The following is a 72089-nucleotide window of genomic DNA, read 5'->3' as shown; positions in this document are numbered from 1 at the left end:
AATGGACAAAGCGAAAATAAATCTTCTTCACTTAAATCATATGTGATTAGATACATATAATCACATATGATTATTATTAATCACATATGATTTATGTGGATAGTATTCATTTTTGGGTTTCCAATTCAATAGTTGGCCTCGTGTATCTAATCACATGTGATTATATGTATTTAATCACATATGATTTATATGGGCACGATTAACTTTTACTTTCAGATTCTTCCCAAAATATATGGTTGACCTCATTTGATTTAAACCCAATTAACAATTAAGTATAAATATAATAATATTATTATCCTAATTATAATTTATCATTCATTTCCTTTATCAACATCATTTAAAGTGAACTGTAATTCCATTTCGATAAAAATAATGGAATACATTTTGTTTGAAAAAAATGCTAATATTTCACTATTTAATTGTTTATTCATTTCAAATCTTTCTGACAATTGTGAAAGAAATATAAGTCCAGAGAGTGACAAAGTAAATTTAACGATGGTTATACGTATTAAAATGTCAAAATGATATGATGTTTGCATTTTTCAATATTTTTTACATTGCTATAACCAGATAGAATTTTCAAATATAACTAATGACATATGCATCTTACATCATTTTTATGGCAGATGACTATTGCTTTTATTGTTGAAGTTGTTATAAGGTGTAGAACGACCTTTGACCTTTTTATGAGGTTGACTCTTTCCACATACCAGCCAAAGAAGTTAGTTTTTAGTAAATAAATCAATTATAAATCAGAGGCATACTCCTAATTTTCTATTATTTTTCAACATTTAGTAAATGCTAAATCAGTTAGCATTTCTTAATTTTCTAATTCTTATTTTTTGGATGATGAATTATCTTTTTTTTATCAATTTTATTCTATAAACTTTCAAAATACAATACCAGTGCTAAGTTGTACAGATGTTGGTAAAGAACCCAAATTAATAATATATTTTTTTTATCAAAGTTAAAATATTTTATAGTTTCCCCAACTTTCTCTTGTATTACAATTGTTTTCTTATGATACTTACATTTTTTTTTAAAAAGCATCAGGTCTCTTTGAGACATTTTATCGAATAAATTTAGTGCAACTTCCTTTTACAAAACAAACCCACCAAGATAGCATACATTTAAACATCTGGAAATAATCGTTGTTACCTCTACAAAGAAAAAAATAGCTAGAATGTACTCCACACACGTGATTAACTCAAACAACAACATTCAACAATCATAAATTTGTAAACACACCTTAAATTACATTCTCTAGTTTTGAATTGGTTCCAAAACAAATGATTTCAGCATCTTCATTTAAATCAACACCACAAGTAAATTGTGTCATTGTGGTTGAAGTTGCAGCGATTATATTTAACTTTCGCTCCTTGCTATCATCTGCAGACGATAACTCAGGCGGTCTTCTGACTTTTTTCCGGTGAAAATTGAATGAAGGCTTGCAAAAAGGTTTAGGTAAGGGTTTAGGTTTTTATATGGTTTATGAGTTGGTATTAGAGGTGAGGCCGCACCAGGAATCACTATCGTTGGTGGTTTCGAGCGGCGACCTAGTGGCAATTTTCGAAGATCTTTTTCTGGTTCGCTCTCTACTTTCTTCTACTTTTCGCTCACAGAGGGAGGCGGGGGAGATGACGGCAAGTGAAGAGGTAGAGGAGGTGGTTTCTGAAGGACAGAGATGACAATAAGCAAAGTTGGAGATCGGGAAACCAAATAGATCCAGAGAGAGTGAAGAAGCAACTCGATGATTCTGACGGAATTAAGGTAATTCCGGCGATGTTAGGGTGGTTCCGGTGGAGGTCCGTTGATGGTGACGGTGGTTCCAATTACCTTGTGAGATATGTAGAGAGAGAAAAATGTGAGATATATATATATATATATATATATATATATATATATATATATATATATATATATATATATATATATAGAGAGAGAGAGAGAGAGAGAGAGAGAGAGAGGGAGAAAGAGGACAGAGGTATGTAGAGAGAGAAAGATATGTAGCGAGAGAAAGTCTAAAAATTATTCTCAATTGTTCTCAATAAAAGAAATGTTCTCATTTGAATATATATATATATATATATATATATATATATATATATATATATATATATAGAAGTAAGTTCAAATAAAAACAGTAAATAGTGTGAGAACGTAAAAACACTATGTTTATGTTATTATTCTGTAATGAATTTTGTATATGTGTATTGTTGAAGTAATTCTAATATAAATATTAACTTTCGATTAATCATATATTCATTACAATGTTATTATTCTATTATAAACTTATGTATGTGCATTTTTGTATTAAATTCTAATTTTAATTTTAACCTTTGACAATTCATTTATTCTTTGCTGAATAATGACATAAAGTTGTCGATACAAAATTTTATTGCAGAATAATAATATAAAAAAGTGTTTTTACGTTCTCACACTATTTACTGTTTTTATTTGAACTGTCCCCTATATATATATATATATATATATATATATATATATATATATATATATATATATATATATATATATATATATATATATATATATGATTCAAAAAGATTTCTCATTCCGCATTTATGGTATCAGAGCCAAGAAAGATTGTTTGGGTGGTTATGTGTGATTCTATTATTTTAAATTTGATTAATTTTGGTTTAAAATTCTATAAGAAAATTATGAGTTTTAATAAGTATGATTCAGAGTCAAGACCAGTGATTAGTTGGATTAGAGTAAAACGCACAGATAAGGACATAAGTCGCGATGCCAGACCACAATCATCGTCAGGACAACTCCCCTCTGTTCATCATTATTAAAACAAGCAAGCTTTCTTATAAAATCTTAAAACAAAATAAGTCAAATATGAGTAGGCTTTCACGCATATTGTCCAAAAGATACATTCCTGGTAAAAGTATTAATGAAGAACCAGACTATGATAATATTCACATAAATTCTATCGAAGAAACTATTGATGGCATAGAACAAAGTTTAAATGATTGGTGTCACAACTAGCATTTTAGCTAAGAAATTCTATTCCTGTGTAACCATTCACCTATTGTAAATCTTATACTGTAAGTAAATCTCACTCAATGCTCATATAGATTCATCAATGATGTTCATCAAAGAGTCTGAAAACTCTAGGAATCCCGGTTTAAGTCCATATTGGACTAGAATTTTCTTATTGGGCCTAATGGACCAATAAGCACCCAATTCAACTTCATTGGACTTAGAAGCCCTAATTGGATCCTAATTGGACCCAATTCATAAATCTAAAACATTTTGGACCATTTTGGTCTGGAATGATTCATTCTAACCCTAATGGGCCTTATTGGGCCATAACTAATCCAATTAACCTTTAGTGGGCCATAAGCCCATTCTTTTATTATAATTGGGCTGTGAATGCTTCCAAGAGCCCAACGGGTCGAAAAATTTTATGTTTAGGATCCAAATATCCTAGCTAAAGTTAATGGGCCCAATCTACTCCACCCTTTCTTCTTGGCCCAAAATCTCGGCCCATGTATGAACAAAAAAAAGGAAGTTAATTAAGGGGGGTTAAGTTTGGAGGTGCCACCTCCATAAAATCCGACATGCATCTAGGCTTTAAACCACCATGCAACCAAGCTAGTCACCTCACCCCTCTCTATCCCCTCTCCACTTCTACTATCGGCCGAAGACAACAAACACACACACACACATTACACCAAATTCTCTCCATTTCTCTCAACAATCATCCATCTTCTTCCTCCAAAATTCTCAAGATTTTGCTTAGGTTTCAAGAGGATTTTCACAAGATAATCATCATTCTTGGTAAGCCTTTACACATTCAAGTTTTATAACTCCATCTTCATGATACATCACTCTTTTAAACAAAGTTTTTGGTGATCATACTCCTAGAAATCTTCTTAAGTTCGAGATCTACTCAAGGGAGTTACTAGGGCCGAAAATCACTTCTTCTTCAAAACCGAAACATCAAGCAAAAGGTGAGTTCATACCCCCGCTTGTTTTCGGTTTTCGTACGATTTTTGGGGGAGAATGCAAGTAAAATGTGTAGATCTATGTGTTATATGCATGTTTTGTGTGAATCCTTAGTTTGTTTGGTAATAATGGGTTAAATCTTAGCAAATCTCGAAATTTTAAGTATTATTTAACAAAGATCTATGAACTATGACATGATATACATTACATTATCAAACCAAAAGTGAATACATGTTTAAGATGTAAAAGAACTCAACAAAAACCTTGTTAAAGGTCCAAATTTGTCAAGAAAACAAAAGATAAGGGTAAAAAGTGAAAATTATGTTTTTAAAGGGGCCAAACAGATCCTACATGTATAAAAAGGTATTTTTATGCTAAACATACTTTTAAAAGGGCCAAAAATACAAATTTTAGCTTAATGGGCCAAAACATTTGGGCCTCACAGTTTGGGCCCAATTTGCTAAAAAAAATGAGTTTTGGGGTTAAAAATGTTATTTGGCCAAAGCTTGAGTCATAAATGTAAATAAACCAAATTTAGAGGTGAAAATGTCATTTATTTTCAAATTGGACCAAAAATGTAAAGTTTTCCAAAAATCGGGCCGAAAGTGTAAACTTTTACAAACAAGGGCTGAAAATGTATTTTTCAGCAAAACAGGGTTCTAAATGTGAAAATATAACATTTTGGGTTAAAACCGTAAATTTATAGACATTTGGGACAAAATTGCAAACTTTTATAAATTATGGACTAAAGTGTCATTTTTACAAAACTTTGGGCCTAATTTAAAATTTTGAGGATTATTGGCCAAAAACGTCGTTTTTACAAAAAGAGGTTTTTTATCACCAATCTATTGAACTTCAATTCAAAACAAACAACGGAATAAAACAAAACGAACGAAATACAACAATAACTATTTATTGGGCCTAATATACCCGTTACTTGGCCATTGGACCCTAAGGGCCCAATTAAGTGTATATTGAGCCCAATGTTTTCTATGATGTGTTTATTGGGTCTTGCGACCCATTTACATGTTAATTTGGGCCTAAGTATTGGATTACATGTTATTGGGTTTTTGTGGCCCATTTACATGCCTATTGGGCCTAAATTACCCTCTTACATGTTATTGGGCCTTTGTGGTCTAACTACATGCTAATAGGGCTTGGAATGGATTTCACATGTTAATAGGCCGTAACTATACCTTTGCGAAATCATTAAATGTCGTATACTTATATATGTACCTTTTGAATACAAAAACATACCACATATACGTAAACATTAAACATAGAACAAAAAGGGGTTGAGAATCTAGTGAGACATGTCGGTTGGCACCTCTGAGTGTACAATCGTAGCCTGTAGTTATAATCAGAGTTTCCTGGTAGGAAAGCGGGAGTGTGTGTATAGATCTATACGGGGTGACCCCCCACGCCTTAGTTGTTCGCTACAGCTAGACTAGGCCAGTCTAGGGCGACAACATCCTTAGCAAGACCGACATTTGGAAAAATGCCAAGACGGGCGACCTAGTCATTATCATGCATGGTTATAACGGCTCATATAGGGATTCAATACCAAAAGTTAACCTTTTGAAGATAAATTCTTTAATTTTGTCAATGCAAAACGACTTATTTAAAGATACAAGAATCTAAACGATGTTATAAAACAGAAAATATCGGATTTTCTGGGGAGATTATTCATATACAATTATCATTTATTCAAAATACAATGAACCTAAACTACAGTCATACAAGCTTTTAACTATGAAATTCACACATGCATGTATACTCGATTTTCACATCATTTTCAAAATATTTTACAGAAAATATCGGATTTTCTGGGTTTTTATGAAAGATACAAAGACTTTTACTCAAATATACTTATGAACTCACCAACATTATATATGTTGACCGTTTTCAAAATAACTTGTATTCTCAGGTAATCGTTAAGCTGAAAGATATGCAAGTGTGTATGGTTTTGTTTATGTAACATCACTTATCGTACTTAGAACAATTTGAACTTATGTATTTTAACAATGTACTTAATGTGAACAATGTTGGTTGTAATATGTAATGTTGGTGATGAATGTGTTATGTTTCATGTATATTCATTGTGATGATTATTCAATTGTTAGTCACACGAGCCCCTGGACGTTTCCACCGTCTGGTTCGGGGGTGTGACAGGTTGGTATCAGAGCAATGTTTATAGTGAACTAGCATATCTAACCATACATGATATGCAACTCTAAACACAATGGGACTAAATAACTCTGAACAAAATAAAAGTTTCACACTTATGTGCGCATACTAGGATAATAATCTAACAGCATCTAATAAAAGCTTCTGGAGGAGATTGAACGCTATGATTAAACCTGGGCAGTTATGTAGTTATATTAGGGATAAATATAGCCTGATCAACTATATTTATTCAGAATATAACCAACATGTGTTCAGGAGTAATCACAACGAGAAATGAATCCATAAGCCTACCCCACTCTCCAATAACCCTAGGAAACCCAAACACAATAATTAAAAATACTATGAGAATAATTAAAATATGACTTATATATGCACTCCCGTGTAGTCAGTATGGCTGGTTTCCACCTCCCGGGAGATCCCTACTTTCCCAATCAGGGAAATAACGGATGGCTAGAGGAATCCGACGAGGAACCTGAAGAGGGACCTGCGGAACCCGTGGCAGACGATGGCGAAGAAAAGTTTGGTGACGACAGCGATGATGATTCGGACATAGAGTCTGAAGTCATCAACCCACCATACCCAGTGAGGGTGCCGACTCATCGAATGGGCCCGAGTGACCCTACACCCCATGGGGCATCGACATTTGGAGATGGAGCAGGCAACGGGTACATCGACCCCCGTTTGGCATGGCACGTGAGTTCTACAACCCGAGGGAGGGAGGACCGGCTGATCGAGCTCTTCCAGTCGTGGTGAGACGATTGAGGGATACTGGCGATCTGGCTCAGAGCATCGCCGATCAGATGCACCAGATACGGACTAGGGTTGAGCGGGCGGAGCAGGAAATGCGAGAGGTTATCCGAGAGTTACATATGAGGCAGGTGAGGTGGGAGACTCGACTCCGAGACGCGGAGCGACATGTGGCTCGCCTTCAGGGAGCATCCACTTCCTCAGCACCACCCCCTGACACATCCCACCATGACTAGGACCAGCTGTATCTTTAGTCAGTAGTATGTTATGTGATCTATACTATGTACTATCGACTCTATGTTTAAGTGATTACACTACTCATAGGGTCGTCATGCTGCCGGATTTTATATGTACTGTATATTTTCATGTATCAAAACTATTAATATTAATGAAAATGCTTTATGTTTTATCATGAGATTGTTATCTGCTAGGTGTTTTACTTTCTTGTTTTATGTTAATGCATGAAATCGCCTGAATACACACACTATACGCCTAGTCTATAGGATCACGAACTCGGAAAAACCATAGGCACTCAACATCTTTCCATTCCATGACAGAAAGATGCCTCAAAGACCCAACCATGGAAACAACGCAACACCGACCCCACCTGAGATAAACTCGGTTGCATTCCAGGCAGCAGTATCTGTTGCGGTCACTGCAACACTTGCGCAGATACGTAATGGAAACAACGGAGAAGGCAATAGGCAGGGAGCCGGGAGCACCAATCAAGGGACGAACCACGGAGCCGCTCGAACATGCACCTACAAGGACTTCGCCAACGCCAAACCTCGGACCTTTAATGGGACAGGAGGCGTCATAGCCCTGAAGTGGTGGATCAAGAAAGTAGAGTCTATTTTCGAAATCTACGGGTGTCCGGATGAGTGTAAGGTCAAGTTCGTAGCCTGCACGTTCATTGACCAAGCCCTCTCCTGGTGGAATGGCTACGTAGAGGCCATGACACTCCCGGTGGCAAACGTGATGCCCTGGGAAGAGCTGAAGGATATGATGTTAGCAGAATAATGTCCTAGAGGTGAGATTCAGAAGATGGAACAAGAGTTGTGGAACCTCACGGTTCAAAACTCCAATATCGACGCATACATATCCCGGTTTAGCGAGCTATCTCTTCTGTGTCCCGGAATGATCACCTCATAAGGGAAAAATATCGAGAGTTTTATCTGGGGATTGACTGCACCTATCCAAGGGAATGTCATTGCGGCAAACCCTGCAACGTTTAACAGCGCCAAGGGACTTGCCAAGAAACTGTACGATCATGGCAATAAGAAGGATGTCAAGACAGTGGAAGCAGAGGTTAAGAAGGAAGAAGAGAACAAGAAGGGGAAAACAACAAGCGAAAAGGAAAGCAAAACTCGGAATCGTCTAAGAAGCAACAAACGGTGTCTGTCCATGCTGCAACACAAGCTACTGCCACACCACATGCTCCAGCCTCATCCACGCCAAATGCTTCCAAGCAGTACTCGGGAAATCTTCCCATGTGTGGAAAATGTAACCTCCACCATCACGGGGAGTGCAGAGAGATGAGTTGCGCAAGGTGCAACCGGAAGGGCCATACAACAAAGTATTGTAGGACTCAGCTCCCACAGAACCAGATGACAAACAACAACAACAACAACAACAACAACAACAACAACAATAACAACAACACCAATGCTAGAGCTAGCTATACCTGTTACGGATGTGGAAAAACTGGGCATATCAGGCAAAACTGCCCCAACGCGAACAACCAAGGGATAGGAGCAGCAGGGAGAGTACTGACAATGGGTCAGGGTGAAGTAGTGCAGGACCCATCCATTGTCACTGGTACGTTCCTACTTAACGACTCATATGCATGCATCTTATTTGATAGCGGAGCGGAGCGAAGTTTTGTTAGTAATAAGTTCAAATACTTACTAAAACAACAACCCCAAAAGCTTAATGAAGCCTTCACGGTGGAAATGGCTAATGGGAAGACTGAATCAACTAAGGATATCTATGTGGGGTGTACCCTAACTCTAAACAATCACACCTTCCAAATAAACTTAATGCCTGTAAATATTAGGAGTTTTGATGTGATCATCGGCATGGATTGGTTAAGCCCCCATCATGCCGATATTATGTGTCACGAGAAGGTCGTTCGCCTTCATCTTCCTAACCATGAAACCCTAATAATCTACGGAGATAAACCCGGCGTAAACCTTCGTCTTATCTCGAGTATCAAGGCGCAAAAGTGTCTACAAAAGAAGAACTACACGTTCCTTGCTCACGTGGTGGATAAAACCAAAGAGGAAGCGAGCATTCACGACATCCCAGTGGTGTGTGATTTCCCGGATGTGTTTCCAGAAGATCTTCCGGGAATACCCCCAGAACGACAAATCGAATTCCGAATCGACCTAGTGCCTGGAGCCACTCCAATCACCAAATCACCCTATAGGTTGGCTCCTGCAGAAATGCAAGAATTATCAAGCCAACTGAGCGAACTCCTGAATAAAGGATTTATCAGACCCAGCTTCTCGTCGTGGGGAGCTCCGGTTCTTTTCGTTAAAAAGAAAGACGGATCCTTCAGGATGTGCATCGACTATAGGGAATTAAACAAACTCACCATCAAAAACCGATATCCACTTCCACGAATCGATGATCTATTTGACCATCTCCAAGGGGCTAGTTACTTTTCAAAGATAGATCTGAGATTCGGTTATCATCAACTCAAAGTCCGAGATGAGGACATTCCTAAGACTGCTTTCCGAACTCGATACGGTCATTATGAATTCGTCGTAATGCACTTCGGTCTAACAAATGCCCCCGCTGCATTCATGGACCTCATGAATCGAGTCTGCCGCCCCTTCCTTGATAAATTCGTAATCGTCTTCATTGACGATATTCTCGTATACTCTCGAAGTGAAGAAGATCATAGCCAACACCTCCGACAGATCTTAGAAACACTGCGAGCCGAAAAGTTGTATGCAAAACTCTCCAAGTGCGAATTCTGGCTCCGCAACGTAAACTTTCTGGGCCATGTAGTCAGTCAAGAAGGAATAGACGTGGACCCCTCCAAGATCAAAGTAATCAAAAGCTGGGCAACTCCGGCAATGCCAACGGAAATTCGTCAATTCTTAGGTCTCGCAGGCTACTACCGAAGATTCATTCAGAACTTCTCCAAGATAGCCAAACCCCTCACCACATTGACCTAGAAAGGTGTACCATTCAACTGGACCGAGAAGCAAGAAATTGCCTTCCAATCCTTGAAACAAGCCCTCTGTAGTGCTCCAGTGCTATCCTTACCGGAGGGAACCGAATACTTCATAGTTTATTGTGATGCTTCGAATCAGGGTTTAGGTTGTGTCCTTATGCAACGAGGGAATGTAATTGCTTATGCATCCAGAAAATTGTAAACGCATGAAGTAAATTACACCACGCATTATCTTGAACTGGGGGCGGTGGTCTTCGCCCTAAAGATTTGGAGGCACTACCTATATGGTACCAAGTGTACCATCTTTACAGACCACAAGAGCCTCCAACACATTCTAAATCAAAAGGAACTAAACATGAGGCAACGGAAACTACTACTTCATGAATAGAATATTGGTCCCCAAAATTGGGGGATTTAGAGAGGTAGTCATGCATGAAGCCCACATGACGCGATATTCTATTCATCAGGGGCCAGATAAAATGTATTTGGATATCAAGCAGCAATATTGGTGGCCTAATATGAAGGCAGAGATAGCCACTTTCGTGGGCAAGTGCCTTACTTGCGCCAAGGTGAAAGTAGAATATCAAAAGCCCTCGGGACTACTACAACAACCAGTGATACCCGAGTGGAAATGGGAAAGGATTACTATGGACTTCGTGACTAAATTGCCAAAAACAGCAGACAGATTGGATACTATCTGGGTAATTGTCGATATATTAACAAAATCTACTCATTTCATGCCAATAAAAGAATCCTACAAGATGGAAAAGCTGACCCGAATCTATCTCAAGGAGGTTGTAAGACTCCATGGTGTGCCAGTATCTATTATCTCGGATTGAGATAGCAGGTTTACTTCAAGATTCTGCCAATCTCTTCAGAGAGCAATGGGAACACAGCTAGATATGAGCACTACCTATCACCCACAGACGGATGGTCAGAGTGAGCGTACCATCCAGACACTCGAGGATATGCTCCGAGATTGTGTGATCGACTTTGGCAAATCATGGGATGCCCACTTGCCACTGATCGAATTCTCTTATAACAACAGTTACCATACGAGCATCAAGGTTGCTCCCTTCGAGACTCTCTGTGGTCGTAAGTGTAGATCGCCCCTATGCTGGGCCGAGGTGGGCGACACGCAACTAGCAAAAGGGCAATCGCCAACCAGTGCTCTTATAGTACCCGAAATCATTCGTGAAACAACCGATAAGATAGTCCAGATCAAAGCTCGACTTCAGGCATCACGAGACCGACAGAAGAGCTATGCTGACAAGCGGCGAAAGCCACTAGAATTTCAAGTCGGGATCGTGTGCTATTAAAGGTCTCTCCATGGAAGGGGATGATTCGATTTGGGAAAAGAGGAAAACTGAACCCGCGGTACATTGGACCGTTCGAGATCCTTGCCCGGATTGGTCCAGTGGCTTACAAGCTGCAGCTACCCGCCGAGCTTAGCAACGTACACCCGGTGTTCCATGTCTCAAATCTGAAAAAGTGTCTATCAGATGAAACCCTCGTCGTCCCTTTGGAAGAGATTGAGATAAACTAGAACCTCCTGTTCGTCGAAGAACCAGTCGATATTATGGATAGGGAGGTGAAGCGTACAAAGCAAAGTCGCATCCCGATCGTGAAGGTTCGATGGAGCGCGAAACGCGGACCGGAATTCACGTGGGATGTGAAGATCAGATGAAACAGAAGTACCCTCACCTATTGATTCCTTCACAATCCTAGTTTCCAAAAGGAATTTCGGGACGAAATTCCCTCTAACGGGGGGATGATGTCACAACTAGCATTTTAGCTAGGAAATTTTATTCCTGTGTAACCATTCACCTATTGTAAATCTTATACTCTAAGTAAATCTCACTCAATACTCATATAGATTCATCAATGATGTTCATCAAAGAGTCTGAAAACTCTAGGAAACCCGGTTTAAGTCGATATTGGACTAGAATTTTCTTATTGGGCCTAATGGACCAATAAGCACCCAATTCAACTTCATTGGACTTAGAAGCCCTAATTGGATTCTAATTGGACCCAATTCATAAATCTAAAATATTTTGGACCATTTGGGTCTAGAATGATTAATTCTAACCCTAATGGGCCTTATTGGGCCATAACTAATCCAATTAACCATTAGTGGGCCATAAGCCCATTCTTTTATTCTAATTGGGACGTGAATGCTTCCAAGAGCCCAATGGGCTGAAAATTTTTATGTTTAGGATCCAAATATCCTAGCTAAAGTTAATGGGCCCAATCTACTCCACCCTTTCTTCTTGGCCCAAAATTTGGGCCCATGTATGAACAAAAAAAAGGAAGTGAATTAAGGGGGGTTGACTTTGGATGTGCCACCTCCATAAATTCCAACATGCATCTAGTCTTTAAACCACCATGCAACCAAGCGAGTCACCTCACCCCTCTCTCTCCCCTCTCCTCTTCTACTATCGGCCGAAGACAACAAACACACACACATATTACACCAAATTCTCTCCATTTCTCTCAACAATCATCCATCTTCTTCCTCCAAAATTCTCAAGATTTTGCTTAGGTTTCAAGAGGATTTTCACAAGATAATCATCATTCTTGGTAAGCCTTTACACATTCAAGTTTTATAACTCCATCTTCATGATATATCACTCTTTTAAACAAAGTTTTTAGTGATCATACTCCTAGAAATCTTCTTAAGTTCGAGATCTACTCAAGGGAGTTGCTAGGGCCGAAAATCACTTCTTCTTCAAAAACCGAAACATCAAGCAAAAGGTGAGTTCATACCACCCTTGTTTTCGGTTTTCATAAGATTTTTGGGGGAGAATGCAAGTAAAATCTGTAGATCTATGTGTTATATGCATGTTTTGTGTGAATCCTTAATTTGTTTGGTAATAATGGGTTAGATCTTAGCAAATCTCGAAATTTTAAGTATTATTTAACAAAGATCTATGAACTATGACATGATATACATTACATTATCAAACCAAAAGTGAATACATGTTTAAGATGAAAAAGAACTCAACAAAAACCTTGTTAAATGTCCAAATTTGTCAAGAAAACAAAAGATAAGGGTAAAAAGTGAAAATTGTGTTTTTAAAGGGGCCAAACAGGTCCTACATTTATAAAAAGGTATTTTTATGCTAAACATACTTTTAAAAGGGCCAAAAATACAAATTTTAGCTTAATGGGCCAAAACATTTGGGCCTCACAGTTTGGGCCCAATTTGCGAAAAAAATGAGTTTTGGGGTTAAAAATGTTATTTGGCCAAAGCTTGAGTCATAAATGTAAATAAACCAAATTTAGAGGTAAAAATGTCATTTATTTTCAAATTGGACAAAAAATGTAAAGTTTTCCAAAAATCGGGCCGAAAGTGTAAACTTTTACAAACAAGGGCTGAAAATGTATTTTTCAGTAAAACAGGGTTCTAAATGTGAAAATATAACATTTTGGGTTAAAACTGTAAATTTATAGACATTTGGGACAAAATTGCAAACTTTTATAAATTATGGACTAAAGTGTCATTTTTACAAAACTTTGGGCCTAATTTAAAATTTTGAGGATTATTGGCCAAAAACGTCGTTTTTACAAAAAGAGGATTTTTATCACCAATCTATTGAACTTCAAGTCAAAACAAACAACGGAATAAAACAAAACGAACGAAATACAGCAATAACTATTTATTGGGCCTAATATACCCGTTACTTGGCCATTGGACCCTAAGGGCCCAATTAAGTGTATATTGAACCCAATATTTTCCATGATGTGTTTATTGGGTCTTGCGACCCATTTAGATGTTAATTTGGGCCTACGTATTGGATTACATGTTATTGGGCGTTTGTGGCCCATTTACATGCCTATTGGGCCTAAATTACCCTCTTACATGTTATTGGGCCTTTGTGGTCTAACTACATGCTAATAGGGCTTGGAATGGATTTCACATGTTAATAGGCCGTAACTATACCTTTGCGAAATCATTAAATGTCGTATACTTATATATGTACCTTTTGAATACAAAAACATACCACATATACGTAAACATTAAACATAGAACAAAAAGGGGTTGAGAATCTAGTGAGACATGTCGGTTGGCACCTCTGAGTGTACAATCGTAGCCTGTAGTTATAATCAGAGTTTCCTGGTAGGAAATCGGGAGTTTGTGTATAGATGTATACGGGGTGACCCCCCACGCCTTAGCTGTTCGCTACAGCTAGACGACAACATCCTTAGCAAGACCGACATTTGGAAAAATTCCAAGACGGGCGACCTAGTTGTTATCATGCATGGTTATAACGGCTCATATAGGGATTCAATACCAAAAGTTAACCTTTTGAAGATAAATTCTTTAATTGTGTCAATGCAAAACGACTTATTTAACGATACAAGAATCTAAACGATGTTATAAAACAGAAAATATCGGATTTTCTGGGGAGATTATTCATATACAATTATCATTTATTCAAAATACAATGAACCTAAACTACACTCATACAAGTTTTTAACTATGAAATTCACACATGCATTTATACTCGATTTTCACATCATTTTCAAAACATTTTACAGAAAATATCGGATTTTCTGGGTTTTTATGAAAGATACAAAGACTTTTACTCAAATATACTTATGAACTCACCAACATTATATATGTTGACCGTTTTCAAAATAACTTGTATTCTCAAGTAATCGTTAAGCTGGAAGATATGCAAGTATGTATGGTTTTGTTTATGTAGCATCACTTATCGTACTTAGAACAATTTGAACTTATGTATTTTAACAATGTACTTGATGTGAACAATGATGGTTGTAATATGTAATGTTGGTGATGAATGTGTTATGTTTCATGTATATTCATTGTGATGATTATTCAATTGTTAGTCACACGAGCCCCCGGACGTTTCCGCCGTCTGGTTCGGGGGTGTGACAATTGGACAATACCAAAAACAAATATAAATACAATATATAAAATAGGAACTTTTGATTATTTTCAAAGTTACTCAATCAAAATGACCGAACAAACTGTGTCTATTGGTCAAAATCAACAAAATTTAAATCTATTATCACTTAAATCTATTTTAGAACATATACAAAAATATAATTTTCTTCATATCGGTTTAGTACAAATTGCTATTAAACCTTTATTTAGAATTGGTATTGATGCTCCTGTTCTCCTAATTTTAAGAGATAAATGGCATAAAAATTTTCAAAATTCTATTTTAGCTATGGCAGAAACAAATATTGCTAACGGACCAATTTATTTTAACTGTTATCCAAATTTTTTTGTAGGATTATTCGATAAAAATATATTAGATACCTTAGTCTTAACAGTAGAAACAAAAAATTTAGAATTTAAAGATAATACCAAGCCTTTAGCAATAATCTATCGTGTTTGTTATAAAACCATGACAACCACGTTACAACCAAGAACCCATCTATCAAGCCCAAGAAATGAAACAATTATTTTTGAAGCAAATACTAACCATACTCAGGTTCATATGCCTAAAAGACTTAAATGGTCGGAAATTACTCAATCTTGTAATTGGAATTTACAAAACGTTATTGAACCAAAGGCTTTAGATTCTTCAAAACAAATTTCTAATATTATTGAACATAATGATGGATCAGTTGATATAAAATTTTCTTCAATAAATTTTTTATCATCATGATTTTCAACAAGTTCGATTCCAGAAGTTGGCACATCAAAACCTTCACTTTCAAAATCAAGATCTTTAAAACTAAAGGCTGCTGATTATACTAATTCCATTCCTAAACCATTTTATCAATATGAACAAAATAGTGAAACTAATTTACCTAGTCCCACTAAATCTGATTTTATAGATGAACTTCAAAATTTTAAACAACAAACATGAGTAATAAAACTCAAATATATTGTAATTTCGATAACAATTATAATACTAATTTACTTAAAATTTTTGGCATGACTTAAGCACTTCAACAAAACACTTAAAAGAAAAGCAATTAGAAGTAAAAGAATTAATATCTAAAGGTCAAAATCGTACTGCAATTCAATTAGTTAAATAAGGAAGACAAAAAATTGAGATTGGTCACTTTAAAAAAGTCATAAAGGTATCAATTATTCAATTAATCATCTTACTGACAGTTTATTAATTTGTTAACTGAGTTCTAAAATACAAATTATATAAATAATAGGCTTTGGAATAACATAATAAAAAGATGTTGGAAAATAAACTCTAATATGTGTGAAAATATTCAACATTTAAAAGATTCAAGATCTCACGAAAAACACTATTTATTAAAACTACAAACCAATAGCCATACATATAATAAACAAATAGAAAAAATTTCTCGATTATCTGAAATGATCAAGATATACAAACAGTCAAGAAATCGTAACTTAGAAACAATAAATTATGTTTCTTCAATCCTAACCAAAACAATTTGTTAATATGGATTTTTCTAAACAAGAATATCACGTTGATTTTAATTTCTTAAAAAATATTGAATATTATAAAGAATATAATAATAAGAAAAGAGCTTGACATAACAAAGAATTTTCCTATTATTTAAGGTTTCTACATTTAGGACTTTGGGAAGATTATGTTTTATCAAACAAAATTTATTCTCCATTTTTTCAATGGTTTGAGTTATTTTATGCTCCTAAACATAATATTGATTATCCATTCAAAAATGATTCTATTACTCTTATTTTTAATAAAAAAAAAATACATAGACATTGACTATAATCAAGAAACTATTTTAAATTATCCACCATAAAAAGGGATTATTATTGATAAAGATATTTTAGCAACTCCTCTAATAGAAGTTCCAAATCAACAAGCAGCTGAAAAAAATTTGCAAAATATTATTTATCAAAACAATTACTCAAATGAAGTTTTAACAACTATTGGAGAACAATTAGATAGAATAGAAGAAAAGATTTTAAAGGAAAAACATTTACAAAAGACTTTAACAAATTTAGAAATGAGAAAAAGGAAGAAGTACGTTTTAATAAAAAAGAAGAAACAAGTTCTAGTAATTATTCAAATATTAGCTTTGCTCCTTATCAAATTGAAGGAAATTTTAATTTAGGAAATAAAGATCTAATAGACGAATTAGAGAAAAGACTTTAAAAAGTAAATATTAAAGATATTAAAGCAACAGTGAAAGTTTTATGTTCTTCGGGGGTTGCTCCATTTGGGGGTGATACCACAAAGGCATTGGAGGATAAGCATCCATACAAGCCACCGCCTTCCATGCCCAACACCATATTTTCAGAACCTCCCCTGGTAGTGGATGTTGACAATGTCCTTGGGGAATTAAATCCTTCCCTAAAGGTACCTCGTGTGGGAGGGATAGGTTGAGAGCTCAACACATTTTAGATGCCCTTTGTGGAGAAGGTTCGACTATAGCCAAAGACCTCCTACGTGCTATTACTTATGTGGTTAATCTATGGCTAGGGGGAAGATGCCCTTCGAGCTTGGTAGAATTTGTTGCCTCTGCTCCTCTCACGCCGCTCTTAAAACCTAACAAGGGAATACGACCTATTGCAGTAGGTACTATATGGGGACGTTTGGTTTCCAAGTTGGCCATGAAAGGGGTTGGTAAAGAAATGGCCAAATATCTCAATGATTTTCAGTTCGGAGTCGGGGTGTTGGGTGGCGCTGAGGCCGTTTTACATAGTGCCAATAGGCTGTTGAGTGAGCGCCACGATGATAAATCTCTCTCCATGCTTACCGTGGACTTCTCTAATGCCTTTAACCTTGTTGACAGATCCGCATTACTTCATGAGGTCAGATTGAGGTGTCCCTCTATTTCCTTGTGGGTAGAATTCCTACATGGTCAAGCAGCAAGGTTATATCTAGGCAACACACATATTCGGTCTTCTACTGGGGTTTAGCAAGGAGACCCCTTGGGACCACTTCTCTTTGCCATTGTGTTGCACCCGCTCTTGCATAAGATTAGAGACAATTGCAAGCTTCTTCTCCATGAATGGTACTTGGATGATGGCACACTTATCGGAGATTCGGAGGAGGTGGCCAAAGCATTGGACATCATTACGGTGATTGGCCCAAAATTGGGCCTTCAGCTGAATATCAAGAAAACCGAGCTCTTTTGGCCCTCGTGTGATGGTAGGAAGTTACGGGAGGGGCTATTTTCGGCAGACATCGGGAGGCCGCCTTTGGGGGTGAAACTTCTTGGGGGAGCTGTTAGTAGAGATGCTAGTTTCATTTGCATCTTAGCCATAAAGAGAGCCGAAAACGCTGTGAATTTGATGCGCCTTCTTCCACAATTGTCTGACCCCCAGAGTGAGCTCCATCTTCTTCGGTCTTGTATGGGTATTGCTAAGCTTTTCTTTGGGTTGAGGACGTGCCAACCCGTTCACATGGAGGAGGCGGCAATATTCTTTGACAATGGATTGCGCGGGGAGATTGAGGACATTGTGGTTTGTGGGGGCCCTTTCTTTGGTGACATACAATGGCGAATTACTTCCTTACCTATTAGGTTTGGGGGTTTGGGTTTATACTCGGCAGTAGAGGCTACCTCCTATGCTTTTGTTGCCTCAAGGGCCCAATCTTGGTTATTGCAAGACCACATCTTACGGGATAGCGGTATACATGGTATGGATTCTGATTATGATTGTGTCTTGGCATCCCTTCGCAACAAGCTTCCAGATTTTGACCTTAACAATTTTACTACTAAAGACACCCCCCCCTAAATCCCAGAATACACTGGCGAGTGCCCTTTTTCGTAAAATTATCCAAGATATGGAAGTGCATCTCGACATGACGGCTCGGCAAAAAGCGGTTTTCCAGTGCTTACGTGCACCACATGCTCAAGATTTTCTTCTGGCTATCCCTATAGATGGGCTTGGCCAACACATGTCTCCCGTGGAGTATCGTACTATTCTCAAATATCGACTCATGATTCCCATATTCCCAGCTGACGAGATATGTCCTGTGTGTCGCAAGGCATGTTTGGACTCTTTTGGAGAGCATGCAATTCACTGTAAAGAACTCTCGGGGTTCAAATACAGGCACGATATGGTTAGGGATGTTTTGTTTGACATGTTTAAGCGTGTCGGGGTTCCCGCTAAGAAAGTGGCACCTATTAATTTCTTGACTGACCCGACAGAAGGAAGGTCAACCCTCAGACCGGCTGACATTTTGATTTTTGGATGGGTCGGAGGGAAACACGCATGTGTGGATCTTACAAGGGTATCCCCTCTCGTGGGCCTGAGGGCTGGGGGTTTCACGGCGGGAAATGCTGCTTTAAAAGTATCTACATGCAAAGTCACCAAACATGAGAAATTGTGCATGGAAAATCAACACGTGTTCATACCATTTGCATTTGATACGTTTGGTTTCCTCGCACCAGATGCGGTAGAGCTTCTTAAAAGAGTACAACGAATCATGCATAGTAATGTTATATCCCCTAGATCTTCGGATGTAGTCTTTAAAAGAATTAGCTTTACCATTCAAAAAGGCTTAGCGGCACAGCTTGTTGCCCGTTTGCCATCTCACTCATTGTACGATGACAATTAAAATATATGATTTAACACTTTAAGTTTCAATTAAAAAAATAGCAACTGATGAATCTCAAGATATTAATAGTGATAGCAAAATTGACATTAATACTCTCGCTAAACAATTTACAAATAATCAAGATATTAATCAACTTACTAATGAATTTTCTAAATTAAATAAAATTAATCAATCCGAACGTAACACATTTGGAAGAAATCAAAAGCCAACATTACGAAATTATTGGAATAGACCTTCTCTTCCTCATGTTCAAATTGAAGAAAGAGCATTCCAGTATGATCATTCTGCCTACGATGGAACTTCTGTTTACGAATGGAATATCGATGGATGCTCTGAACATCAAATAATGGATATTGTTCAAGAAATAACTACGTTTCAAGAAAAAACTTCCAAAATATTAATGAATTTACATTGTAGAAAACTTACTGATTTTAGATGGTAAAAAGATAATTATCTTGTTAAAGTCTTTTCAAGACCTGACTGCAAAGAAGCTTAATGGAAATAACGCTTTATTGCCGGCCTTCCAAAATTATTTGCAGAAAGAGTTAGACAAAAAGTAAGAGAAAACTTTAATAATCAAATTCCTTATCAAAATCTAACTTATGGAGATCTAATCAATTATATTAATAAAGAAGGATTAGCAGTTTGCGCAGATCTTAGGTTTAAAGAAAAACTTAAAAAAGATAGAATCAATAGTAAAAATAAATTAGGAAATTTCTGTCAACAAGATGGATATCAACCTTTAACTGGACCATCTACATTATAATCAAAAAATTACAAGAAACAATATTTGAAATATTTTAAGAAAAGTAGAAAATATAATAATCCTAAAAGTTATCATAAAAGAAAAGACTACTCTAAAAAATATTACAAAAGGTCATCTAAAGGAAAATCAAAAGCCATTATTATTTGTCATAAATGTGGACGTACCGGTCACACAGCCAACAATTGTTATGCCAAGACAAAAATAAATGAATTAAATATATCTGAAGCATTAAAAGAACAAATAAGAAAATTTGTTTTAATTCAGACTCAGACTCTGAAGAAAGTATTTCTGACTATCAAACAAATGATTTAAATGTTTTAGAACATACTACTTCTGATTCAGATAGTTCTGATGTATGTAAAGGTATTGGAAAATACCATTGTAATTCAGTTAATGTGATTACAAATAATTCAATTAATGTTCTCACTCATAATGATAAAGAACGACTAAAAAGCTTAGATTCTATTAAAGATAAAAATATCCAAGAATTAATTATTAAACAAATGCTTAATAAGAAAGAAGGGGGCCCTATTATATCTAATAATACTGAATTAAATCTCAATAATGTATTTCAAAGATTTTCTAAAGAAAAACCGATTTCTACCCAGGAACTTCAAAAAGAATTAAAATTGGTTAAACAAGAAATAAAAGAAATAAAAAATAGACTTCTTATTATTGAAAAAGGAAAACAATCTTTAACAAATAAAAATGATTTTCAAGAAATCGAAAAAGAAAAAGAAAATGAAGAAGTATTAATTGGAAAGATTATAAGTTCACAGCTTTCTCAAAAATGGAATACTCAGATTACTCTAGTAAATATAATTTTCAAATAAAGATAACAATTTTAATTGATAGTGGTGCAGACATGAATTGCATCCAAGAAGGAATAATTTCTACTCACTTCTATGAAAAAACTTCTTCTAGATTAAATGGAGTAGGCGGCTCAAAATTAATCGTTAATTACAAAGTTTCTGATGTTCATATTTGTAATGATCATCAAGACTACTGTTTCAAAACCCATCTAATTTTAGTAAGAAATCTCACTTCTCCTCTAATTGTAGGAACACATTTTATTACTACGATATATCCATTTAATGTCCATGAAAACGGAATCAAAACTAATAATTTTGGAAAAGAAATTAGGGAAATCTCCAGAAAAGTCCTAAAACTTTACCCTAATTTACGAAAAAGTCCCAAACTAAAATTTGTTTACGAAAAAACATGAATTACCGGTAAAAATGGCGATTTGACCCCTTTTTTCCGGTTTACCGGTTTCATTACTTACCAGTTTCACTAAAGTCCCATTATTTTACCCTTATTTGCGAATAAGTCTCAAACTAAAATTTTGTGACGACTTGACCATTTTTTTCATGTAACATACATTTTATTGGTTTCATTGCTTACTTAGACACCTAGTCATTAACTTAGTTGATAAGATAGATACGATGAGTTATATAATGCTACATTTACTGTAAAATTTGATATCCATCTCATCTGCTCATTTATGACTATGTATCTAGGTCAGCAATGAAACCAACAAAATGTGTGTTTCCAGGAAAAAAAGGCAGAAAATGAGTTGATGTCTCATGAGATGGATATATTGTGTTACATAAAATTAGATAGACAATTTGATATTTCTTATAAACGTAAAAAATAACGCAGTTGTTGCTAGTTTATATAATTATTACAGTCTTTGTTGGATGCATTTTATGTTCCAAAAGAATATACAATACATCAGGATATCAAGTTTTATGCTAAACATAGCATTATATAACTCAACATATCCATCTCATCATCTCATTTAATGACTAAGTAAAATGTATGTTACATAGAGAAAATGGCCAAATCATCACTAAATTTTAGTTTAGGACTTATTCGTAAATTAGGATAAAATAATGGGACTTTAATGAAACAGGTAAGTAATGAAACCGGTAAACCGAGAAAAATGGGTCAAATCGCCATTTTACCGGTAATTCATGCTTTTTCGTAAACAAAATTTAGTTTGAGACTTTTTCGTAAATTAGGGTAAAATTTTAGGACTTTTCTGGAGATTTCCCAAGAAATTATGTTCAAATTTTGTGAACCTATTCAATACTCAAATATAAATACACTCAATTATAAAACAAAACAAGCTAAATATCTTATTAATGAAATAAATGATATTCGTATAATTAATCAATTAGAAGAAAAACATATTCAAGACAAAAGAACAGCTTTAAAATCAAAATTTGAAAAAAATGTTTGCTATAATATTCCAAATGCCTTTTGGAGAAGAAAACACCATTTCATTAAATTACCTTACAATTAAAAAATTTATTGAACAAGACATTCCTTCAAAATCAAGAGTCATTCACATGAATAATGAATTGGAAATTCATTGTAAAAAAGAAATTCAAGACTTATTAGATAAAAATCTAATAAGTCCTTCTAAGTCACCATGGTCTTGTTCGGCCTTTTATGTTATGAATGCAACCGAATTAGAAAGAGGATCACCTAGATTGGTTATCAATTATAAACCTCTAAATAAAGTTTTAGAATGGATTAGATATCCTATTCCCAATAAAAGAGATTTATTGAAAAAAACTTTATGATTCAAAAATATTTTCTAAATTTGATATGAAATCCGGGTTTTGGAAAATACAACTTCATGAATCTGACAAATATAAAAATGGTTTTAATGTTCCTTTTGGACATTATGAATGGAATGTTATGCCTTTCGGATTAAAAAATGCTCCTTCTGAATTTCAAAATATTATGAATGATCTTATCATTCCTATAAGCAGTTTCAGTACTGTTTATATTGATGATGTTCTTATCTTTTCAAAATCAATTGACCAACCTTTTAGACATTTAAACATATTCCATGATCTTATGTATAAAAATGGTTTAGCTGTATCAACAACAAAAATGCATCTATTTAAAGATCAAATACGCTTTTTAGGACATGACATCATTAAAAACTCCATTAGACCCATAACAAGAAGTTTAGAATTTTCAAGTAAATTCCCTGACGAAATTAAAGATAAAAAACAACTTCAAAGATTCTTAGGATCTTTAAACTGTATACATGACTTTTTCAAAGATCTGGGAATCATATGTAAACCTCTTTATAATACATTAAAGGATAATCTAGAGCCATGGACTCAAAAACATACTAATATAGTTAAACATATTAAACAAAAAATTCCAACATTACCATGTTTGAATCTACCCTATCCAAATGCAAAAATTATAGTTGAAACTGATGCTAGTGATATTGGATTTGGAGGTATATTAAAACAAAAAAAATAGATTCAAAAGATAAACAACTAGTTCGATATTTTTCCGGTGCCTGGAATGACACCCAAAGAAACTATTCAACGGTCAAAAAAGAAATTTTAAGCATTGTTCTATGCATCAAAAAGTTTAAAGATGATTTATTTATGAAACAGTTTTTATTAAGAATTGATTGTCAATCTGCACAATCAATTTTAGAAAAAGATGTCAAAAACATTATTTCCAAACAAATTTTTGCTAGATGGCAAGCCCTTCTAGGAAACTTTGATTTTGAAATAGAATTTATTAAAGGAGAAAATAATTCACTTCCAGATTTTCTTTCTCGTGAATTTTTACAGGGGAAATGAGTTCATCGTCTTCATCCTCCAAAACAGATAACAAGAAGTCTATTTCTAAAAAACTTGTACCTTTTCATCCTCGTCCAAATAGATTTTCTCCTTTATCTCTAGAAAACAAATCTGTACTTTTTACTGATGTTCTTCAAAACAAAGAATTAAAACTTGTCACTTCTAATATTTCTCCAATCAAGACTATTAGTACTTTTATCAAATCTCCATCCTCGTCTCCTTTGGGAACTCAAAAAACTATTCTTTCTACTAAGACTCCATATATTATAAATCCAAATATTGAAAGAATTCAAATTCTTGAAGACTTTTAGATTTCAAAGTTAAATCAAGGATTTAATATTCTCACTGATCATCTTTTTGGTCGAGGGAAAACCTTTTATTCTGATCCTTATAAGACAAGAGAATATTATCAAATCATTCATTAAGAATCCGGTTCTATATGTTTCACCCATCGTTCCAATTTATCTGAAGGAACTATTGATTACAGTAAAGCTCAAATTCTCAAGGTCATTTCCCCTCAAGTGTAACATCCATAAATATGGTCCCAAAAATTTCATTTTTAATAATAGATCAAACAATATTTATCAATGACGTCCAAACATATACATAAAAATCTTTGTATCAATTTTTGTAAAATCAAAGTAAAACATCCAAGGTGGAAACATATGGTGTGTGCTATGCAATCATCCCGAGCTCATCTTTTTGAAAACCGAAGTACCTGAAACCAAAACTGAAAACCGTAAGCACGAAGCTTAATGAGTCTCCCCAAACTACCACATACCACACAGATCATGCACATATGAGATATGAGCCTCGCCCACACTCTATGAGATACGGGCCCCGCCCATACTCGCATAACGGGCCCCGCCCACACTCGCATAATAATGAGATACGAGCCTTGCCCACACTCACATACATATATAAACACATACAAGTATCACACAGACAACCAGTACAACAATCTACCAAACATACCAATAACCAAAGTTCAAGTAATGATGAGATACGGGCCCCGCCCACACTCGAATAATGATGAGATACAGGCCTCACCCACACTCTATGAGATACGGGCCTCGCCCACACTCAGCTAATGATAAGATACGGTCCCCGCCCACACTCGAATAGTGATTAGATATGGGCCTCGCCCACACTCTATGAGATACGGGCCCCGCCCACACTCAACTAATGATGAGATATGGGCCTCACCCACACTCACATTCCTAACAACACATACAGGTATCACACAGACAAAAAGTATAGCAATCCAACAATCTGACTGATATCTATACTCAGGTAATAATGAGATACGGGCCCTGCCCACACTCCGTGTTCCTATCAAGAAGATATAAACTACACGGGCCGGCATTGGTGCCTTCGACCCGTTCAATCCAGAAGGAAACTCACCTCGCACTGTTGAAGTCCCGTGGATAATTCTGTAGTTGCTGGCTGACAAATTCCCGAACTGTCAATCGTCAAAACAAAAGTCAATTAACCATTTGGGTTTCAATGCACCACCATAAATACACACTTGGGGTGAAAGGACCATTTACTCCTAACATAGCTTGGTCCAAGACTAAGGCCCAACTCATACTCGGAAGGCCCAAAAGTCAATTAATCAACCAAGGCGCAACTATGGCCCATTTTTCCAAATTGGGCCCAAACCCCTTACATGGACCTTACCCTAAAGCCCATCCAAATAATATAGTCCATACACTTGTTCTCAGATGGCCGAACAAGAATCCAAACACCGAAGCCCAAAAGAAAGGCCCAAGTTGAAGCCCAATCATAATTTGGGTTTTAACATAAAATGACTATTAGGGTTAAGTGTTCTTACTTAACCCATTAAGTACATAACTCCACTAGACCAATCATACAATGTGGTCGGGCGTAATTCAAAATTCCAAATCCAACGGTCCAAACGTAGGTCCCGATAAATCCCAAATAATGGTTTCTAAGATTAGGGTTTTCTAAACCCTAATTATGGTTTGTAACCCAAACACGTGTCAATTAGGTCCAAAGTTAAGTTTTAGGCTGAATAGGGTTTCACTAGGTCGATCACCACCAACTGCCACCTTGGGCGATGGTGGTCGACGGCGGCTCACGGCGGCAGCCACCACCTCACGGCGGTGGTGGTGATCTTCTTCACTGTTGACTAAGAAAAGATGATATAACATTCACCACTAAAACACACACACAATATATACACACACAACCACCTCCCACGGTGGCTGGTGGTGACAATGGGTGGCAGAAAACGGCAGCCACCATGGTTAGCTGCCATGGTGGTTCGCCTCACCTCTGGCCAACATTCTTCATGAGTTCTAGCAACATCACACGTAAAATACGACGAGAAACAACAACCCTCAGCCACCGACTTGACGACTTGCAACATCGAAGTTAACGGAAACAGCGGCCGAGGCCGGCATCGGCAGCTAGGGCATACCCCACGTAACACTCGCCGGAATGAACAAGGAAATGAGAGATAGGTCGTAGATAACTTACCGAGAGCTTCTGGTTGCTCGTGACCCACGCATCGACGCCCATTAGAGCTGACAAAAATCGACCCAACCCACCAACCCAACCCGAACCCAACCCAAAATTAGCAGGTTGGGTTAAGATTTTCAACCCATTTAGGATAAATGGGTCAACCCGCCTAACCCATTTAATTAAATAGGTTGGGTTGGGTAAATGTTGTCAACCCATTTTCAACCCACAAACCCATTTAACTTTAATATATATATATATATATATATATATATATATATATATATATATATATATATATATATATATATATATATATATATATGGTAAATATATATATATATATATATATATATATATATATATATATATATTTACCATATATTAATCTAAGTTTTGAACTAATTCCTATCTTTTTTCTTTGCACCGACAACACTAGTCACTCTTCAAAATCATTTACAAATTACATATCTTGAATGTTTTTTGAATAATTTCCTTGTATTTGTGAATTGGGATTGTGCTTTTAATATACTTTAAAAGTTTATTTAAGTTTTGAAATAATTGACGTGGTGTTTAGTTAATTTATTTACGTTTTTATTTTAAATGGGTTAACCCAGGTTTAACCCATTTATTTAATAGTTTGGGTTGGGACTTACATAAACGGGTCAACCAGGTGACAACCCATTTATCTGAAAGGTTGGGTTGGGTTGGAAATATCTACCTATTTAAATAAAAATGTTGGATTGACTTGAAATCTTCAACCCAATTAATAAATGGGTTGAACCCGAACCCAAACCAGGTCGACCCATTGCCAGCTCTAACGCCCACAGTGTGTTCCACGGTCCTCGGTGGTTCTCCGGTAGCCCACGATATCCGGCAGCAAGGCTGTGGTGGTGGCGCTTCAATGGCGAGGTAGCCGCTTGGCGGCCTTGTCTGATCGGAAAAGCGAACGAAGAAGTGAGGTGGCGGCTGAGGAGTTACAAGTGGCGGCTGCAAAAACTTAGGGTTAGGGTTTTGAAGATGCGACGAGGGGGAGCGGGAGTCAACTATCTTAACCCGACTCCATATTCAAACTTCCATCCCTTTTACACAATCGACCCCTCCTTCCCTAAACATCACAAACTGAATCCGGATTTTACCCTTTAGCCCTTGCTTCCCAAAAATCTATTCAACACAAGTCCAGATAATACCATTTAGACTATAGATTCCCGAATTTATAAAATTTTACTCCCAAGGCTAACACTAATAAACTATTATGGATTTAGGGCTTCAATAAAATAATATGAAATATACTTCTCATCCCGGGGTTTATTTATTTATTTATTTTATTTAATCTTATTTATTTAAATTCCAAAATAGAATGTTACATCAATATTGGTCAATAAATCCCCATTCCGAAAAGATTTTAGTAGGATATCATGCTTACCCAAAATATTCCTATTATGATTATCAAGAGGCCTGGTCCAAAGCATTCCTTGTACGCAATTATTCACATTCTTGGTTTATCTTTTTTGATCTAAACTTTGACTATGAATACCCCAAATGGTTTGTTAATTGGTATAAGTTCATGGGCTTAATACCAAAATGTCTACCTGATGAAGTTTTGAATGGATTTCTCAAATTTAAAGAGTTATTTGTTCAACTTATCCCTGAATTTGAATATCTATTACAATTTTTCATGTTATTCAAAATTCCATGGATTATGTCATGGACTTATAATTATCAAGAATCAAAAGACATTTCTCCTCCATGGCTTAACTACCAATATAGAATAAAATGGTGGGAAAAAATCAAACTTCCTCAAGCCAACTCAACGAAGGTGATCAAATGTTATCAATAAATCCATCATTCTACAAAAGAAAAAATAGAAGAGATCAAGAATGCTCCTCTCCCTGATCCTGAACTAGTAGCTAGAATTCTTCACGCTGCCGGTTCATCACAAGAAGAACTTCACCGTTTATTACAAGATATTCGTAGATCCTCTACAAAATCAAATGAATCTACTCCAAGAACTCAATTACTTCAATACGCTCAAGACCCGTTTGATGATCCATACGAAGAATAAAATATTCTAAATTTTATTTTGGTGTATACCTTCAATGTAGGGCATTTCATTTCAATGTTTTTCAAGATTAGTAGTTTTTCAAAATTGTGGAAATACGTATAAACACTATGTGGGTATAAAGCGTGTGTGAAAATGATTCTCAAATTTTTTTTATCAAGATATTATCAAGACTTATTGCAGGTCATCATAGACTCCATTAATTAATCTCAATCATGACTTGACGACAAAAAGCCTTTTGCCAAAAGAAGAAATTGTTATGTCGGCCATAACCCCATTTTCAAGAATCAAATTATTACTAGAATACAAAGATAACTAAAAGAAGAAATTATATTGTAGGCCAACTATGACAAAGGACAAATCATTGAGAAAAAAATTCAAGAAATGAAGATCCGGTAAAACAACCGGTTACCATTATCCAACTCAAGACCCTCTATAAATTAAGTTAAAGTTTTGTGTTTAAGACATTCGAAAAATTTCACTCTCTCAAATGTATAGTTTATGTCTAGAAAAACTCCTACTATTTCTCTATCTACATCTCGATGTTCAAAGTCTCTATATTTTCAGATCATCCTTTCTCAAAATGCTTGTATTGATTGTATTCCAAGTCTAATCAAAGAGGGTATTATTTAAAAAGTACTTTATTTAATTCTTGTTATAATACTATTGAATTCATTTTCTCCTACAAATATTTTGGTTATTTACTACGATTATTTCGTTTCGAATTTGTATAACAATTAATTCTACAAGATTATATATATATATATATATATATATATATATATATATATATATATATATATATATATATATATAGTTAGGTTCATATATAAACACTATATATTGTGTGATTGTATAAGCAATTTTTGACCAATCATTTAATAAATGTATGATAGTAATTAACATATAAATCAATAAATGCATTTTCAGTTATAATCCTATAATTATTGTAACTCATTTCATTTAACTTCGCTCCTATAATTTTGGTAAGTAGTTTAAATTGAATTCTTTAATATACGTATCAAGAAAGTTGGTGACTAAAACTCAGATATAGTGCCGAATAGAATGCTCATTCTTTCAGAATTCATAAAAAGAATATATTAGTTTATTGCATATTCTTCAAGATTATGTTACACACTGTAACATATTTTTATGTGTAAAAATAATATTTTCTTGTTCTTCAAGAATTTTCAGTTGGCCTGTAGTTTTGGTAAATCTGTGTACAAAGAATATTGCATATACTTCAAAAATATGTTATAAAGTATTAATGGATCGTTCTTAAAGAATGAATTTTTTTTTCACATATCTCATTAGTTTTATGACAGTAGTTCAAAATATTTATTAGTCAATGCATTCTTAAAGAATGAAATGTGATTCTTAAAGAATGAAATAAGTTTCAAGTAAATTCATGATTTTTAAAAAATCAAATGCCCCGATTCTTTAGTTTTGTACTTTGTGAACATTGTATAAAAACATTTTGTTAATATTTTGTAAAACTAATAGTGAAATTGCCTAGTTTTTATAGAAAGAAATATGTTATGAAACTAAGTAATTCTTAAAGAATGAAATCTATTTCGTTTTACGTGATTATCGTGTAAAAAAATATTGCAAAATTTTCAATACGTGATTTTGTGTGATTTGGTTTTAAAAATAATAATCTGGATTTTATTAATATATTTGACTTGGTTTACTAAAATATAGTTACTTCTCTTTTATCTTATTTAATAAAATGTTATAATTACTCTTTAATAACCTTAGAATTAATTGATTGTAATTATATAGTAATTGCTATCCTACATTAATACAATGCACTCTAAAATCATAGTCATTAATTTTATTTAATCCAATGATCATAATTTGGTCACACATTCACACAATATTTGGAGTTCGCATTTAATTCTAACATTTAATTCTAACCTTTTATATATATATATATATATATATATATATATATATATATATATATATATATATATATATATATATATATGTATCTTTACTATATTATTAAGGATAATGCTCATTTCTTGAAAATTAAGAGGTACAACATATATTACCTCATGTACAATAATATTAAGCATATAACCAATCTTATACGTATTACACTACACGGATCATATACGTATTACACTACATGGACCTTACCCTAATCTCCTAAACACAGCTGTCATCAAACCTATTCTCATCGTGTCCACCAAAGATGCAGTGATCTCCACCAACGTCTCCCACCGAGGGTCCACGGTTGCCGACTTCCCCCACCAAAATGAAATGGAAACCCTAATTTCAAATTATCGTGTATTCGAGATCCGTACAACGAGGTATGTCTCCGTTCACTGTGATTACAAACTCACACACCTCACGACCTCTCTCATACATTCTCTGTCTTTTGTTTTCAGTAAATATGTTGTCACCACCATCACCTACAATTGCTATCATCGAGCTCTCTTTTTTCTTACTAATTTCACCCCATTAGTTACCACACACACAAAAATGTACAAAACTACCATCGACATCTTCAAATGAACATCATTGATTTCTTTTCCCAAGTCATTTATCCTCTGTAACCGTCATCATCTGTCGACGAAGATCAGAAACTACAAGCACAATCATGCCCTGAACACCGAACAGGTATCTAAACATTGTTGTTCCAGACTATATTTTTATCGATGCTTTCCCTTACTCTCGATACTTTCCTTCACCCTGACTATTATTTACTTGCTCTTCCCCTATCTCGAACGGTGACTTACTTCGATCACCGCCTTCTGTTTCTTCTATCACTCTCTCTTTCTCTACATCTCTATTTACTTGAAAGTGGTTTACGTTTAAAAATTGATGACTGATTTGGTGCTTTCAGGGTAATTTCTGAATTGATCTCTTTCTCCCTTCCCCAAACGGTGACTACTATCTCCATTCCAATGTCTATTTATCTTTTCCCTAAATGGTAACCACTAACACGCATGGATGCTATGTGGTTGAGGCGCTGGAAAATGCCTTCGGTGTGTGATCCTGGCATCAAATGCAAATGCGATTGTAATTTCCCCAATTCTACTTGCCACATCACCCAACTGTGAGTACTTCTCTTCCTTCTTTCCATTTCAAATATACAACTCTGTCATTTTTATATTCGGTTCTGTTTACATATATGAAGTTATATCTCAAATTCAGTTTGATTTCTTCATGAACAATAGCTTTGAAGTTGTGTTTCTTGTGTTCTTTCTCTTCCAATTAAACATGGTAATTAAGAGTCGTTTTTCTTTCCAAGTTATATGTAAAAAACCTAAATCCATTCCATATGTTGGTGGATTAACATTTTCTAGCTTTTGCTGCTAGATCGGTTTTGCGTTCATGTTTTCTCCGTGTATATAGTTGGATTTATGACACAGGTAACTTCATTATTAATTTCATTTTCCAAACACTACTCACTCTATCATTTTTCAGATTTAAGATTTAGCTTTTTTCTTTATGTAGGTTACTGTATTTGGATTTCCCTATACTGACAACTTCTCTAACACATACAGGACCATTTGGTCTTTCTTCCCACCTAATCTTCTTGCTAAAGCCCTTCAGTTGCTTTCTGATGCCACTTCCACTCCTGAAGACCCTGGTATCAGCTGGAGCCATATAGGGGAGTGTGCACCAAATGACAATGACTGTCTAATAAATATGGTATCTACTTATTTGATAATCACTACTTTTTCAATCTTGATATCTCCTCTATAACTATATATTCTTTATACACTTGTAATGGCTATTAACTTTACTAAAAAATCTTAATCTGTGTTTTTTCTTAAGATGGATCGATTTGTAGTTGCATGCGGTCTGTTCCAACATCGGAACATTCGTATCCAGATGATGAAGATGTACTCCAAGAGGAAAACACTGTTAAGCAGCAACATAGATGCTTCATTTTCCCTCCACGAACCCTAATCGGCATCTCAGTCGCAAGAGTTGATCCATGTTGCTCAATCGAGTAATTTATATTCAAATTCTGAGTTTAATTTGTTAATGGGAACTGTACATATATTATTGTTTCTTTTTAGCTTCCTTCTCATGTGAAAAAGTGAAGATTCTCATATGAAGCTTATTGATTTTGGGTTTTCTGATAATGGTATCGTAGGAAGTGCATATTATGTTCCACCAAAAGTGCTTCATATTCTGAGAATTTCTTATCCATCTGTACATTTCAGTCTCCTTTGCTATTTACAATCATGTCAGATAAAGCATGTCTAAAATTGTGTTGAGTTTAATTTTAGGTTCATGAATTCTTTACAATTACCAGTTGAATCTTATTTTGATCCAAAGCAGTGATGATGTAAGGGAATTACAAATGATCTAATTTTTGTGGCCTTGATTAAACAGAAGTAAAAGATGATGAGTAGGAGAGAGATGATTGCTTCTGCAGGCTTCTCCTAGCAAAAAGAAGATTGTAGGTGTTTTCTACAAGGCACATGAGTATGCTGAGATGAACCCCAATTTCTTGGGTTGTGCAGAAAATGCATTAGGCATTCGCAACTGGTTGGAATGACATGGCCATGAGTACTTAGTCACTGATGACAAAGAAGGACCAGATTGTGGTAAGCTCTTAATTTGACTCCATTTTTAAGTTCCTGACATTACATTTATTTTAAGTCTATATGTAATTATGTATACACACTCAGTTTTTGTTATCATTTCTCATTATAGAACTTGAAAAACACATCCAATTTCAAGATTATTAGGTGATGCATCTTTCTATTTTTTTTGTTCATTTAATATATATTCGGTAATATCACTAAAAGCAATGTAAATTTTATGTTTGAATTTGACACAGGTTGTGTTGAAGTTGTTGGATTTGTTACATCTGACGAACTTGCATCATGGGAAGATATTCCTCAAGGGGTAAACATCTGAAACTCCACTCCAACAAAAAAATTCCTGTTAACTTTGTTTCATAAACTGTCCGCTGATCTTATGCCGTTTTATGTTTCATAAAATAGTAATTTTTTATGCAAATAAGATAAAGAAATTATGCTATATAGATTAATAAAATAATCTAATTTTATTGCACTTTTTGCTATATGCACTAATAACCAATTAGAATCTGGGCATGGCTGTTGTGCTGAAACTGTATCCTGTTCTTTGTTGTTTTATTTTATAAATAAGATAAATAAATTTTGCTATATATATTAATAAAATAATCTAATTTTATTTCACTTTTTCCATTTTTATTTATGAAACTTTTCATTACACATTGAAAAAAAATCATGATTTTAATAAGGCTTAATAAAAAAATAACAACATTTTCAACTAATGATTTTAATAAAACTTTGTTGCTTAAACGTTTTTCAAAAAAAAATCCAATACAATTTTTTTATCTTTGAAAATGATGTCAATTTGCGAAATAAAAAAAATCACAATTTTTAATTATTTTTTAGTGAGGACTACTGATAAAGCAGTTTTTAATTATTTTTGGTATGATTTAAAATATTTTTGGTATGACTTAAAATACTTTTACTATTATATTATCTTATGTAAAATATTATAATTTTGGTATGATTTAAAATATTTTTGTTATGACTTAAAATTAAGCAAATTGAGATCTAACCATAAATACTAACATTAAAAAAATATACTAAAATAACTTTTCAACTAATGATTTTAATAAAACTTTATTGCTTACACGTTTTTCAAAAAAAAATCCCATACAATTTTTTATCTTTGAAAATGATGCCAATTTTGCGAAATAAAAAAAAATCAGAAATTTTAATTATTTTTTAGTGAAGGCTACTGATAAAACAGTTTTTAATTATTTTTGGTATGATTTAAAATATTTTTGGTATGATTTAAAATATTTTTAGTATTATATTATCTTAATTAAAATATTATAATTTTGGTATGATTTAAAATATTTTTGGTATGACTTATGACAGTTATTAAACAGATTTTTAAATTATTTTAGTATATTTTTTTAATGTTAGTATTTATGGTTCGATCTGAATTTGCCTAATTTTGGAATGATTATCAGTTTCCGAAATTATATCATAGAATACATTTTTCCACCTATAAATCTAATATGTGTTCTTATTTTTTACTCCTACAGCACACAATTCACAAACAAAGAATCAGGAACAAGAAGACTACTTCATTGCATTGCATTGCATTTGTTGATACAAATTCAGGTTCTGTTACTTCTTCTATCACTTATAACTTAAAGTGTGTATGATATTTTATTTTTTACTTCTTCTGTTTGAAGTGATTACTTCTTCTATCACTTATAACCTGAAGTGTGTATGATATTTTATTTTGTACTTCTTCTGTTTGAAGTGATATACTTCTTTTGTTTTAAATGATAATCTTCTTCTCTCAAATAATACATTACATGTATATAATATGTATATATGTTTGTATTTATTTGTTTGTGACATCCTATATATGCATGGTTTGTATATGTATATGTTGGGACATTGTGTGCTTGTGTATTTGAGTGAATATTGTTTTGAAAACATATCATGTTCTAATTTATGAGTGAATATAGTTTCTAAAATATATCATGTTCTAATTCCATGGATTGAAACTGTCTCCTTCCATATGTACATGAATACAAATATGTTTCTATGTTTTATTTTATCTAATTAAAGACGATTACATCTATTATAAAGCCTCAAAATATGTTTGTAGAATACAACTTTTATTACACGAATTTGTTTAACAATACCTCAAGTAAATTACACAAAATTAAAATAAAAAAAAACATATCGAAATTAAATGTATTTAGCTTTTTTATTTTTGAAAAAGATAAGTAATAAACAATTGACGCAATTTCCTTCGTTTTAATGCACCAAAAGAAAGTCAAAGATTGCATTTTTTATATTATTGCTTATAATCCGCATCACAAAAGCCTATTTCTGTGACATCCTATATATGTATGGTTTGTATATGTATATGTCGGGACATTGTGTGGTTGTGTATTTGAGTGGATATTGTTTTGAAAACATATCATGTTCTAATTTATTTCTAATTTATGAGTGAATATTGTTTTGAAAACATATATGTTTTTATTAAAGCTTTGAACTATCATATTCTCCATCATGTTCATAACTTTTCTTGACAATGAACTAAATAAAAGCATCCCTGCAATTTTCTTTGCAACTGATAGCACATATATTGTCCTTTCACTTATATTTTCTTTTTTCACTATTTTGCAATCACTTCGCATTTTTAGTTCCAAAATTAAACAACATGAAGCTCGTTACAAGTTACAATAATAGATATATTACACTGGCAACAACCATATTTTCCAAATCACTTTTAAAGAAACATGAGCAAAACTCACAACCATATATATTATTATATTGTATCATTTTCTCGATAACAGCTTTATGTTAATCACAATGAATAGAAATTAGTTATGTATTTGTTAATTAAGGGGAGTCTTTCCATTTTTATCATATTTACGTGTTTAAAATTTCAATTGGAAATCAGGAACAAAATTAAGAATAATATATTATAAAATAATAAATAATAAATAGTTCAGGTTTTTCCATATTTATATTAACATAAGGGGCAGTTTTTGAAATTCAGTTTGACACATCCGACTTTCATTTTGTAGAATCATGAATGATCATATTTACGTTGATGCATTTTCATTGTTACTAAACTACCATTTGTGGTATATTTTGACACCCGTTCGTGTGGATTTCATTTGGAGAGACTCAAGAGCAAACAAACTCTTCATTGTTCTCTTTGATCAAAATGTATGTTTAAAAAACTATTTATATCTTATTTTCATTTTCATAATTTATCATAAGTATTTTGTTTATACAAATATTACATTTTCTATTAGAGAGAGAAATTGGTAGCAGTTGTTCCACAACAAATGATGCGTTTTATTTATGGAGGGAATCTATTGGGTGGTGTGTTTTCTTTAAACCATTTCCAAATCGAACCAACCTATGCTGAGTATCCAAGGTATCAACAATACAATTTATTACGTGGTGATTTGATGATTAAGATCAGCAATAACACACGGTTTAATCGTTTGGCCGATGCTATCATATCATGGTTTCCGGTTTTTCCATTGGTTCCCACGATAAAAAGTTTAGTAGAGGATCGGACAGAGAGAAAAATGATGATCGGTAAATTTAATAACTTATATATATTTTTAGCATTCTAAAGTTTTTAAAATAATAACAAGTTATCCTTTTAATTATCGCTATTTTTAGATATTGTTGGAAAAAGCATCAAAGGCAAGCGAAACTATTCCCGTTACTTTGGTGTATTGACGTTAACTTCGTTCACTTTATATCTTCAAGATGGGCCGTAAGTGTTTATTATTATTATTATTATTATTATTATTATTATTATTATTATTATTACACTAAAACAAAATTATGTGACTTTGGAAATATTTGATTATAAATAGGGGGGGTATAATAAAGATGAAACTATATATAACCGACCGAACACGCCATCAGATTGTGAAGACTGTCTATGTGATAAAGAGAAAGTATATAATATTTGTTTCTCGGGTGAAATTGGTTCATTTGGATTTAAGTAAGTTTTTTCTAGAAAATTATAATACTTGTAGTGATATTAAAATAACTAAATCAATACATTTTAATAGTTTTTATCTTATTTTCAGTGAATATTTTGATATCAACTAAACTAAGCAACGTAGAGTTCCAACCAAAGATGCCGGAAGCATTTAACATCATAAATATGCCTAGAAGAATTTTTAATTCCGTGTGAGACATTTGGTGGTGTTTTTGTTTTGAAGTTTTGACAACTTTTACGAGTGCGTTGCTTTTATAGTTGATCTACATTAATGTTAGACATATTGTGGTGAATTTTTTCATGTGTGGTTTATTTTTCGTGTGTTGACTTATGAATTGATAAATAATAATTTTTGGATATCTATGAAAATTTTCTTTTAACTATGTATTAGTTTCTTCTATTGTGTTTTTGGATTACAAGTTTTTAGTATAGTTGGTTATATATTAAGGGTTGTGTTGCTTTCTGAAACATACACATACATGACTACTAAATCACATGGTCTACATTACAAAAGGTTACATTCTTGATGATATAATATGTGCTTATTCTTAACATTTCCACTATAGTGTTCAGTGAGGACCGTAGATAAGGGAAATGAAAATTGTGATAATTCCCAAAACCCGATAGATATAGATAAAGGTATGTCGTTTATATGAGTATATATTTGCATTTATAATATATGACTATTTATCCAAACAATATATTTGTAGAAAATCGAAAAAGATACAATAGAAACTATTATGCACGAAAAAGGAGAAAAACAAAATGAGAAGGATAGTTAACGGTGAAGGATGTAGTCAACCTACAACACTCACAAGTTGCACTACAATGGAGACAAACGAAACAAATATCAACGAAGATTCCTCTGTGAGTGTTATAAGTGCTGCTCAGAGGACGGGTACTTATAATAAAGAATATTATCAACGAAGAAAGGAACGAACTATGATGACAAAAAGAAAAGTATACACCTTTCAGGAGGATCCATATGATTTTGTTTACGAAAATATCCGTATGGAACATCGTACATTAAAGGCTCAAAACCCTTGTGTTTATTGTGGAGCAAAGTGACTACAATATGAATTCCCTACCTTTTGTTGCATGAGTAGGAAGACAAAACTGGCATACTCCCCTATTCCCACAGAATTGCACCAACTCTTCACAAAGCAAGAGCAGCTTGAAGAAAGCTTCAGGTACAATATAAGGGCGTATAACTCAAACTTTTCTTTCGCATCGGTGTAAAGGTGGATGAAGAATTGGCCAATATGACTTCTGGAGTTTACACTTTTTCTGCGCACGGAACACTCTGTCATAATATCGATCAGTTAATTTCAAGGGATGGGAAATCGAGGTATTTACAGTTGTATTTTTATGAAGGTGAAGCTGAAATATCACAGAGATCCTCCTGGAAGAATGTTAATAGAAGAATCATCCAAAAACTAACACGTATTCTAGCTTCGAATCCGTACGTTAGAACATTTAAACGTCTTTCTGATCTAGGACCGCTTGATAATTATAGAGTGACTTTGAATGCATCGGTGGAACTTGACCAAAGGGTGTACAATAAGTCGACCACATCTGAGGTGTGAATATTAACATTTATCTTTATTCATTTTAAAATTAAATGTGTCATATTTATTATTATACATATCATATTAATCACCCTATTGAACTACACCTTTGCATAGGTTGCTGGTATTTGGGTTGAAGGAAATGACAACATCACTACATATAAAAGAAGTATTATTGTCTATGGGAGGTCTAACTATCGTACTGAAATTCAACCTCACTTTGGTTGTTATGATCCTTTGTCGTATCCTTTATTCTTTCCCAATGGTGAGTCTGGATGACATCCTAAAATACCAAGATATGGGGTCACCATGGATTAAATTCATAGTGACAATGAAGACAATGATGAAGGTTCAGAAGGTACGCCTTTAACATTCTTTTACATATTTAAAACATGTAACAGATATTGCCTTAAATATATGGATATTAAATTTATATTTTTCACATAAATTATGATATCACAGAATCTACTTCAAAAAAAGGCAGAAATACTGTAAGTATGCGGGAGTACTATTGTTACAAGTTCCAGATACGGTCGAATGATAATGTGATTTTGATGGGAGGGAGATTGTTCTAGCAGTTTGCAGTAGATACCTATATAAAGATTGAGACTACACGTTTGGTTTTTGTTGAAAAGAACCAAACCAAAATTAGAGCTGATTTATACCAGGGCGTTGTTGATTGCTTCAATGCTGGTGAGGCTCAACCAAGCAGGGTTGGACAAAGAGTTGTGTTACCTACAAGTTTCATTGGAGGTCCACGTGACATGCGACGAAGATTTCTGGATGTCATGGCGTTAGTTCAAGATGATGGGAGGCCTGATATATTTCTTACAATGACGTGCAACCCAAAATGGAAAGAAATCGATGATGAGTTATTGCCTGGACAGTCAGCTCAAGATCGACTAGACCTTGTTGCAAGAGTTTTTCATGCTAAGTTAGAGGATCTGAAGGTACAGTTATTCCAGAGACATATAATCGGCGTTGTGGGGTCATATGTGTATGTGATAGAGTTTCAAAAGCGTGGATTGCCACATGCACATTTCCTCTTAATAATGACACCTGGACATAAGATGAATAATCCAGACGATTATGACAAACTTGTGTGTGCGGAAATTCCCGACCCAATAAGGTTTCCTGAAATGCGTGATCTTGTCAAAAGTCACATGATGCACGGTCCTTGTGGTAGCTTACGAGAAAAAAGTCCATGTATGCAGGGTGTGCCAAAAATATGTCGTTTCAGATATCCTAGGCAATTCAATGAAAAGACATCACAAGGAGAGAACTCATATCCATTATATAGAAGGAGAAATAATGGAATTGAGGTGACTGTAAGAAATAAAACATTGGATAACAGATGGGTGGCTCCATACAACCCAAAGTTGTTAATGATGTTTAATTGTCATATCAACGTTGAGGTTTGTTCGAGTATAAAGTCTGTGAAGTACCTCTTCAAATATGTTTATAAGGGCCATGACAAACAAGTTATCCATATTGATAAAGACCAAGAAAATATTGTTATTAATGAGATACGAAAGTTTCAAGACGCACGTTATGTATCCCCTCCTGAGGCATTATGGCGAGTTTTTAGCTTTCCTCTTTCAAAAATCCACCCTTGTGCGATGGCCTTGCAAATACATCTCCCGAATCAACAGTTGGTTAGGTTCAAAGACGGTAACAGAATGGAAGACTTTGTTGATAGGGAGAAAGGAAAAAATTCAATGTTGATGGCATTTTTCAAGAAGAATAAAGAAGATTCCAATGCGAGAAAATATTTGTATAAGGATTTTCCCAAACATTTTACATGGAATCGGAGCAACCATTGTTGGAGGACCAGGGAACATAAATCAATGATTGGTTGACTTGTTTATGCTAATCCAGCTGAAGAAGAGAGATACTACCTACGCCTGCTTTTATGTCATATTACTGGGCCTACCTGCTTTGAAGATTTATACATAGCCAATGGTGTATTACACCCTACATTTTGAAAAGCAGCTCTTGAAAGAGGTTTAATAGAGACCGATGATAATTTATCACCATGTCTTGTAGTGGCTTCCATATTTTAATTTCCCAGCGCACTTAGAAGGTTATTTGCGACGATGCTGATTTTTTGTGAACCAAGAAATGTTCGCAAGTTATGTGACGACCACTATGATTCTCTTTCTGAAGATTATAGGAAACAATATGGATGTGCCGAACGAGTGCAAAATATGGTCCTCATCGACATTAGAGTCTTCCTAGAATCTATGAGTAAAAAGCTTAGTGATTACGACCTTCCAAATGTCAGTGCACACATCGATTTACAATCCAGAGGCTATCGTGAGGTGCAAGAAGAGTACTCTATAAATGTGGAAAATAAAGACTTACTTGCGTGTGACTCTCTTAATCCAGACCAGAAGTTTGCATATGATGAGATAATGAGGCATGTGGATGAAAATATTCTGGGTGTGTTCTTCATAGATGGTCCCGGTGGAACTGGAAAGACATTTTTGTACAAAGCTTTATTGGCCAATATTCGTGCCCGTGGTCTTATTGCACTTGCAACTGCCACGTCAGGTGTTGCGGCTAACAACATGTCAGGAGGGAGAACAGCTCATTCACGATTTGGAATTCCCCTCAATCTTGATAATAACTCGATGTGCAAGATCACTAAACAAAGCGGGAAGGGTCAGATACTTCGCGAGGCAAAGGTAATCATATGGGATGAAGCAGCAATGGCTAAGAGGCAGGCGGTAGAAGCAGTTGATCGGACAATGCGAGACATCACAGATGAGAAGCTCCTTTTCGGTGGAAAGATAATGGTTATGGGAGGTGACTTTAGACAAGTGTTTCCGTTCGTGAGACGTGGCACTCGAGCACAAATTGTGGACTCTAGCTTACGAATGTCACCTCTATGGGCTTCAGTTAAAAGGCTTCGATTAAATATCAACATGAGAGCGGTAAATGACCCATGGTTTTCTGATTTTTTATTACGAGTCGGTGATGGAAAGGAGGAAACATTGGATGAGTCCTTTATTCGTATACCTGATAACATGTCCATTCCATACACTAATAAACCTAATTCAGTGGACGCTCTGATTGATGCAATATTTCCTTCTTTGCAATCCAACGACACCGATTCAAAATTTATCATTTAGAGGGCGATATTGTCAACTAAAAATGAAAGTGTTGATGAGATCAATAATAAGTTGATCGAACGATTTTCTGGCGAGCAAAAAGTTTACTACAGTTTTGATGAAGCGAAAGATGACAAAAATAACTTATATCCGATGGAATATTTGAACTCGCTAAATGTTAGTGGTGTACCCCCTCATTATCTTCGGTTAAAAACTTGGTGCCCAGTAATACTTTTGCGAAATATCGATCCTTCAAATGGGTTATATAATGGCACCAGATTGATATGTCGAGCTTTCCCAAAATGTCATTGATGCAGAGATAGCTGTTGGCCAACATGTTGGAAAAAGAGTGTTTTTACCAAGAATTCCTCTATGCCCGTCTGACGATGGGATGTTCCCATTCAAACTAAAGAGAAAGCAGTTTCCAATTCAGCATAGTTTCTCCATGACAATCAATAAAGCTCAAGGACAAACAATTCCAAATGTAGGTGTTTATCTACCAGAATCGGTATTCTCACATGACCAGCTTTATGTGGCGTTGTCCAGAGGAATATATATCACGTGTCAATACCAAGGTATTAGTAAAGCCGGAAAAAACGTTTGATAATGATGGAATCTACACATCAAACGTTGTGTACAAAGAAGTTTTATGTGATTAACAAGGTACAATCAACAACTTATTATTTTACAATTTCTTCAAATATGTATCTTAGATGCTCATTTGATGTTTAATGCAGAGCTAGCAGATGAAGCAACATGATTGCAGATTGGTGTAGTTTATATATTAGACATGTTATAAATGTACAAAACTACATGATTGCAGATTGTTGTTATTTATATGTTGTAAAATCAAGTATGAACTATTAGATGAAATTCCAAATGTAGACTCAACTTCTGTCGTATTGTATGACTATGCACCTAGCAAGAAACTATGCGTTGAAATGAACTATTCGACACAAACTAATCTACCAAATGGCCGCAATGAATAGCTCACGTCTAAAGGAAACTAATCATCACATTAAAACTATCTTCCGAAAGAAACTCTTTGCCGCCCGACGCTTAGCGCGGGTAAACGGCTAGTGTGTGTGTGTATATATATATATATATATATATATATATATATATATATATATATATATATATATATATATATATATATATATATATATATATATATACACACACCATCGAAGAAAGAAGTGTAAAAAACAAACATACAAATACAATAATATATACCAGTAATTACGAGTATATACAAAAATATTCCCGAAAAAATAGGCAGACATAAGTTAACAGAACGGATGCATATCATTGAAATCCTATCCTTGATTCCAAGGAGATAGCATGCAACCATTGAAAGCCTTTACACACAAAATTAATACAGTATATATGTACTACCATTCAATACATATTTATACAAAAAATGGTCCAGCTGAATGAAGAATCAACATAGTGCTTTAGTTTGATCCTAGTTAATTTTATTTTAATCTGACAACACACAACATATACACAACTTTCAAGTAAATAAGCATTGTAGCATAATTCTAAATCTTGATCCGACTTTCAGCGGCAACTCGGGCATATCTATGCAGTCCCTTAGTCACATAAGTGTCTGCAACTTAAAAGGTATGCAAATTACTTTTACTTGGATTCATTTATTGCTTAAAATCTTTTGTATATCTTTCTGTAGGCAACTCTGATCATTTAAAATGTTGTGTACATCATGAATTCTTCTAATAGCATTGAACCAATCTTCCATTTCTAAATGTTGGTATAAATAAAAGCTTTTTTTAGTGTCTACATAAGATACTTAAATTTTATGACATACTTTAAAGATAATGCTTCTATGCAACACCAAAGAACTTAAACTAAAGCCCACTCACATTATATCCAACTCAGACAAGGCGGGTGTTGTAGGAACCACAACTGGGGCATTTATGATACAGCCAATGGAACGATACAGTTCCTCTCTTCTCACAATCATTGCATAAAATGTCCTGAAAAGTCACTTTTCAAATTAAAATCTTGACAACATGCATCAAGTGTTTGTGTGTGTGTCAGTGTGTGTTTAGTATTAATCAACCTGAGTCTGGCCAGCATATTCTTCCGGAATTGTCTCTTCAGCCAACATTGCATCTATCATCCCAAAGTATACCTGGGAGATGATAAAAAATCAACTTGAATTAAATAATTAATGAAAATGAAATTAAAAAAAAAAGCAACGTGATATATGCAAAGTTACTCACCTGCATATCCCCCAATGACTTGCTGCATATTGGACACGTATAGTTAGTAGACGTGTATGCCTGACACCAGCAACATTAAAGAGTCATTTAAGAAGTGTTTTAAGCAATTTCTTGAAGTTATCTGTAAAAAGGAAAGGTAATAGAAGAGATGAATACATCAAAACAAGAAGAATGCATTATATGACCGCAGGAAAGTGCTCTAAGAGGAGTGCTTGATGTGAAGATGTATTCATGGCATATTGGACAATCGACTTCAAGACACTTCTCCCTACAAATATGCTTCGAAAGAGACTTTGACATGCATGCATTACAATTCATGCAATGGAAAAAGTCAATCCCCAGGCCTTCCCCAATTCTGCAGAGGTCACAGTGAGGACAGTGGTAGATTTGCCTGTTTTTAACAGAAATCTATATTATTTCTTTCTGGATATGCTTAAATGCATAAATAAAACACAGATTAAAGGAACTACACTTTTGATAAAATCACCTCTCATCATCAAAAAGTTTGCAGATTGAGCAGTAGTATCTGGCCATGGATAAACCGTTACATGAAACGGTTGAACATGTTGGACCTATGGGTTGGATTATCAAGCATTTCATGCACATCATCATGGTTGTCGCTTTTCTGCATGTTGATCAAAAGCAATACAAAAGTATGTTTGAAACTTACATTGTGACAGTTCATCTAGTCCAAATGTAAAATGGTCATTTACTCAAAATTTACTTAAGGGTCTTAATGGGGACATATATAAAAGGGCAGTTTTTCTACTTAATAGATATGCAAATGGTAAAATGGTCATTTACTCATTCATTCCTTCTAAAAAAAGAAACAGCTTTTGTCTATACAACACTTACTAGCTCATCAAAACAACATCATTTATCCATACAGCACTTATTAGAACAAAGAAAAAAGAAAAAAAAAAACAGGCCTTAATTAGTCATACCTATCCATTGAGTGATCAGTCGCCTCATCGTGGCAGTGTCTGCAAGTGTATGATTTGTTGCAACAGGAAGCAAGAAGTTTGCAGTTCCGCTTGTAATGTTTGCATCCAAACTCTAATTTGTCAGAGTCACGAAAAGATGGATATAAACCTGGAATTCTTTCTTCCTTAGCTTCCATATCAACCTCTGGTTCAGAATTTCTTTGCATGTTGATCAAACGGCTGAGAAAAAATGTCACAAATTATGATCGTTGACAAATAAAATGAAGAAAAATACAAAACAAATATCAACAAATCAATCCCATTAGCAGATTCTGAATAATGATTGATTTTCTTTTGAATAATCTAATCGTAGCCTCAAGTTCCTCTTCACTTAATGCTATCACAAGATTTACAGATTTTTCAGTTGACTCAGTTTGACCAGCAACCTTTGGGATCTCCGTGCTTCTCTTGTCAACCTCACTGCAAACTTTAAAATTCTCAACAGCGTGATCTTTGCTTGATATCTTTTCTATATGATCTTCAGTTCATGGTGAATCATTTATAATTGAGACGTTATACCAAAAGTCAATCGCCTCCCTATTTTTTTTAATGGTAAAACGCTTCCATGCATGTTTGACTGTGGGTTAAAGTCGAAGAGGCATTGAACATGCTGCACCTTAACTCTTTACACCTATATCAATTTTCATTTTTGAATTCTAGAACTAAATAGTCAAACTTTAAAATCATGTAAAATACCAATAGAGCAACTTAGAAATTAATTTGGTTCCTGAGTTTAATTTTTTTTTTTTTTTTTTCAGTTTGGTGTTTAAAGAATTGGATTTCAGTTTTGGTTTTTCTTTTTGATGCATGTTTTATAACGATTATGGTTCTTACTCCATTTTTGTTAAGAACTCATCTGTTAAGTATGTGAAAATGACAACTCTATATCCTGGTTTTAATTTTTTGTTTTTAATATTGACAGTATTATCATTCTTACACTACAAAAAATACAGTCATTACCGGCGACACCAATAGCGGCGACATGGCCATTTAGCGGTGACATATCAATTTGTCGCCGTTAAATGTACATGTCACCGCTAAAGATCAATGACACGGATCCGCGTTTTCACGTTCTGTTAAACTACAGCCGTTGGATCATGTTTCTAATCCAATGGCTGGGGTATTCGTGGAACGCACAAAACCAATATCGCCGACACAAGTCGCCGCTAAAGACCTAACCCTGTCGCCGCTAAATGTTGAATAAATGATTCGGCAATAATTCCCTCCGAAGTGTCGACGCTATTGATAAGAGTCGCCGCTAAAGCCCCTTGCGTCGCCGGTGAAGGTCGACGCAGTTAACCAAAAAAAATCGACGCCCTTTTCTTTTTCTACTTCTGTTTCGCTCCATCTGCTTCTGTGTTTTTTTCTTTCCCTCTTCTTCGTCGATTCACAAGCATTCATGCACCATCACCATCGAAATTGAGGAATTCCGGCCACGGTGAAGTAGATACCGGCGGGCAAAGTAGAGACACCGGCGACTGAGGATGAATTCCCGGCGACCGAAGACAAATCTCCAGCGACGGCAGGTATTTCCAGCTTAGTTCCCTCTCTCTTTTCTCTTGTAACATCGATTTTTAGCTTATTTTAGTGATTAATTGCAAAAAATTGTCAATTTCAGTTTTTGATTTAGTTTCCCGGCTATCGCCACCGACGACTACTGCCACCACTGTACCATTTCTTTGATTTCCGCCACCACAGGTTCTATTTACTTCTATTTACTATGAAATTCGAGTTTAATTGCAAAATATGTGTAATTGTATAAATTATGTGAAATTTGGCATATGTGTGTATATTTGATATATGTATGTGAATATATTAAAGTTTGGTGTATATATGTCAATGTATGTGTGTTTGGTGTATATGTGGTATATGAGTGTGAAATTTGTGTATTTGGTATAAGTAGGATGTTATTATCTATATATGTGAAAGTATGAGTATTTGGTATAAGTAGGATGCTATTATGTGTGTATGTGAATGTATGTGTGTTTGGTATGTATGTGGTATATGCATGTGAAAGTTTGTGTATTTGGTATAAGTAGGATGTTATTATCTATATATGTGAAAGTATGTGTATTTGGTATAAGTAGGATGTTATTATGTGTGTATGTGAATGTATGTGTATTTGGTGTATATGTGGTATATGTATGTGTATTTGATGCTCTTATGTATTATGTGAAATATGTGGTTTTGGTATAAGTAGGATGATATTATGTCTGTATGTGAATGTATGTGTATTTGGTGTATATGTGGTATATGTATGTCTAAAATACAATGCTATAATTAAAAAAAACAACATAATATAATTGTTTAAAATACAATGCTATAATTGAAAAAAAAACAAAAATAAAATGTTATAAAATTTGGTGTAAGATGAGAAGCAAATAGTTATTTTCTAGGATGCAAGAAGCAAATAGTTGTTTTTTCTTAAAAATGTTTTTTTTCAATGTTTACTAATTTGATTTTGATTTTAGGTCATTTGTTTTTAATATAATAATAAATTATTCTATGAAGCAACTAATAAGTTATGTTAACAAAAAGTTTATTTAACGAGTATATACAAAATAAACAAATTATTTATAACTTTATAAAACATATTTTGATTATCAAAGTCTAAATTTATCTAAGCATGGTCTTTTTTTTTCTTTTTTTTGTGAAATTCTATTATACTTGTTTGAAAATCTTAAAAACATAAAAATAAAGGACAATATATTCATTGGGCTAAATTTATTAAACGAATTTTAACTAACTTTAATGATTTTTAAAATGATTCTTAATACTGAAATGATTAACAACAACCATTTAAGGTGTGTGTATTTATATTGAATCCGAAGAGGTAAATGTGATTTCGAATATACCAAATTGTATAAGTAATAACTCTACTTTTATGGTATATATATTTATTAATCTAGACGGTAAAAAAGAAACAAAATGTAATTGTAATAAATTACTAAAAGAATAATAAATAATCACGTGACTTAATACATTAAGTTTTCATTAATTATTATACAACGCGAAGAAATAAACTGCATGTCTTAGAAAACATAAAGTAAACCACTACAATAGAAACAAGAACATAATATATTTGTTTAAAATACAATGCTATAATTGGAAAAAAAAAACAAAAAAAATGTTATAAATAATAAAAATATAAAAATGTACAATAGTAAGATGCTATAAAAGTACAATGTTACAAATAAAGTGGGATGTTAATTTTTGTAAAAAAAAAAAACAATGTAGATTGTAAAAAAACAATGTTAATTTCGTAGACTAAACTCTAAACCCGAAATTATGTTTCAGCAACATCATGTCTATTCATAAAAGCTAGACTAGTAATTCACATCGAAACCATCCCGAGTTCCAAGTAGGACTCAAAGCTTTTATCGAGAAGTCCAAGTCACACCTTGATAGTAATGGTAAAATCAGATGTGTGTGTCAAAAATGTGATAACAGTTACTTCAAGTACCTGGCAGCAGTGGAACGTCATATATTTATAAATGGTTTCAGTAAGTAGTATACAACTTGGATCTATCATGGTGAATCTTTAATTCCTCTAGTTGTCTTGCCAAGAAACGAAATGGCCGATTTAATCGACTATGTGATGTGGGAGTCGAGAGAAAATGATACCAACCTCGATGAAGGAACCTCAAATACAAGGGCTAGCGGTGTGGATGATGATTTTGCATAGTTGTTAGAAGAAGTGGAAACTAAATTGTATCCTGGTTGCACCTTTTCTTCCCTTGAGTTTCTAGCAAAGTTAATGCATATCAACGTGAACAACAAATGGACTGATAGTTCTTTTGATCAAATCCTTGAGTCGTTGCAATCAGCATTTCCCAAAGGCAACAAGGTTCCCCTTTTACATTATCTAGCCAAAAAGAAACTGAAGTCTACTGGTCTGGGGTATGAGTCGATACATGTGTGCAAAAACGATTGTTTTCTCTTTTGGAAAGAACACAAGTCATTGCAGGTTTGTCCCGTTTGTAAAGAGAGCTGATGGATCGATAAAAACACCAAGGGTAAGAAAGTATCTCATAAGGTGTTACGGTACTTTTCGGTGACCCCTAGACTACGACGTTTATATTGTTCGAGGCACACTACCAAAAATATGATTTGTCATAGTACCGAACGATCAGAAGATTATGTGATGCGTCATCCTGTTGATGGGGAACATTGGCAAGATTTTGATAAGAAAATACCCCGACTTTAATCCATTTGGAAACATGTGTAATCCACATAGCACATGGCCGGTCATACTCACCACATACAATCTGCCACCCTGGCTTTGTATGAAAGAGTCATCATTCATGTTGACTTTGTTGATTCCCGACCTGAAAGCACCTGGTAAGGATATGGATGTTTACCTTAGGCCGTTGGTTGAAGAGCTTAAGGTTGCGTTTAGTTGTGGAAAAACAGTTTTCATTTTCTATTTTCCGTTTTTAGTTTTCGTTTTTCGTTTTCAGTTTTCATTGGAAAATTAAAAAAACGCGTTTAGTTAAATCTGATTCATTTTTCATTTTCTGTTTTAGAAAATTAGAAAACATGTTTAGATGTGCATTTTTCTATGAGTTTTCATTTTCCAATTTTTGTTATTTTAACTAACATCACACAAACCCTGCAACGCCACTCACACCCCACCCACCCCACCCTACCCTACCCTACCTCATCCCACACTACCCCACCCCACCAACCCCTACCCCATCCTATCTCACCCCACTTCACCCTACCTCATATCGATCTGAGATTGTGTTGGATTAATGTCTAAGTCCATAACTATATTTGGTATGTATTTGACCCGACCCGGGCATGGTCCATTTGGGTTGCACTTCACCGGCACAATTTATATGGATAGTCTTTTGAGAATAGTATATTTATGATTTATATTAATATATTATAAGTTCTAATATATTAATATGAAATCATATTATTTAATTAGTATTGATCAAGAATTAATTAAGTGATCAAAAAAGAACTAATTAAATATGGACTCTTATATATATGGAACAGGCCAAGTTCATTTAGGTTGGGCTAAGCTTTCATGGATGGTCCATGGAGCTTTTAACCCATGGATCCTATGTAAATGAAAGGTCATGGATATTAGGGTTTACATGGATGTAACCCTAATCCTCCATAATATATAAAGGGGTCCTTGGCTCACAAAATTGGCACAAGTGTGTGAAAATAAGAGTGGGCCGATTTTAGTGTGCATACATATTCTCTCAAGTTCTTCCAAGGTGTTTTGGTGATTTGTGATTCCATTTGAGGCTCCCACACTATTGGGTCTAAGCTCTTAAAGCTTGAAGACATCAAGCTACATCAAAAGGTATGTCATCTAACTAGAACTTTGTAGTATAGGTGCTTCATAATATGCTAGTTTGGATGAAACCTTGGAATAGTTAATATTTGCATGTATAATAGAGAAAACATAGATCCAAGGTTTATAGGGTTGCATGTACACCATAGGAGTGTTAGAATGCTCAAAACCCAACAGTGGTATCATAGCCATGGGTTGTTTTCTGTTATATTGATGCAAATGTTTTATTTTCAAAGTTGAAAAAAAAAAGAAAAAAAAACATTACGTTTGTCAAATTTTAAGATAATTACTTGTTTTTGTGAAAAACTAATTATTTGTAAAATTTGAATCATTTGCTATATGAGTTGAATTAGGTCAAATTTAGTAAAAGATAAAATGATATGATTATTTTATTAGTTTTAAAAGTTTGATCTAAAGAGTTTTTTGAAACCTCCATAAGTTATGGATATGAAAAGGTTTTTAAAAAAATTGATTCAAAGTTTTTTTATAGAGTTACAAAACTTGGTCTTAATGTTTTAAAAAATTCCATAACTTGTTCTTAAGTTATGGAACATGAAAAGTTTCATCATAAAACAAGTATTTAACTCCATAAGTTATGGAATCCAAAAGTTCTCAAGAGTTACAAAACTTGCCCTCAAGTTTTGGAATTTGGAAAAAGTTTTTTTTATAATAAAAAAAAAGAATTGAATTCTAAAACTCTTGGGTTCATAACTTAAACAATTAATTAAATGGTTTTAATTTTGAATTTAATAATTGGAATTATGATGTTTTATTGAATAATTCAATTAACTCTTATGAACTTTATTAATAGATAATTAAAGTGTTTAATTAAAAGAGAATTAATAATTCCATAATGACATGGTTTAAATTTAATTAAATTAAGAGTATAGTTTAATTAATAGATTAAACCACCAAGTATTTTAAATGTCTAAAATACACCCTTATACTATTATAATATTAAAAGTTTAATATATTATATGTATAAGAGCAAGTCGTCTTACCATTAGTAGGCCTCATTCACGAAGCCGGTCTATAAGGGGGGGTATAAGGTTACTGCCTATAAAATGGCAGTTTAATGGGTGTCCACTCTCACCCACCGCTTCCTTGACTGGTGGAGGGTCGTTAGCCGAACAGGTAGGACAAGGACTATAATTCTCCCTTCATTAAAAGTATTAATGATAAATACTAAGTAACTAAACTTTTTATAAATTCCCAATCTTAGTTACTTAGGAAAATGTGAATAAGGTGCTAATCCATGAAATTACACTTTGCACTTTGTTTAAGCTGTTAGTGGAGCGTGTGTGGTTAACCGGCACACTAACCTGGACTTAACAAGGTAGGCAAAGGGTAACTTAATGTTTATCATAGTATCGTTGGAGCGTGTGTGGTTAACCGGCACATCGATTGAGGGGTAAATATTAAGGGTACCAAGTATATTTGCATGGTTACTTAACACCTTGTTTTGTGATCCTCGGCATCCCAGTCACAAAACCTGAAGGGCACACTCGAGATTGAAACATGCCATTGAAAAGTTCAATGAATCTCAAAAGAATCTAGGAGTTTCAAAACCAATTAAAACCTAATAATACATTTCGTTTATCTTGGTGGAAATTGGTAAATCGTCATTCACCTACCTTCAAATATTTTATAGCTTGGATTACGACATCCCTCTTCCAAGTTATAAAATAGTTTGTTGGGTCCTAGCCTTAATATATCATATTGGGTGTTATATTAAGGACTTAAATCAACTTTACGTGAATTTCTCCCATTGTTGATGTCTGGTTTAGACAACAATGATCTTCCCAAACCAAGCTTTCCTAATGAATATGACTTCCCGAGTTTGGCTCATGGAAGTCATACTTCTCTTCCTCCACCTCCTCCAATTATTCTCCCTAACCCACAAGTTCAAGGTCACTTAAGCCCTAATGGCAAGCAAGGTCTATGTGTGATCACATCTTAGAGATGAAGTCACATATTGACAAGCCGGGAGAGTTGGGTGTCAAAGTCTTGAGAAAGTTGGATGTTCAATCACTTTCTAAGTCACATAGTGAGTTCCTTTGGGACTACTATGAAACAGACTATGACATGAACCTTAATGATCATATCTATTTGCTTGGTGCTGCTGAATCAGCAATGATTTGGAACGATAGTAAAGCAAATTTGATTAGAAGATCAACTTCCCAAAAACTTTATGGACAGTGACAATGGTGACACTGGAAATCCAGAAAAATCATTCTCTTCCCAATGGAAAGGGATTGGCCATAGTCAACCCGGTTGACCAAATGGTAAAGAGAAAGGCTAAGTCTGAGATAGTCTCATTACCAAAGGGTCCATATGTTTATTTTGCCAAAGGAAGGGGCGTTGATTGCAAAGCTGCCAAATTTACCTAAGGATGTTAAAGTCAATAAGTTTGACTCTACATCAGGTAGAGCCCATTATCTAACTCTGTTAAGTTCTATTCTGAGATCCTCATTACATGATGTGACTGGGTCACATGTTGATGTTTTAAGAATCAAAGAATAGAGAGAAATCTTAAAGGAAGTATATGCTGATTCTGATCGCGAAGGTGGATTTCGATCGCATCAGAATTTTGAGCAGTTGCTTAAGAAGTTATGATATATTGCTAAGGAATAGATAACAACAATTTTCCATGTGGATTGTAAGGATAAGTTTTTCCGCAAAGTTTTAAAATAAAAGAAAATTGTTTAATTTTATTTATTTGAAGTATCATTACAATGGTATTTGTGGAAAATTGTTGCTTATATGATTCCACTGACAGCAATATTGGAAAATGGATTTGATTCTTTCATTTGTGGTAGTGTCTAAATTTACCAAATCAGGAAAGTTCCTCATTACCCAAGTTTCAATTGGACCGAAACTTGGAATCATGCAAGTTGAATAGTATGATGAATGAGAACTTTCAAGCATTGGAAAATCAAGACTAATTACTTGTTCACATGGATGTGTGAGTCAAGTGAAGGACTAAAGGGATCGAGTACACATTCTTGTGCACTGGTCATGTCCACCACAAAGCTCGTTAAGACTATTTGATTTACTAATGTTTAGTAAATATGGTTATACTTACAAGTTTAAGTATAATTCTGAAACATTGGAAAAGTCTCAATGTATGGCAGAACGAATGGGAAGAATCAAATTAGGCAGAAAGATAAAAGTTTCTCAAATCTGAAAAGATGGGAGAGTACTTTAGTATCATGTTTGTGATCATCTTAATGATTTAGAAATCATATCACAATTAGTCCTCTAAAGGTCATCGTAGTGCATTCTTATGACTAAGAAGAGGAGTCATGAATTGTTGAAATGGTTAGATCAGGAAGATGAGTTATACTTCGTTCCAAAACAATTCTTAGAGTCATACTCCAAGATTGTAACTTGAGTGACATATCTTAAAGAAAGGTTTAAAACACTTGTCAAATGTAAGAGTAAAAGTGTCCTACCCTTGTACATTTGAAATTGGTAAGTTGTGATGTTTTGGATAAAACAAAGACCAACTAAGGCCAATTGTGTGAAGTGTTTGTCTTGATAAAGAATCCGCACTATCTCTTGAATATTTGGCAAGATAGTATTATATGTCAAGAGGATAGTGGGAGTCTTAAAGATCCTAAAAAGAATTTCAAGAACTAATCAAGAATAAAACCTGAGGTTCTTCACTAGCACACGACTTGAGGTTTATAACCTATCGTGTTGACATATTCTGTGCCCATTCCAGTTAAAGTTGGCTTTGCATAGGAGTTCTGAAAGTTCTCAATTGGTTGCATAACAACTTGGAAGCAATGGCAGACCCGGTACTGCCAGGTGGCAAGAAGTTAAGATTGCATAAGTTCAGTCCATATGAGTTTGGATTTGTCATTATCCTTGTCTTGTGACTATGGTTTTGACGATTCACATGGATAAGAACACATACACCATAAAATCTAAGGGTCATAAGGTTTCTCTCCGATTCATGAAAATGATGGTGAGGAAACACTTCCACCAAGTAGATTTGAAGCAGATGGCAAAAGGTCTAAATAATTGAGACTATGATTACGGCATCCCTTTTCATAGTTCTGAAATTGTTTAGACACACATGCATGCTATCTAAGGAAAGGTGTATGATTTTGATAAAGTTTTATCAAAGCATCTCGTATTAGAAATCTGAACTTTGGTAAGAAAGTCAATAAAGTATTGATTTCTAGAAGTCCAGCTGATTTCTGAGTACATGTCAAAGCTAGTGGGAGCATAAGTGTTATGCTAATAATCATCATGTTAGTGGGAGCATGATAATTATTGTTAGTGTTGCAAGTTAGCAATGTTAATTATAGAAAACAAAAGTTTCAATTCGTGAGGCTGCAGGGATTGAAAAAGTTGTTTTGCTATAATTAAGGGAAAGTATATACTTCATTTCAGTTCTAAAGGCTTAGATTGAGACCTTAATCATCTTTAGTCAAGAATATATATATGAATTTCATGTTGGATTGGTTCAACTGAAGGAAATTCTATATATTGCGTTCTCAAAATTCGATTATGATTACGGCATCCCTCTTCATAGTCAAATTTTGAAAACATGGCAAATAAAAATATTGTAGCAAAAGACTGGTCTAGAATCATGTCTTTATGTAAGACATCATGAATCGTGTACCATTTGCTTTGGGTACAGGATCGATTGCATGTGCTATAATATTTGTCATTTCTAAATTTTTCCAAATGCCCAGAGGCATTAAGAAGGGAAAAGGTCTAGAATTGGATATGACTAAAATGATTAAGCAATTGTCGAGGACAATCTGAGGTTTACCAAAGATTGGTTGCTCAGGGACAGTTGGAAGTATAGTGCTAATTTTGGAAGGACCATATTGACATATTCTGAAAAGAGGCATCTCTTATTCAGAAGTGATAGTCAAAATGAGAATATGGAGTTGTCTCCATAGGTGGAAGTTATCTGTGTAAGATTAGAAAACTTAATGCAAGAATCATGTCCAAAGCAATGTACTTTGAATATGAGACTTAGTTTCCATGGAGTTGATCTCCATTGGAATACCTTATAATGACTGTTGATAAGTCTTTGTGACTTTGTACATATTCATTACAGGAGGGTCAGTGCATATAAGTTTAAAATCTAAACAGATTTCGATAAATGATAGGAATTTGAAATTCTCACATTTTTCGATAAGGATTTAGGAGTGTGAAATTAGAATCATTGAAATTATGTTCAATTGGTTTATTTCACAAAGTAAGGATCATAGACAAACATAGAGTGCATACTTGGTGTATGTCAAAGCTATTGTTTAAGAAAAACATAGTGTACATGCTTGGAGCATGGGACAACTATTGTTTTTAATTCAAGTATAAAGTTGATAAAACCGAAACAATAAGTAATCAGTATGGTGATAAATAAAAGTGTTTATTTATATTCATAGGGTTTGATACCCTATTTGATTCATTTATTCTTGTGTTTCACTTTGCATGTTTTGACTTCCAGAATAACTAAGTCGCTCTTCCTGAATGATTAAGTTATTCAAACCATCCACAGTCGGTCATATGTTGGAAGTAGATATGAATCAAGACTGTCATGGGTTGGTTTGTAGAGGTCCAAGTTGGTGGACAAAGTGGTGCTACAACACTCATGAGTGCTCATAAATTCTGAGTATTGGATTCAACCCGTGCTCATTTGAATCACTTCATGGATTTTATCACGAGTGATCATGAGACGATAATATCTTATATTCTTCAAACCTAGAGATATGAGTTGTTACTATGAGTTGGTTATACATTCATTGCACGAAAACGCATTTGGTAACTCGATGTTATAAAACGTGCCTTTGTGTATGATTCAACAAGTAGTAGAACAAGCCATATGAGTCGAAGTTTATCCATTCCTTTTACCTTCGGGATAAAAGCGATATCTGTGGGCCCCTCGATGATTTAGCGATGACACATGTGAGTGCTTGGCCAAGCCAGGACTGATTTGATTTGTTCAATCAGTCAGTCATCATAAATCGAAAATCGGGAAACAACAAATGGACAGAGAGAATGATTATAATCCATGTCTCAGTCCATATGATATCTAGAATGGAGGAATATATGATCCCTTATCTAATGGACAAGTCATTGACAAGGTCAGAGTTCGACAGTGGCTTTAAGAGCTACGATTGCCAGTTGGTTTTTGAAGTCATACTCAATAATAGTTTTAGACTTATCCAAGTGGGAGACTTTTGGATTAACGTCTAAGTCCATAACTATAATTGGTAAGACTTGACCCGACCCGGCATGGTCCATTTGGGTTGCACTTCACCGGCACAATTTATATGGATAGTCTTTTGAGAATAGTATATTTATGATTTATATTAATATATTATAAGTTCTAATATATTAATATGGAATCATATTATTTAATTAGTATTGATCAAGAATTAATTTAGAATTAATTAAGTGATCAAAAAGAACTAATTAAATATGGACTCTTATATATATGGAATGGGCCAAGTTCATTTAGGTTGGGCTAAGCTTTCATGGATGGTCCATAGAGCTTTTAACCCATGGATCCTATGTAAATGAAAGGTCATGGGTATTAGGGTTTACATGGATGTAACCCTAATCCTCCATAATATATAAAGGGGTCCTTGGCTCACAAAATTGGCACAAGTGTGTGAAAATAAGAGTGGGCCGATTTTAGTGTGCATACATATTCTTTCAAGTTCTTCCAAGGTGTTTTGGTGATTTGTTGTTCCATTTGAGGCTTCCACACTATTGGGGCTAAGCTCTTAAAGCTTGAAGACATCAAGCTACATCAAAAGGTATGTCATCTAACTAGAACTTTGTAGTATAGGTGCTTCATAATATGCTGGTTAGGATGAAACCTTGGAATAGTTAATATTTGCATGTATAATAGAGAAAACATAGATCCAAGGTTTATAGGGTTGCATGTACACCATAGGCGTGTTAGAATGCTCAAAACCCAACAGATTGATCATCCATGGTTACCAAATCATTTCATGGTGCATTTTATTTTAATGTTATTTATATGATGTTTTGGGCTAAGTTTAATGCATTAATTCATATCTTTGGAGTGGGTATGGGGTGGGGTGGGTAAGTATGAGATAGGTTCAGGTGGTGTGTGTGTGTGTTTTTGTGGGTGTGTGTGTGTGTGTTTGTGGGGGTGGGGGTAGGTGTGGGGTTGTGTGTGTGTGTATGTGTGTGTTTGTGGGGGTAGGGGTGGGTGTGGGTGTGTGTGTATAGGGGGGTGGGGATGTGGGGTTGTGTGTATGTGTGTGTGTGTTTATGGGGGTGGGTGTGGGTGTGTGTGTGTGTATATGTGGAGGGTGGGGGTGGGGGAGGAGGTGGGTGTGGGTTTGTGTGGGTTATGTGTAGGGGGTAGGGGTAGGGGTAGGGGGTACGGGTGGGGTTAAGGGTGGGTGTGGGTTTGTATGGGTTGTATGTGTGTGTGTGTTTGTGAGGGTGGGTGTGGGTGTAGGTTTGTGTGTGTGTGTGTTTCTGGGGTTGGGGGTGGATGTAGGTGTGTGTGTGTGTGTATAGGGGGTAGGGATGTGGGGTTGTGTGTGGGTGTGTTTATGGGGGTGGGTGTGTTGGTGTGTGTGTGTTTGTGGATGTATGTGTGTATGTGTGGGGGGTGGGGGAGGGTGTGGATGTGGGTTTGTGTGGGTTGTGTGTGTAGGGGGTAGGGGTGGGGGTGGGGGTGGGTGTGGGTTGTGTGGGTTGTGTGTTTGTGGGTGTGTGTGTGTGTGTGTGTGTTTTGTGTGTGTGTGTGAGGGTGGGCTTAGGAGTGGATAGGTAGGGGTGTGGTGGGTTGGGGGTGTTAAGGTGGGGGTAGGTAGAGGTGTGTGGGATGGGAGTGGGTGTGTGTTTATATTTTAAAAAATTTTGGAATTAGAAAAATATGGAAAACAATGATTATTGGTTTTCCAAAAATTTCCAACTTCTTTGTAATTTTAGAAAACGGAAAATTTTCATTTTCCATGAAAAATTTAAAAAAATAGTCAAACTAAACGCGTTTTCAAAATTCTCATTTTTCTTGGAAAAATTTTCCGGAAAACGGCCCATTTTTCCGCAACTAAACGCACCCTAAATGTTTGTGGAACTCAGGTGTACGTATTAAAGATGCAGCGACAAACACATTCTTCATGGTGAGAGTTATGTTGTTGTGGACAATAAACAACTGGCCAGCTTGTAGTAGTCTATCAGGTTGGAGTGGGCAAGGGTATAGAGCATGTGCTACTTGCAATGAAGACACTCCTTCGTACCATGAAACAAATATAGTAATATATATTGGTCATCGTTGTTTCCTAGATGCTAATGATCCGTTAAGAAAGAGGTTGGACTTTGACGGGATGGAAGAGACAAGACCCGCTCCAAGACACTTTAGTAATGACGACATACAAGAGCAACTAGGTTGTCTACTAACTCATAAACCGGGTAAACATCCTGAGCATGGAGGTGGGGAGCCAAAGCGGCAAGATGACGAGTTAAACTGGTCGAAACGAAGCATTTTCTTCGAAGTCGAGTATTGGTCTTCTCTACAGCTGAAACACAACATAGATTTCATGCATGTCGAGAAAAATATGGACGAGAGTTTGTTAGGTACCTTTCTAATGAACGATAAAAGTAAAGATACATCAAATGCACGAGAGGACTTGAGAATTCTAAACATTGTAGAAATGAATGGTTGCAAAAAAGGGTGACAAGTTTCATAGACCCCATGCAAGATACTCTTTCACGAAATCTAGTCGACAACTCTTTTGTCAATTTATAAAAGATGTTAAACTGCCAGATGGGTTTGGTTCTAACATCAGTAAGAAAGTGAACAATACCAATACTAATATTATTGGGTTGAAAGCGCATAACCATCACATTCTTATGCAACGTTTGATACGGATTGGAGTTAAATGGTTGTTAGACAAAGACACTTATACACCTATTGTAGACCTTTGTATGTTTTTCAAGAAAATTTGCTCTAGAACATTAAAGGTGGAGGATATGAGGAAAGCAAAAGTAGACATTATTGCAATCTTTTGCAAGTTAGAATTGATTTATCCTCCAGCGTTTTTTGACATTAAGGTTCATTTACTTTTGCATTTACCTGATGAAGTGATTGTCGGAGGCCTGGTATGTATGAGATGGATGTATCCCTTCGAAAGGTATATGAAAAAACTAAAAAACTATGTCAAAAACAAGGCGAGGCTGGAAGATTCTATAGTTAAGGGTTATGTTGCTGAAGAAGCTTTATCATTTTGTTTGATGTACCTTCAAGATGTATAGACTCAATTCAATCGCCCTGAAAGAAATGAAGATGTTGTCATTGAAAAAACATAGTTTTGGATGTTTGAGTCTAAATGACGATCGACCAGCACAACTGATATTGCCATATTCATGCACATTTTTAGGCAATATTTTAATCCATTTTGTTTAATATTTTGGTTAATTGAAAAGATATATGGTACTTATTGGATTAAATTGTATTTTGCAGCCAAAAGGAACACTCTTGAAGATAAAGGACCGAAATTTACAAGAATTGGAACTTTAAAGGATGGGAGCTTAAGAGAAGGAAATTTCAGCGAAAAAAAAACCCAACTCACGATGTGAGGGATCAAATCTCACGACATGAGAATCAAGTTCTAGAAGATTAACATACGGGATCCAGTTTCCTTGGAAGATAAGGATAACAACCGAGCTCACGACGTGAGACATCAATACTCACGACGTGAGCAACGTATTTTCCAAATCTATAAATTTTCCTTCATTCTTACGATTTGGGGAGGCTTTTGGAGGAGTTTTCTGGAGGAAATGTATTCTGAGAAACCGATTTTGGAGTCCAGAAAGTGCACAAAGCATCCTTTTGAAGAAGATTAGCTTTAAGATCAAGATATTGAAGAACACATTCATTACACTGGTTTGTTTACTTTAATCATGTCAATTTATGTGGAGATTTTATCTATGTTTTCAGCCATGAGTAACTGAATTAGTTGCTTTTGTTTACCTAGATGAAGCTTTAACTCCATGGTTTAGTTTATCAAATTATGGATTTTAATAGTTGGTTTTGAGCTTGTGTTTGATTATCATTACCTAGCATGTTAATATTTGATACTTTGATTGCTTAAACTCAGGTTTTGTGTAGCTTAGTGACCATTAAATTACGTGAACTTGATACCTAGTAGTTTAATGACTATTAAATTGCTAGAGCTAGGATCGACCAAATCTTAGATAAGTGATAAAAGTAACTAATTTAGTTGTGCTGGAGAATATAAATTATGACCATAATTGTGTTTATTTAGATAAATCTTACATAGCTTATCTATATCCAATAATTGATTTTGTGTTTGCTTGTGTATGACCATACATAGTTTTTACATGAATTAGTAAAAACATTAGTAAATTTGGACTTGAATTGCTAATAACATAATATTTAGAAGATTTAGGAACCCAAACCATCTTGGGCCCTGATGATCAACTTTGATTTAGAAGATGAAATAGGAAAAACCTTTGTTTTATCAATGGAAAATGATTTTCTGATCAAAGCTTTAGTCACCCCTTTTTCCATTTTGAAAACTTGAGTTTTTGCATCACAAAGATTTATTTTAACAAATGAAGTTTTCCGATTAGAGTTTGCTTTTCTTTATTGTGCCATCTTTTCCAAAAAAAAAAATATTCTTCCTCTTTTAATTTTGCTTTATATGCTATGATATTAGCATCATGTTCTTTCAAATCTTTCTTTAGAATATACTTTGTTTTTATTGATGACTTGGATTTACTGTTTGAAAGAATGGGTGAATTAGTATTTTGATGAGAAACTTTTTTCATACCAACAAACTTTTAATTTTTATTATTAAAATGAGAAACATTATTATCAATTTCACTTTTCTTCCATAACCGTTTTCTTTTAATCAAAAAATTTTTATATCTAGCATTCATTGCTCTTCTTTTTGCTTTTATTCATTCAACATATTTTTGATATGTCACATTTGTTTACCTTTTGGAATTGCTTTTCACCACATTTTCCTTTTGAATATCAATCGGTACATCTTTTGTTCCACTTGGTCCAGCTTCATTTTATGAAGATTTCACATTGTTCAATGGTTCAGAAACATATTTTCCTTTGGCTTTCCACGAAGTCAATTCAGACAAACCTTTCGTTTCAGCAACATTGTCAAGTGGTGCGGACCAAAAAGAGTTCTTCACAACCTTTCGCATTATCAAGGTTGACCATTGACGTTAATTTTGAAGTTTGATTTTTTTCTAGTCCCTTTGTCCCAAAAACTTGATTTGAAGTTTTTTCTGAATTTTTGGAAAAACCGTTGCTTGAACTTTTAAATGTTCCATTCCATCATTTTGAACAAACTGTTCAAACTCAATTGAATCTTCAAAAATTAAATTTCTTTTGGTTGTTTAATATTTGTCACAAAAGAAAAACAATCAACTTCATCTTCAACCGATATTTCACTCATTTCGTTGTCATCAAATTCAGACATATTCTCCTAATTGAGATTTTCTTCTGAACTTAATTCCTTGCATAACAAGTTATATTTCTCAATTAAATTGATTTTGATATGTTGTTTGTCTTTTTATGTTAAAATATCTCTCAACATCTTTTTGTTTTCTTTGGACTTAATGTATTCTTCAATTTTCTCAAGTCCAACCTTGTAAGAATCACAAACAGATTCATTGGATGATACCATGGATTCACATATATAACATTCAGTATCAGTTTCATCTTCTTTCAATTCTAAGAAAGATAAAATCATTTTACGCGAACATTTTCCTATCTCACAATCAAAATGCAATTGTGTAATTTTAGTATAAAGACATTTCGCAATAAGAAAAAAATTATTTGCCTGTTTTAGCACAACCTTATTGTTTTCCTTTAGTTTTATTACATCATCTTTAGACCTAACTAGATCTAATTCCAATGCATCTATTCACATATGTCTTTCTTCATTCCGTTTAAAAATGAAATAAATAAAATAAAATAAGTAAATAAATAAGGATAATAATAATAATAATAAATAAATAAATAAATATAAAAAATAAATAAATAAAAATAAATAAATAATAAGCCCTAAAACCCCGAGATGTATTTTATATTTTATTTTATTTTAACCCTAAATCCGTAGTAATTTATCAGTGTTAGCGATAAGGAGTTAAATGATATAAATTCTAGAATTTGGGGTCTATATTGTAATATTAGGACTTAAAATGTAAATAAATTTGTGAGCAAGGGTTGTTTGGTAATTATTGGATTTAAATTGAATAGATTTTTGGGAGCAGGGGCCAAAGAGTAAAATATGGACTTAGATTGAAAAGGATAGAGGGGGGAGGGGCCGGAAGTGTCAAAAATGGTATGAAGTTTGTATTAAGACGGGTTAAAACCCGTCATCCTACTCTTGACTTTCATGTAAACCCTTACACCACTACACTCTTACAGGCGCCACCCTTATACCCCCTCACCTCCAACCGCCGCCACCACCTCCGTTCCTTGATGCACCGAACCGCCCAGCATCGCGACTTCCTTCCCTTCCGGCGAGAGCGAGTTTGACGACGTCAGTGTTGAGTGCGTCTGCTGCCACCCTTCCTCCACCTTCTTCTTCTTATTCTTCTTCGTTTCTGTCACCATCCGCAGCCACAACACGGTAGTTTCCGGTGTTACTCAGGCCGTCCCTCGTTTTCATCTTGTTCCGCAACAGCTAGCCGCCGTCGCCGCTCGTACGACCTCCTTTTGGCTGCTCCGGCCGATGTTCACCACCCTGAGGAGGGACCTGTTGTGTGCGCATTTGGGTGTGTGTTCGCGTGTAGGTGTGTTTTGCAGCGGTTGTTGACATGTATGTGTGTTCTTTTTGGCCAAAAACCGAAGAGGAACCACCATGGCAGCCAACCATGGTGGCTGCCACATCATGCCACCGTTCTACCACCACCAGCCACTACCTTGGGTGGTTATGTGTTTGTTTGGACCTAACAATTTATAACTCCCGCCATAACAATGGTGGTTGCCACCTCCTGCCGCCATGGACCACCGCTGACCACCACTGCCCGAGGTGGCAGTGGGTGGTGCCCGATTTATTAAATATATATTTATTAAATTAACTAATCATATAACTTTAGGAGTTGAAAACCCTAATTGGGGTTTAGAAAACCCTAATGTCAAGAAACCCTAGTCTTGGAGTTGGTCGGGACCCGTATTAAAACTATTAATTAAACTTAAAATAATACTTAATAATTCTCTACAATTAACTTAATGCAATAATTGAATTAATGGATTAAGTCCTTAAGGGGTTAGTGTGGAACACTAACCTTAGTTATCATTTTATGTGAAAAACCCTAGAATCAGGGAGCTCTATTTGGACAATGATCCGGCGTGTATTTGGGTTGTTGATTGGATTATTATTTCACCCGAGAATGACAAAGTTAAACCTTAATCAGTCCTACCCTTAGGTGATTATGTCCTTAAAGGGTTAAATGTTATTACTTAACCTTAATCGTCATTTTATGTGAAACCCTAATCGTCATTTCATGTGCGATAGTCATTGTTGCAAGTGCATATAACCTGTGGTCGGGTATTGACTCAAGTATCTTCCTGTAGGTGATTGGAAGTGAGTTGAAATTGGTAGAGTCCTTCATTTCTATAGTGCTTATCTACGCACATATCGAGGTGAGTTTTGCCTCACTGTACCGTGGGTCGAAGGCACCAATGTCGGCCCACTAGTTTTGGTTATCTAGTTAGTAGATGGATGCCTTAGGGACTGTATATAGTCATGTAGGATAGTCTTAGGACTCTTAATCTAGGCTCTCTTACCTGTTCCTTGTTTTCTTGTGGTTCTAGAGTGGGATCATCTGTCCGGGTTACTATCTCACCTATGAGTATATACAATCATGATTCCTTGGATTGTGTGGATATTAAGTATGCTACTATGCTGATGTGATCTGTTAAATCTGTGTTTTGGTATCGAGTATGCTATTATGTTGTAGTGATCTGTTAGATTTGTCTCCTAGTATTCAGTATGTTGCTTTGTGGTAATAATCTATAGAGTTGTATGTTATATGGGCTTATTGGTGATCATCTATGAAGTGCCCTTAGGGACTGTCGGTGGTCATGTAGGATAGCCTGAGAACTCTTGGTCTAGGCTCTCTTGTATGTTCCTTGTTTGGTTGTGGCTCTAGAGTAGGACCATCTATTCGGGTGGCCATCTCACATCTGGTTACTTATGGTTACGCATTCTATGGGGGTTAGTGAGTAGCGGGATTGTATGTCGTGAGAGGATTAGTAGGCAGTAGTGAGCTGTATGATTGTTGTTTCCTGCATTATATGTCTACTTGATCTTGATTGTTTATATGTCGACATATTGTGTTTGGTTTGGGTTGAGGAGGTCCTGCTTTGTGCGGTAGGCCAAGACACCCGGTGCGGGCTGGCTGTAAGCCGTAGGCACGGAGGCTCGGGAAGAGCGGTAGGGTTAAGGTTGTAGGCCAACAAACCCTGGGTATTCTAGCCTGATGGCTGATTGGACCTGTTGTATATTGGCATTCCAACCTGGGGTATTCCATCCCGAGGATGACTGGACCCGGAGGTATTTCAACATGATGGTTAACTGGACCCGACATGTTTGATTGTATATGTGATATGTTTATATGGTGGTATTTTGGGGGAAACTCACTAAGCTTTATGTTTACCTAGTTGTTATGGTTTCATGTATCATCGGTTAATGTTGGAAGGCGAAGGCGGGACTGTACACACTCATCAACAACATTGAAGATTTCGTGTTTCTACAATGCTCTGCTTTTTAATAAATGTAATTCGGAATAAATGGTTTTCTTAATTATTGGATTAATAAATTGAGAAGTTTTACCTTAATAAAAATAAAAATTTTTGGGTAGTGAAAATAGGACGTTACAAGTTGGTATCAGAGCCCTGGTTTGAGTGAATTGGAGGAACAATTGTGCGAATCCAGTCTCAAACTAGGATCCGAGAGTTTTTGCAAAATGTTTTTGAAAAAAGAAATTACAATAAAAGAGTTGGTTTAAGGACATGGACTCGGTCTCTTCTCATGTTCTTGTTTGATTGTTGGCTTGTGATCGGGAACGTGAACCTTGACTTAACTTTGATTTTTCAGGAAGATGCGGTGTGTATAGTCAGCCAGAGCCCAAACAGGAGAGTGGTCCCTAAAATACTCATACTTGTTATATTTACTGATTTTTGATCTTGCGGATACATGATTTGTTAGAAAATCATGCTAGTGATAGGCTAGGGATCTTCAGGAATTGCATGATAGAATTGCTGGATTATATGATGTTTGATAGCCTAGGGTTCTTCTTGTATGAAATTGACATCATTACTATAGTTTCTTAGTGTGTGCAACATAGTTGTACATAACTAAGATTCTATAACCTGAGAATTTTGCCTTATTTCCTGTTCTTGTTTGATGAAGGACTTAGGGTTGAATAAGGTATTTGACTGTCTATAGGGTCCAGCGTTATGTATGATTAGCATACACGAGTGCTGCAGGGTTGGTGGAAGTTTCATGGACGAGTTGTGTGGGGTCTGCCGACCAGTTGTGTAATGTCTAGCCTTCCTCTAGGATGAGAGGATAGAAGGTATGTATATTTTGCGGGTATGGTTAAGGTTGTTGTGACGATATTCTATGACAAATACGGGTAGGTGTGGAAGGTAGTATGGGCCCGTACTGCTGGAAGCACAGGACCCGTACAAGTATCAGGGAAGTCACAAACCCTAGGGTTTTGTTGGTAATTGGTTTCCCTAGTGTTATATGTGTTTTGTTTGATATCTTCCTGGTTTATTTTCAGTATGGCGATTACGAGGCGATTTAAGGCTGGATCGGGATCAGGATCAAGAGCAGATGGCCAGGATGGGCCAGCATTGACTGAGGACCATGTCATGGAGATCATTCGTGAGGAAGTTATTTCTTTTGTCCGGAGACAGATACCGAAGCTTGTTAAATCTGTCAAGGCCGTTATGATTGAGTACTTTGATGACCGATATGCTACACTTTCTGGGGTTGGTGTTGCGGAGCCACTGCGATTGTTGCTGCCATTAGGACTCGAGGAGAGAGAGATTTCCAGTATCGGGACTTTGATCGTACGAAGCCCCCAGAGTTTGATGGGGTCTCGGACCCAATTGCGGCGATGATATGAATGTCTGACGTGGAGGGTTGTTTCTTCACATGTTCTTGTCCAGATGACCAGAAGGTCAAGTGCGCCCTGAACCATCTCAGGTTGGGGGAAAGGGATTGGTGGAGACTGGTGACTAGTTCTTATACTCCTGATCAGAGGACTGTGACGACTTGGGAACAGTTCTCGGAGATGTTCCGTGCAAGGTATGTTCCCCTGGTAGAGAGGGAGAGACTGGCCCAGGAGTACCTGGATCTGAGACAGATGACTGATTCGGTGATGGGGATCACCAAAATGTTCACTGAGAGGGCTTTGTTCAGTCATGAGTTCACTGCTTCAGAGCAGGCTCAGATGACTCGGTATTTGAGCATGCTCAAGACAGACATTCGGCAGTTTGTTTACATCCAGTGCTATGGTACTCTCACTGAGATTCAAGATGCCGGGAGGAGGCGAGAGATTGAGATAAAGACTCAGGTGAGGGAGCAGTGTCAGGCTCCGTATCAGTCCCAGCCTGCAGCGAAGCGATTCAAGTCTGCAGGCCAGAGTTTGAGATCAGTTGGAGGGGGGCGCAGATTTGTTGCATGTTGCCGATGTGGCGAGGAGGGCCATTTTGGAAGAGACTGCGGGTGGAGTGTGTGAGTTTGTTTTCATTGCGGTCAAGAAGGAAACATTAGAGCTCATTGTCCTTTTTTCAGTGAGGTGCTGAATCCTACACCCTTAGCTTGGCAGTTACCCGATGGTCTTCAGGGGACCGTCGGGGGCCCGAGGACCGAGATTTGAGTTGGCAGGTCTTCTAGTTAGATGTTGTGGTAGTATTGGTATTTATCTGTAATTCTGTTTGTGTTTCAAGGTTCAGTTGTAATTTTGGATGATCATTTAATTGGAATTATCTTATTAGCTCTGTTCTGAATGAATTCTTATTATGAATGGATTAATTATCTTTGTCCTCGGTTGTATGCGAGTTGGAATGTAAGAATATTGTGTGAATTCAGATTCTCCTATGTATGTGGATATTAGTGGTTGAGATGAAGTAATAGAGTTCAAGTTGGTATGGGTATCTAAATATCTGGAAGTTGTTAGACTCGAGCATATCTCAAGTAGGGGAGAGTGGAACCTCGCAACAGGAAAACATTGTGTAAAGTTCAGTTCTCAGACGGATTTCTCTAAGTTCCATGCTTCTTCACTACTACTAAATCTTTTGGTTTCGCAACAATATCATCGACAGCTGTTGGATTTTCCATTCGATTAGTAATAGTCTTGGTTGTGATAGTATCTGTAGGGCGTGCATGTGCTTAGACCCTAGAGTGTTAGGAACTCTGATTGAGGGTTTATTTGTCTGTTGTTGTCTGATCAGGGGTGAACCCGAGTGTTGGTTGTGGATAGCTTAGTTGGGTTGTCGTAGTCGAGCAGGAGTGTGGTATGGATTAGCATGTGATCATTTAGTTTCATTACGGTGATGCCCTTTTGGTGCGGGATTAGAGTGTCCTCGTTGGGCCGAGAAGCTCGGACACCGATTGAATCTGCGGATTTTCGTTCATCTTGGTTGTTGTGGGGGAGTGCATCATGAAATAGAAGTGATAGTTGATTTCGAGGAGGAATCTAATTTAAGTGGGGGAGAACTATAACATCCCGTTTAAAAAGGAAATAAATAAAATAAAATAAGTAAATAAATAAATAAGGATAATAATAATAAATAAATAAATAAAAATAAATAAATAAATAATAAGCCCTAAAACCCCGAGATGTATTTAATATTTTATTTTATTTTAACCCTAAATCCGTAGTAATTTATCAGTGTTAGCGATAAGGAGTTAAATGATATAAATTCCAGAATTTGGGGTCTATATTGTAACATTCGGACTTAAAATGTAAATAAATTCATGAGCAAGGGCTATTTGGTAATTATTCGATTTAAATTGAATAGATTTTTGGAAGCATGGGTTAAAGAGTAAAATATGGACTTGGATTAAAAAGAATATAGGGGGAGGGGCTGGAAGTGTCAAAAACGGTATGAAGTTTGAATTGAGACGGGTTAAAACCTGTCACCATACTCTTGACTTTTATGTAAACCCTAACCCTACTACACTCTTACAGCCGCCACTCTTATACCCCCTCACCTCCAACCGCCGCCGCCACCTCCGTTCCTTGCTGCACCGAACCACTGAGCATCGCGACTGCCTTCCCTTTCGGCGAGAGCGAGTTTGACGACGTGAGTGTTGAGTGATTCCACTGCCACCCTTCCTCCACCTTTTTCTTCTTCTTCTTCTTCTTCTTCTTCTTTTCTGTCGCCATCCGCAACCGCAACACGGTAGTTGCCGGTGCTACTCCGGCCGTCCCTCATTTTCATCCTGTTTCGCAACAGCTAGCCGCCGTCACCGCTCGTACGACCTCCTTTCAGCTGCTCCGGTCAACGTTCACCACCCTGAGGAGGGACATGTTGTGTGCATATTTGGGTGTGTGATTGCATGTAGGTGTGTTTTACAGCGGTTGTTGACATGTGTGTGTGTTTGTTGGCAAAAAACCGAAGAGGAACCACCATGGTGGTTGCCACATCATGCCACCGTTCTACCACCACCGGTCGCTACCTTGGGTGGTTATGTGCGAATGTGTGTGTTTGGACCTAAAAATTTATAACTCCCGCCATAAAAATGGTGGTTGCCGCCATGGACCGCCGCCGACCACCACTGCCCGAGGTGGCAGTGGGTGGTGCCCGATTTATTAAATATATATTTATTAAATTAACTAATCATCTAACTTTAGGAGTTGAAACCCCTAATTGGGGTTTAGAAAACCCTAATGTCAAGAAACCCTAGTCTTGGAGTTGGTCGGGACCCGCATTAAAACTATTAATTAAACTTAAAATAATACTTAATAATTCTCTACAATTAACTTAATGCAATAACTGACTTAATGGATTAATTCCTTAAGGGGTTAGTGTGGAACAATAACCTTAGTTATCATTTTATGTGAAAAACCCTAGAACCGGGGAGCTCTATTTGGACAATGACCGGGCGTGTATTTGGGTTGTTGATTGGATTATTATTTCACCCAAGAACTACTAAGTCAAACCTTAATCAGTCCTACCCTTAGGTGATTAAGACCTTAATGGGTTAAGTGTTATTACTTAACCTTAATCGTCATTTTATGTGAAACCCTAATCGTCATTTCATGTGGGGTAGTCATTCTTGCAAATGCCTATAACCTGTGGTCGGGTATTGACTCAAGTATCTTCCTGTAGGTGATTGGACGTGAGTTGAAGCTGGTAGAGCCCTTCATTGCTACAGTGGTTATCTACGCGCATATCGAGGTGAATTTTGCCTCACTGTACCGTTGGTCAAAGGCACCAATGTCGGCCCACTAGTTTTGGTTATAAGTTAGTAGATGGATGCCTTAGGGACTGTATATAGTCATGTAGGATTGCCTGAGGACTCTTGATCCAAGCTCTCTTACCTGTTCCTTGATTGATTGTGGTTCTAGAGTGAGATCATCTGTCCGGGTGACTATCTCACCTCTGAGTATATACAGTCATGCATTCCTTGGATTGTGGATATTGAGTATGCTACTATGCTAATGTGATCTATTAAATTTGTGTTCTGGTATCGAGTATGCTATTATGTTGTAGTGATCTGTTATATTTTCTCCTAGTATTGAGTATGTTGCTTTGTGGTAATAATCTATAGAACTGTATGTTATCTGGGCTTGCTGGTGATCATCTATGGAGTGCCCTTAGGGATTGTCGTTGGTCATGTAGGATAGCCTGAGAACTCTTGGTCTAGGCTCTGTTTGGTTGTGGCTCTAGAGTAGGATCATCTGTTCGGGTGGCTATCTCACCTCTGGTTACTTATGGTTACGCATTCTATGGGGGTTAGTTGGTAGTGGGACTGTATGCCGTGAAAGGATTAGTAGGTAGTAGTGAGTTGTATGATTGTTTTTTGCCTATACTATATGCCTACTTGATCTTGATTGTTTATATGTCAACATATTGTGTTTGGTTTGGGTTGAGAAGGTCCTGATTTGTGCGGTAGGCCAAGACACCCGGTGCGGGCCTGCTGTAAGCCGTAGGCACGGAGGATTGGGAAGAGCGGTAGGGTTGAGGTGGTAGGCCAACAAATCCTAGGTATTCCAGCCCGATGGATGATTGGACCTATTATATATTGGCATTCCAACCTGGGGTATCCCATCCCGAGGATGACTGGACCCGGAGGTTGACTCGGCCTGCGGGCCTGGGGTATTCCAACCTGATGGTTGACTGGACCCGACATGTTTGATTGTATATGTGATATGTTTATATGGTGGTATTTTCGGGGAAACTCACTAAGCTTTATACTTACCCAGTTGCTATGGTTTCAGGTATCATTGGTTAATGTTGGAAGGCGAAGGCGGGACTGTACACACTCATCAGCAACATTGAAGATTTCGCATGTCTACAATACTCTGATTTTTAATAAATGTAATTCGGAATAAATGGTTTTCTTAATTAATGGATTAGTAAATTGGGAAGTTTTACCTTAATAAAAATGAAATTTTTTGGGTAGTGAAAATGGGACGTTACAGATTAGAATTTCTTATGCGAGTTCTCTTTAAACTATCACTCAAATCAGAGACAACATCACACAAATCAGTTAATTCAGTATTAAAACGAGAAATAGGAATATTTAGTGATTTAAGAATAGAATGTATCTTATCAATTACCTTTTCGTACTCAGAGATATGCTCTTTCACCGTCTTTACAGAAAACAAGCATCAGAAATTGTTCCTTCATCTGTGAAGTAGCCTTGATTTTTAGAACTGACACTATTCACCATCAAACACATGAATCCGCTATTCTTTTTCTCAATCTTCACAATCAAACAATCACCGTGAGTTGGTTTACGAACTTCGTCGTCTTATAAGTCAGTTGACCACACTTCCACGTTTCCATCATCACTATTGTCTTCAGCCACCACAAGAGTTGGTTTGCTAGAATTCTGCGAATTTCTTCAATTTTCTTCATGTGATAGGCTTCATCTTTGTCCTTTTCTTTCTTCTCATTCTGTTTTCATAACAAGCACTCCTTTCCAAAATGATTCTTTCCATGACAATAGTTGCAGTCAAAGCCTGAGTCACCAAGTAACTTCTTCTCCTTCTTTTCATCATCCCTTTGAAAATTCTTGAAACTTCACTTCTTGATTTTTTAGAGTTTGAACTTCCTTGCTTGTAATTGTTTCGAGCGGATTCATTTTTGATGTAATTTTTGAAATGAGAGAAGTTCTTTTTGAAGAATTTCTTTGGATTAGTTATCATTAGAACTTTGTCTTCTTTTGTAAGTTCTTCATTTGAGATATCAGCTTCGGAATCTTCAACCACAATCTTTGTCTTCTTTTGCTTTGAACTTTCACTTTTCGTCACCAAGGCCAACGAACCAACACTTGTAACCAGCTTTGCTTCCTTTATCACTTCATCTTCATCAGACTTCAGAATACCAACGGTTTGCACAAGAGAGTAATTTTTGAATTGTTCCTGAGCTTTAACAGTAGAAACAATTGACTTCCATTCTGACCTCAAACTATTCATGAACCTGACCTTTTGTTCAATAACTTCTCTTTTCAAATTTTTCTTTAGCATACGACTCAAAAGATGATTAAATCGATTGATTGTTTATTTAATAATTTCATCGGACTTTTGCTCAAAAGATCCAAATTTAGACAGA

At 35.3% G+C, this 72089-nt stretch overlaps 3 protein-coding genes and 2 long non-coding RNA genes across 9 annotated transcripts; 4 read left to right on the top strand and 1 right to left on the bottom strand.

Annotated features, from left to right (window-relative positions):
- The first annotated feature begins 29020 nt into the window (after window positions 1–29020).
- Window positions 29021–31630, top strand: LOC145168788 (uncharacterized). Its single transcript, XR_013742103.1, has 4 exons — window positions 29021–29150; window positions 30693–30846; window positions 30925–31156; window positions 31383–31630. It is a non-coding gene; the product is annotated as an uncharacterized LOC145168788 (long non-coding RNA).
- A 223-nt stretch (window positions 31631–31853) lies between these two features.
- Window positions 31854–34648, top strand: LOC145168787 (uncharacterized). Of its 2 annotated transcripts, XR_013742102.1 has the most exons (5): window positions 31854–31911; window positions 32047–33102; window positions 33212–33246; window positions 33339–33406; window positions 34608–34648. It is a non-coding gene; the product is annotated as an uncharacterized LOC145168787 (long non-coding RNA). The 2 variants fall into 2 exon arrangements; XR_013742100.1 differs by lacking the exon at window positions 31854–31911 and having other exon boundaries at window positions 31948–33102.
- Window positions 34649–37888: 3240 nt separating this feature from the next.
- Window positions 37889–40487, top strand: LOC145105778 (uncharacterized). The gene is made up of 4 exons (XM_079042856.1): window positions 37889–38081; window positions 38167–38250; window positions 39091–39119; window positions 39204–40487. The coding sequence occupies exons 1-4, from the start codon at window positions 37889–37891 to the stop codon at window positions 40485–40487; spliced, it is 1590 nt and encodes a 529-aa protein (XP_078898982.1).
- Window positions 40488–40724: 237 nt separating this feature from the next.
- Window positions 40725–41762, top strand: LOC145105777 (uncharacterized). The gene has a single exon (XM_079042855.1). The coding sequence runs from the start codon at window positions 40725–40727 to the stop codon at window positions 41760–41762; it is 1038 nt and encodes a 345-aa protein (XP_078898981.1).
- Window positions 41763–42956: 1194 nt separating this feature from the next.
- On the bottom strand, window positions 42957–45433 carry LOC145108166 (zinc finger protein BRUTUS-like At1g18910). Of its 4 annotated transcripts, none has more exons than XM_079045170.1 (8): window positions 45324–45433; window positions 44932–45150; window positions 44475–44612; window positions 44144–44378; window positions 43988–44047; window positions 43825–43896; window positions 43625–43738; window positions 42957–43353 (listed from the first exon to the last, which is right to left on the bottom strand). In XM_079045170.1, exons 2-7 carry the CDS (start codon window positions 45135–45137, stop codon window positions 43637–43639), a joined length of 813 nt encoding a protein of 270 aa, XP_078901296.1. In that variant the 5' UTR covers window positions 45138–45150; window positions 45324–45433; the 3' UTR covers window positions 42957–43353; window positions 43625–43636. The 4 variants fall into 4 exon arrangements, with proteins under 4 accessions (XP_078901296.1, XP_078901294.1, XP_078901292.1 ...); XM_079045168.1 differs by having other exon boundaries at window positions 42957–43359; window positions 45357–45432; XM_079045166.1 differs by having other exon boundaries at window positions 45357–45432.
- Window positions 45434–72089: the final 26656 nt, after the last annotated feature.

This window comes from Lactuca virosa, chromosome 4, assembly GCF_052849685.1.
Source record: "Lactuca virosa cultivar CGN04683 chromosome 4, Lactuca_virosa_CGN04683_v6, whole genome shotgun sequence".
NCBI classification, from domain to species: domain Eukaryota; kingdom Viridiplantae; phylum Streptophyta; class Magnoliopsida; order Asterales; family Asteraceae; genus Lactuca; species Lactuca virosa.
The sequence above is the reverse complement of the archived record's forward strand: the minus strand, read 5'-3'. Positions and strand labels throughout refer to the sequence as shown.

Bases quoted from the DNA above. Each gene is read 5' to 3' on its own strand.
- LOC145105778 (XM_079042856.1), top strand. From the start codon at position 37,889: ATGGAGACAAACGAAACAAATATCAACGAAGATTCCTCTGTGAGTGTT. The intron at 38,082-38,166 runs GTACATTAAAGG...TTGCATGAGTAG, and splicing joins AAATATCCGTATGGAACATC to GAAGACAAAACTGGCATACT. The intron at 38,251-39,090 runs GTACAATATAAG...ATGATATCACAG, and splicing joins CAGCTTGAAGAAAGCTTCAG to AATCTACTTCAAAAAAAGGC.
- LOC145105777 (XM_079042855.1), top strand. From the start codon at position 40,725: ATGCTGATTTTTTGTGAACCAAGAAATGTTCGCAAGTTATGTGACGAC.
- LOC145108166 (XM_079045170.1), bottom strand. From the start codon at position 45,137: ATGCAAAGAAATTCTGAACCAGAGGTTGATATGGAAGCTAAGGAAGAA. The intron at 44,613-44,931 runs GTATGACTAATT...ATCAACATGCAG, and splicing joins ACTGATCACTCAATGGATAG to AAAAGCGACAACCATGATGA. The intron at 43,739-43,824 runs GTTGATTAATAC...GTGACTTTTCAG, and splicing joins AATATGCTGGCCAGACTCAG to GACATTTTATGCAATGATTG.